Source organism: Equus asinus, chromosome 8 (genome assembly GCF_041296235.1).
Source record: "Equus asinus isolate D_3611 breed Donkey chromosome 8, EquAss-T2T_v2, whole genome shotgun sequence".
NCBI lineage: Eukaryota > Metazoa > Chordata > Mammalia > Perissodactyla > Equidae > Equus > Equus asinus.
This window is the reverse complement of record NC_091797.1, coordinates 91,867,716-91,937,867: the sequence shown is the minus strand read 5'-3', so window position 1 is coordinate 91,937,867 and position 70,152 is coordinate 91,867,716. Positions and strand designations below refer to the sequence as shown.

Genomic DNA, 70,152 nt, shown 5'->3' with positions numbered 1-70,152 from the left:
GCTTATTGGATTTTGGATTACCCCTTTTGTGAAGAGCCTGTTCAAGTCTTTTGCCCATTTTTCTGTTGGATTGCTTGTAATTCTTCATATTTTCTAGAGAGGAATCTTCTGCGGATACTGTACCTACTCTGTGACTTTCCTTTTCACTCTTGTAATGATATCTTTTAATGAGCAGCTATTCTTAATTTTAATGTGATCTAATTATCAGTATTTTCCATTATGGTTAGTGCTTTTGTGTCCTGTTTAAGAAATCTCTGTCCCAGGGTCGTGGAGATATTCTCCATGGGGATTTTTTTTTTTTTTTTTTTGAGGAAGATTGACCCTGAGCTAACATCTGTGCCCATCTTCTTCTACTTTATATGTGGGATGCCTGCCACAGCATGGCTTGATAAGCGGTGCATAGGTCCACGCCCGGGATCCGAACTGGCGAACTCCAGGCCGCCAAAGTGGAGCATGAGAACTTAACCACTGTGCCACCAGGCCAGCCTGACAATTGATTTTTTTTTTGAGGAAGATTAGCCCTGAGCTAACGTCTGCTGCCAATCCTCCTCTTTTTGCTGAGGAAGACTGTCCCTGAGCTAACATCCGTGCCCATCTCCCTCTACTTTATATGTGGGACACCTGCCCCAGCATGGCTTGCCAAGCGGTGCCATGTCCGCACCCGGGATCCGAACCGGCGAACCTGGGACACCAAAGCGGAACATGCGCGCTTAACTGCTGTGCCACCGGGCCGGCCCTGAATTTTTTGTATTGACCTTTTATCCGTCTCATAGTTCTGTTAGCTTATCACATATCACTTTCATAAATAAAAAACTAAATGGTTTTTAGCCACATATTCATATGTGGACTGCCTGAAACGGGAAAACAAAAATCCTTCTTTCGTTGCATGCAGGCTTCCCTCCCAGTGCAGGAGTACCTGTTTATGCCATTCGACCAGGCTCACAAGCAATATGAAACAGCCAGACACCTGCCGCCTCCCCTCTATGTCCTCTTTGTCCAGGCTACTGCATATGGTCAGGCTTGTGGTGAGTGCGGGAGCTGGGGGAGGAGGAGGGGCTGTGGGAGCAGCAGCCGTGGCCATCTGAGTCATTTGGAAGCACTGCCTGCTGAGGAAAACTCCCTGGCCCTGCTCAGAAGCCCTCAGGTGACAGACGCTGCCTCCCCTCTGCACCGCCCAGCATGGCTGCTCTGACCAGCTGGCCTGAGGCTGGACTAATGTGATGGGCATTTCAGAATGGATGGCTTTGAATCTCTGATGAGTCTGGCTGGTTGGCTCTTGGGTACAGTGCCTAGGCAGCCTGTCTGGGCTCCCAGGCACTCACCCCATCAAGGCGTGCTTGGCAGGTGGATTGGTGCCTCTTGTTCTGCTTTACAGAGTGGGCTTGGTGAACACAGATCCTAGCCAGCTCTCCCAGGCTCTCACCATGCCCTAAACAGGCTGTATGTCATTACAGTGAATTACCAAGTCAAAGGATGTGTCCTCATTAAGCTTAAGGGCAGCCCTTTACTCCACTAGGGTTTTGGGAAGTTTTTGGAGACCACCTCTTGCCCTACTGCAGCTTTCACCCAGCACCTAAATTATTCTCCCCTCCCCTCCCCCTGCTCTGCCCCGCCCCCCGCCAGCCCCGCATCAGTCATATATTGCAATAGTGCATGCTTCTCCTAGCCATGGGCACCAACACATTACTGTCTCTCTTCTTGTGTCTTCCTGGTCCTTCTGGATCTCTCCCTACCCTTTGTTCTCCCTCCTGTTTCCATCATCAGCTCATATGAAATCCTCCCAGCCCCCTAGACAGGGTGAGTAATTTTCTTTTGTGTTTCCATTCCCATTTTACTGTAGAATTCACTGTAGGATTAAACTACTCAAAAGAATAGTATGGCATTTGCCAGTCGTTGATGGGGGCAACCAGCTTGTTTGGAGTGAGGTGTGATAGTTCATGCAGGGTTGTCAGAAAGAGTAGTAGTCAGCCACCTGGAAATATTATCTCAGTGGCCTACCACTTTGGGGAAGTTTGCCATCCCTCCTTAGTGCAGTTGGGCAAATTGTTTCAGGCTCCTGCAACTATCTGTAATCTGTATGCCCTTTTGAATGGAGCAGGAGTTGTGGCCTGTCTGACCTCCCAGCACTAGACCCATGCAGTGCCAGAAAGGCAGGTCCAGACGTCACTCAAGGAGGGATCAGGCCTGGTGCCTGGAATAGGACGCTTGGCTTCGAGCTCGAGACACTAAGGTCAAGTTGAAAAGACCTGGTCTTGAATCCTAGCTTATCTACTTCCTGGCTATTATATCTAACTTCTCTGAGCCTTCATTTTCTCATCTGTAAATGGCTATAATAAAAGTATTGCTCCTACAGTGTTGTTGTGAAGATTAAAAATTTATTTAAAGAAAATAATTTTATAATTAAAATTAAAAGCATCAGCTCATTCAGTCCTCACCACCCAAACGGGCAACTACCATTTCTCAAGTCCTGATTTCATAGATGCAGAAACTAGGGCTCAGAGCAGTGACGTAACTTCCCAGGCCATGTGTTTGGGAATTGGTGGGGCAGGGACTCGGGCCTAGGACTGGACTGCGGGTTCAAGTTCCTACCCATTGTCCTACTGCCTCCCGATTTAATGTAATGGTGCCAACCAGGTGCTTGGTGTGGTGCAGAATAGAGAATAAACACTTAGTCAGCTGAGAGCCATTGTTTCTGGGATGTGGACAGTTAGGGGCTTCTGGATGAGAACCTTTAAGACAATTGGCAGAAGGGTACCATATGACTTCAGGCCCTAGATTGAGATTTCTGTACCTTGGCGTAAGCCTGAGAAGAGAGAGATTCACCGTGGTCTCAGGTGATGCTTATACAAGAACCTGAACTTTGGGTTCTTTGTTCTCAGTAAATGATGGAAAAAAGACAAGTTTCCTACCTTGTTCCTCTGCGTCTGGAGAAAGGGCTTTTGCCCTCCCACCCCTAGTCAGTAAGGAGCTGTGACAAAGGCAGAAGGAACGCATTCCCAGAGCTGACCTGCTTGTGTACCTCAGCTCCTTGCCTCAGCAGCTGTCATATGAAGCTTTTTCTCGCTCCCAGATAAGACGTTGTCCGTGGCAATCGAAGGCAGTGTGGATGAAGCCAAGGCTCTGTTTAAGCCTCCCGAGGACTCTCAAGGTGATGTGGTTGGGATCCTCCCCCATGTCTTCCACAGCTGGTTCCAGGGACACCACGTCACCGCCTAAGGGCAGGGCTGGTCCTTTGGAAATTAGCAGTACTAGTTCTGAGTAGCAGGTAGCTCGACTTTAATGTCTTGATGCTCAGGGGTAAACAGGGGAAAGCACTGACTGTGGGTTTCAGCCCTGCTACTCAATGGGTCACTGATCCCAGGGAAGCTCTTTAACATTTCTGAGCCTCAGTTTACTCACCTCAAAACAGGACAGTAATACTTCACGTAGAATTGTTATGTCGATTAAATGAAGTCATCCATGCGAAGCCCTTAGCATCATCCTCAGCGCATAGCAGCCTCTCACATTATATGAGCTGCTATTTTTGTATTTGTTATTTATATTACTGTTATTGCTACCACCGCCACTGCCAATGGAGGGGCTTGTGGTCCATAGGATGACATTAAAAAGTACTTTAATAAACAGAGGTGGTGGGATTGTAGGTAATTCTTCTTTTCTTTTTTCCTTGGATCACCATGTTTTCTAGACTGAATAAGAAGCAACAAGTTATTTATTCTAAAAAAACCAATTTGGAAATGACACAGGGTCTGGGCCCCTTTATGGCCCATGAGGTGCTTTAGGGAGCATCAGGAGCCCCCTCACCCCTAGCTTTTCTCTCTCTGGCTGCAGATGACGAGAGCGACTCAGATGCTGAGGAGGAGCAGACCACGGTGAGAGCCGTTTCCTTTCATGGGCGTGCCAAGCAGCTGCACTGGGGCCTGCTAGTTGGCAGGTGCCATCTTCCTTAGAAGCTGAAGAAAGAGGTTTGAAAGAATGTCTGCTGGGAGCCAGGCAGCTGGGTAGCTGAAGCAGCAGGTCCCAGGCAGCAGTGCTGAGGCCTGGCTGGTAGGGAGAGAGCAAGGGGAGGTTTGTCACAAGTCCGCATCTGCTCTGTTCTTTGCTTCTTTCTTTTGCCCAGAAACGCCGGCGACCCACGCTTGGAGTTCAGTTGGATGACAAGCGCAAAGAGATGCTGAAGAGGCACCCACTGTCCGTCATGCTGGACCTGAAGTGCAAAGGTCCGTCTTCCCTTGTTCTGGGGGATCCCATAGCACCTAAGAGTTCGGTTACCTGCAGGTGCCCAGGGTCCAGCAAGCCAGAGGCCTGTTTGCCCAAGAAAAGATTCTGGTTTCATATTTCTCTGTTTTTCTTCATTGTTTGGCATGAAAGTTGTAACCGTAGCAATAAAACTAGACACATAAGGGATGCTTGATAAAAACGACACCAATTTCTGAATTTGACAAGTCAGATACAGAACAAGTTGCAAGAGTATGCAGATTTTGAGTAATATGACTAACGTGCTTAATTTAATAAGTGTAAGTAGAACCTTGTATTCTGCAGAGAACGTATGATTGAAACTGGTTTTGTGTGGATAAAGGAGCACATGATAAAGCATTCCACCAGCAGTATAAGAGTTAACAGTTAAATGTAAGTTTCCCTCCCACCCGGACTCCCAGACTCTGGTCCTTGGTTTTGCCTCCAAGGACAACCATTGTGACAGGTTTCTAATGTATTTTCTGGAAGTATTCTATGCATTTAGAAGCTTTTGTGCAAGTGTCTATCTTCTCCCCCTTTTATTTTTTACACAAATGGAAACATAGTCTACACACTGGTCCTCTCTTTGCCTTTTTTTAAAAAACATTTTATTTTGAGATAGTTTTAGACTCAGAAGAGTTGCTATGATAATACAAAGAGTTCTCATATGCTTTTCACCCAAATTCCCCTAATGTCAACATCTTACTTACCCACCACACGGTGTTCAAAACCTATGTTAATTTTATTGGTACAATACTATTAACTACAGAATTTATTCTGATTTCCCTGGTTTTTCCACTAATGTCCTTTTTCAGTTCCAGGATCTCACAGTGCCTTTAGTTGTCATGTCCCTTAGTCTCCTCTGGGCAGTGACAGGTCCTCAGTCTTTGCTTGTCTTTCCTGACATTGATGCTTTTGATGGCAAGGTTTATTTATTATGTAAAAAGTCTCTCCACTTGGGCTTGTCCAGTGTTTTCTCCTGATTACACTGAGATTATGCATTTTGGGGCAGAATACCATAGACGTGGTGTTCATCATCACAACACAGCAGGAGTATATGGTATCATTGTGTCTTATTGCTGGTGATGTTAACCTGGATCTACTTGGTGATGGCTCCCTCTCCATATTGGCTTTGTTAGAAGTGGAGTCTCAAAGTCCAGCCCGCACTCAAGGGGAGGGAAATGAAGCTCCACCTCTTGAGGGAGGAATAGCAAAGAATTCGTAGATACTCTGCTTTTTTTACTCAGCAGTAAATTGCCATCGAGTTTTTGTTTTTACAGTAAAATATCTTAAAAGCCTCGTTGGCTTTCATTTTTATAAAGCTCTTGACTCAGCTCTCATGTTTAACTTTTAAATGATCTCTTCTTTTCCTCCAGATGACAGTGTGCTTCACCTGACTTTCTACTACCTCATGAACCTCAACATCATGACGGTCAAAGCCAAAGTGACGACTGCCACGGAGCTGATCACCCCCATCAGTGCAGGGTATCGGGCAGGCGCTGTGGAGAGTGGGGCGTGGGAGAAGGTGTGATGAGAGCCTCAGTGCTGGGTTGCTCTCGGTTGCTCCCTCGCCTGGCTCTGAGGGGGTTCACGGCTGCCTTGACTTCTGTTGTCATGTCCACATGGCCTAGAAGTCCTGACACATCACTGGTATTTAGAAAGCTCTCACTGACTTTAATTGGTGAAGTTATCTTACTATGCAGCAGATGATAAAAGTGACTACAGCGTATAGCCAATTGAGTAGGCAGGTCAGAGCCCTAGCTTCTTAACGACGAGTGGAAAGAGTGGGCATGTGAAAATGAGATTTGGCAGACATTATCAGGTTGACAAATTTAGACCATGCTCTTCCTTTTCTCTGTCTCTCCCAAGGTGCTGGGATTTCTGTTTCACAGCTCAGCTCAATCCCAGGTTGTCCTTACCTGGGTAGGGGGAGGAGGATTGTGGTGGGTCCCTGTGGGGGTTTTGAGGAGGGTGAGCTGAGGCACAGTAATGATTGCACAGGTCAGGCATCCCCAGGAAGCTCCCAACCATGGCAGTCTTGTTCCACAGCCAGGAGTGGGAAGACAGGAGGAAGACTGAGGGGGCCGGAGGGTGAAATAGCCTCACTTATGAGAGCACTGCCCTGGCTTGACTCTCCTGCTACTGCCCCTACCTGGTCCCAGTAGAGTCCTCGTGTCAGCTGTAGAAAGACCACCAAAGGAGGCACGGGTCTGGTGCCCGGTGGAGTGGAACTCTTCCCCTGGCTGCCTGATGGTACGGTGTCCCTGGTCTTTCTACCCTTCACTTACAGTCCATGCCCCATTCCGGCCACAGCCTTGGTCCCTGAGCTTGAGAGTGTTGTTTGACCACACAAGGCCGCTCTGATGAAATTGACTCTGTTCCCACCTGACCCCAGCAGAGGGAGCCCAGGGCTTGCTTCTTCAGAACGTCTTGTTAGACTGCACACCTGGAGCTCTCAGTCCAGAGAACAGCTCCAGGGCCCCGTGAGAGCCTTGGCCTTTGTGGAATGCCTCATCATGAGCACTCTGCTTGCTCACCTCTCGGATGCCCTGTTTTTTGTTTTTTAAAGATTGGCACCTGAGCTAACAACTGTCGCCAATCTTTATTTTTTCCTGCTTTTTCTCCCCAAATCCCCCCAGTGCATAGTTGTATATTTTAGTTGTGGGTCCTTCTAGTTGTGGCATGCAGGGCGCTGTGTCAGCATGGCTTAATGTGCGGTGCCATGTCTGTGTCCAGGATCTGAACTGGCGAAACCCTGGGCCGCCGAAGCAGAGTGTGCGAACTTAACCACTCAGGCCACGGGGCTGGCCCTGCCCTGCCCTATCTGTTAATAACAGGGCTGCATGCTGGTCTCAGTGCATGCTTAACTTCAGCTCCTCATTAAGCTCTGCCCTCGCAACGATGGGGGCAATACTGCACACTGGTTACAATCACAGAGCTCCAGCGAGTCCCACATCTGCCACTCACAGCTAAGTGCATCTTCAGCCAAGTTTCCTGGCCTCTGAGTCTGTTTCCTCATTCTCTGGTCATTGATTGTAATATTCCCTTCCAGGGTGCTTACGAAGAGTTAAGTGCTTAGCATAGGTGAAGCACTGGTAAATGACAGCTGTTTATCATCATCAACTGGTTTAACTCTCACAGGAGCTCTACAAAGTGAGGAAACTGAGGGCTGTGTCCCACTCTGCTGTACTACTCTCATTGCCAGGTGGGCCCTGGCCCCTAAAGAGAGAGGAAGCACAAAAGGAAACACCCTCCTGAAACCAGGATTATGTCTTTATGGGCCTTGGGTGTTGTCTGGCTCATCCTCCAATGTTACAGGTGGAGAAACTGAGGTTCAGGGGAATCTATGACCAGTTATGGAAGCCCTGGGCCTAGAGCTCTAGACTTGAGCCCAGAGGCCTTTGCTCAGGTACAGGCTGCTTTGGCCCCTGGAGATACCAGCCTGTTGTATGGTTTTATTTATTTATCTACTAAGACGTAAGGATACTTTTTTTTCAATATAATCACAGTATCACACCAATTCCTTAATACCATCCAATATCCAGTCAGAGTTCAAATTTACCTGATTTTCTCATAAGTGTTTTTATTGGTGGTTTTTACAGTTTGGGTTTTGAATCTGGTCTGTAAGGTCCATGTGTCGCAGTTGCATGAAGCTTCTCTCAAGCATCTTTTGCTCTGAATGTTCCTGCCATCTCTACTTGTTGAGGAAAGTGGGTTGTTTGCTCTGTAGGTTTCTCCTTGTCTGGATTTTGATGATTGCATCCCTGCGGTACAGTTTATTGGGTTACTCCCTTCCCCTGTATTCCATGTAAACTGTAGGTACATTTAGAGGCTTGATCAGATTCCGTTTATTTTTTTAGGGGGATGGGAGGCAGGACTGTGTCATAGATGTTGTTGAGTGCTTCCATCAGGAGGCACAACCTGTCTCTATTTTGGGGATATTAACATTGACGACTGTTGCCAGGATCTATTAATTCATGTGGGAATTCACGTTTTTAATACAGACTTTTTAATCAGAATTATACCAACCTTGCTGAATTTTCCTCAAGGAGTCATTTTCCAGGATAATTTCCATTAGGGCATTTTAATTCGTTAATCAGTTTTTCGGGGCCGGCCTGATGGCGCAGCGGTTAGGTGCGCACGTTCCACCTCGGCGGCCTGGGGTTCGCTGATTCGGATCCCGGGTGTGGACATGGCACTGCTTGGCAAGCCATGCTGTGGCAGGCGTCCCACATATAAAGTAGAAGAAGATGGGCACGGATGTGAGCTCAGGGCCAGTCTTCCTCAGCAAAAAGAGGGGGATTGGTGGCAGATGTTAGCTCAGGGCTAATCTTCCTCCAAAAAAAAAATCAGTTTTTCATGAAGCCACTAAATTATTTTTAATCATTTTCCATTTTTATTTTACCAAGGTTTTTTTTAATCCCTTCTTTTCCATTAAAATTTGATAACAAAGACTTGACTAATTGAATAGTTTTTTGTTTTGGTGTTGTGTTTTTATAACCATATATAGCCTCCCCATTTATGTCTGTTATTTTTACCAAATTCAGTTGTCCTGAGCCAAATATTACAAATGTAACTTTTGTCAAGATTCGATTCTTCCATCACATTTTGTCAGTTAGAAGCCCTTATCATGTACAGTTTTAGCTGTTCTCTTTTACTTTGGTTCATTCATTCTATTAGTAACGGTCACCAAATAATTGGCCAAAAGACTGACAATTCTTATTTATTTTCTAGCCAGTTCTCCATATGAGGAGGTGAAGGGAGACCCTGGGGGGCAGAGAGACTCTGGGAGAGACAGAGAACAGAGAAGAGCCAGAAGCTGCCACTGCCCCAGTGCTAAGTTCCCCAAAGCATTCCAGGGCTCAGAGCCCCGGGATCAGCCCATTCTGCCTGAGTAGCTCCTGCTGCTGTCCCTGGAAAGATGAAGCAGAACTCCCTGCTGCTTGGGGGAAAGAATGGGCTTTAGCCTTTGTGATCAGATCACTCCATTATCCTCCTCCCTGCCCCCGTCTCTTCTCTGCTTGTCGCGTTTAATTACAGGCTGTGCCCTAACCATTCCAGATGGATGGCAGTGGCGTCTGCTTATAGCCCTGGGTCACCTTGTCTCCAGTGCATGTGATAATGTCTTTTTCTGGGACTATAAAGGGGACCTTTTTCTGTGAGTAACATGAGATTTGGTCAAAGCAAGATAGACACAGCACCAAAGCTGCACACTTGTTCTCTCTGGGGTAGAAGGGAGTCTGTTCTGCTCCTATGAAAATTATGATTATTTTTATTTCCAATGTCACAGGGCGTTGCTCCCCTGAGGTAAGGCCTTGGTCACCAAATAACTCTTGAAAGGTTAGGTTTTTTAAAGAATTTGGTGGTTAAGAGTACTAGTCTTTGATCAGACAGTGCAAATCATGGCTCCAGCACTTACTGGCAGTGTAATCTTGGACAAGCCGTATCTTTCAAAGTATTGAGTTTCTCCTCTGTAAAATGGACATGATAATACTTCCTACCTTATAGAATTGTAAGAATCTTATGACTCCAAGCATAGAAAGATTCTGGCCCACAGGAAGCTTTCAGTAAATGGTGGCGTCGATCATCAGTGAGAAGTGGCATTACCATCCCCAAATGCCCAAGTCTGCCTCGAGGCAGGGTGTTGGCCGGCCTTCTCACTGCAGTCTTCTCCCTTTTCCAGTGACTTGTTGTCTCCTGACTCAGTCCTGAGCTGTTTGTATCCTGGGGATCATGGAAAGAAGACTCCAAATCCAGCCAATCAGTATCAGTTTGACAAAGTTGGGTGAGTCAGCATGTTTCTTCCTCTCCCAGCCTGTCTGCTTCGGAGTCTCCATGGTGGCTCAAGCCCAGTGTTGGAGACGTGTTAGGGCTGGAAGCCTCTTAGGGGGTAGGGTGGGAGGACCACGGGGCAAGAGGGAATGCTGCACCAAGAGAAGGGAACACACACCCTTCCCTGCTTAGGAGGCAAATAGAGGTCATGGAAGGAGGGGAAAGGATGGAAGGATCCAAACTCGTGGATTTGATAAGAACTCATGATGCAATACAAATGTTTACTATTTTAATTCTCTGAGGATTAAAGTTTTTTTTGATATTTTATAAATTGGTAGACCAGTGAAGAGATCAAGTATACTGCTTTTTTATTGAGATTTGCTTATGAACTGAAGGCCGTCAGGGGAAAAGGAGAATAGAGAACATGGGAGAGAGAAAATTCATGGTAGGGAACTGATGGAGTTAAGAGGCTTCGCTGGCAGCCTGGCTGTGAGCCTGCGGGACCAGCCTATTTTGGGGGGATGGGAGGAAGACTATCCTGGGACCACTACAGAAAGGACTTAAAAATCATTTTTTTCTCTGTTCTTTTCTGCAGCATCCTGACTTTGAGAGACTACGTACTTGACCTAGGTCACCCCTATTTGTGGGTACAGAAGCTCGGTGGCCTCCACTTCCCCAAAGAACAGCCCCAGGTGTGTTCACTGATCCTGTCTCCGTGGCCGAGGGGCTCTACTTCCTCTCCTTCCATACATACTCCAGGAAGGCTTCTGGTGGCCTTAAACCCTGAAGGGCTATGACGTGTCCTCTCTCAACTCAGGACACGAAAATGTCTGAGGCCCATGTCTTTAGGTACCTTTAGCCTTCTCCCTAAGCCTAGTAGCCCTCTAGATCAGAGTATCTTGGGTCCTTGCCCTAGGTGTAGCACGAGTGCAGGCTCTGCTACCCTTCAGTCTTGTGTATGAAGATGCCAAAAATGTGAAAGCAGAACCCCGGGGATCTTGCACCTTAGCAGAAGCCTCCCTTTTCTCAGGAGCTGGCCATAGCCTCTTGAGAACCCGGCAGTTTGTATTGTTCCTCCTGGGACTCAGCATCTGGCCTGTCATAGCAGATAAACCCTGCCATTCCCATAAGGTGCCCACCTCAGGGTGTGGGTGATCCTGGCTGCCACAGGCAGGCAGGTCTGAGGAGAGAGGTGGGGCCTGGAGGAAGGGATGGGGAGCACTCAGTTGTGCCGCTCGCTGTCATCCACAGCACACGGTGATTGCTGACCACTCACTGAGCGCCAGCCACATGGAGACCACCATGAAACTGCTGAAGACCAGGGTTCAGTCTCGCCTGGCCCTCCACAAACAATTTGCATCTCTGGGTAAGCTGGTATTAGGACTGTGGCTTAAGAGCCACTTGGACTACGGAGGGACAAAAATGACTTGGCCCTTCACTCAGATTTCTTGAATCTTAACAACAATCAAAGAAGGCTGGATTCCTGGCTTTTGTTGAGCAGAGGTGTTGGCAAGGCCACTGGGGAGAGCTTCAGGCCCATCCAAGCAGAGATCTGAGCTCCCCTCAGTCCATCAGGGCTGTGCCAGTTCACAAAGAGGCCCCCAGCCTTCTGGGGGGCACAAGTTAGTGAATTGGACAAGAGCAGCTCATCCTAGCTGACTTTGGTGTGCATTCTACGGATATTTAAATAGAAACCCAATCCATGCCTCCTCGAGCTTACCTTCCGCTTATTTGAATACAGCTGTCCAGGGCTCCACTGCCTCATCCCTCCCCTGAGACCTACTGAGCTTACATCCCCCAGGGTGAGGCTGAGCCCGTGTTTTTCATAAGCTCCCAGGTAACTTTGATGAGCCATTGACTAAGGTGGTGGCTGTCTGGGGGCTTCTTTTTGTTTATTATTCAGTAAATACTTGTCAGGGGCTTCCCATGTACAGGGCATTTGCAGGGTAGTGAGGGTTAGGATTTTTCTGATCTAAAGGAGTCACTGTTGGGAAAGGCATTGGGTTTCCGGGACCCATTTGGAGACCCCACCCCTCTGGGCCAGTTCTTGTGCTCCACATGGACCCTGAATCTCTCCAGGGCAGCGTTGCTTGTCCACTGGGGCTTACTCCCCATCAGCATTGCTGAGTTAGTTTTGTATGAAGGTTGGATGATTGTCACCCTGGACAGCGTTTCCTGGGTTTCGTGTTTGCTTTGAAACGCCAGCAGGAATTTACCCCAGAGCAGTTCTCCAGTTCTTCTCCCGTAGAGGAACTGACACAGAACACTTCAGTCCTTTCCTCCATCAAGGTCAGCTATGAAAACACAGCCCTTTCGGCTATTTGATCTAATTAACAGTCACTGCTGCAGAGGCACTGTCACTGCCAGGGGGTTTTTGTTTTGCTGGCCATCATTTGCGTTAAGGATAAAGCACCGTGAATGCTGGTGCTGGGTCTGGCCGCAAGCACATAGCACTGGGTACAGATCAGGTTGGTGTGCCTACATTCCTGGCACATGTTGACCTGGCACCTCTGACTGCCAGGTGTACCCGGGCAACTGGCAGGGCCATCTGAGCCCTCCAGAGGATGCTAGTTACCCAGCTGTGGCACCTGATTTCTACCTGTGACACCACCTGTCTTGCTCTCTTTTAGAACATGGCATTGTGCCAGTTACCAGCGATTGCCAGTACCTTTTCCCTGCAAAGGTTGTCTCTCGCCTGGTAAAGTGGGTGACGATTGCCCATGAGGATTACATGGTAGGTGGAGGAGTGACAGGTCACCCTTCCTGTCCTGGGGACTACAGGCCCATGTCACCTTTCAGCTCCTGCCCCGCCACAAGAAGGGCAAGAGATTTGACTAAAGGAGCGAAGAGTTCACTCCTTGTCTGTGATGACTTCTAGGAGCTGCATTTCACCAAAGACATTGTGGAGGCAGGACTGGCTGGAGACACCAATCTCTACTACATGGCTCTCGTGGAAAGAGGCACAGGTAATTGCTCTGCTGATCACGGTGGTTCTCATCAAGGGGGGCTGCTAAGAATAAAACATTCCTAGGAGTTGCCCAAAGGAAGCGAAAGATCCTGGAATCTGCCAGTGATTGTGAGAACCACCATTCAGCGAGGACTTGTTCTGTAACACAGTTACATATGTGCTTTATCTCATTTCATCCTCATGACAGTCCTGGGGGTGGTAATATTCCCATTTCAGAGGTCAGGGAATTAAGGCTTAGTCATAAATGCAGTCTGACCTCTGAGCCTGAGCTCTCAGCCTCCTTGCTTTACTGCTCTCTAGAATCAGACACCTGTTTGACCCTCTCCTCGCAGAACGGCTGACATGTCACCCTCAGGTTTGCAGGACCTTCCTCCCTCTCTGCAGTTCCTGCACTCACTTTGGAGGCATGGAAAGCTATGGTTCCTCTCAGCTCTCCTGGCATCTGACTCTCCAGGGCTTCCTGCTGGAGCCACCTGGGTGCTGTCCGGCCCCAGCCTCGGCAGGCCTGGCACTGCCCACAGGCCTGACCCCTGGGGCTCGGTGCCAAGGGAGTTGTCTCTAGTTCTAAGACAGTGTGAGAAATGTAAGGGAAGGTTGCACTCTTTGATATTAGAGTTTCTCTACCCCAATTTCTTCCCTTCTCTCTCGTTTTCCTTCCTTTGTGTTTTTTTAAAAAATATTCTGAAGAAATTAAATATTTCAGGTACAGTTGAGGCCCCCGATCCCACTTTATTCTCTCCCTCATGATAAGTGACTACTATTTGGAATTTATGCATTTGCTTCCCATCCTCTCCCCCTTTTAAAAATACTTTTACCTCATCCCTAAACAACACGGAGTACTGTTTTAAAAGGGCACAAAATATGCAGTCCAAGAAATTTATAAGCCCTGAGGGTGGGAAGTCATTGGAAGAAATCACTTCTGCTTCCTGACTGAGCAGATGAAAGCTTGGAAAGACAAGTATTCTAGATTCATACATAGACTGTGATAATGAAAATTTTCATTAGAAGCATTGTAGAATTTGAAAACTTAGAAGAGTGAAATTTAGATAAGTGAGGAACCATTCCAAATAAATATAATCCTTAAATGATTTTATAACAGATCAGTTTGAAAACTTTCAATTGGGTTTTCAGTCAGTTTAAAAACATAGTATGGGGCTGGCCCCGTGGCCGAGTGGTTAAGTTCGCGCGCTCCGCTGCAGGCGGCCCAGTGTTTCGTCGGTTCGAATCCTGGGCGCGGACATGGCACTGCTCGTCAGACCACGCTGACGCAGTGTCCCACATGCCACAACTAGAGGAACCCACAACGAAGAGTACACAACTATGTACCGGGGGGCTTTGGGGAGAAAAAGGAAAAAATAAAATCTTTAAAAAAAAATAAATAAATAAGGACATTTAAAAAAAAAAAAAAACATAGTATGAATTAAAAACAGAAAATTGGTGGGGCCAGCCCAGTGGCACAGCAGTTAAGTTCGCACGTTCCGCTTCTGGGGCCCTTGGTTCACCAGTTTGGATCCTGGGGGTGGAGCTACTCACGACTTGTCAAGCCATGCTGCGGTAGGCATCCCACATATAAAATAGAGGAAGATGGGCACAGATGTTAGCTCAGGGCCAGTCTTCCTCAGCAAAAAGAGGATTGGCAGCAGATGTTAGTTTAGGGCTAATCTTCAAAAAAAAAAAAAAACAGAAAATTGGTGAACAGAGGTAAATACAGAAATTTATGGAGACTGTTATGACAGAAAACACAGCAGTGACGAAAAGAATCACTTTTTAATAAATGTTGTGACTGTCAGGAAAGAATTGTCTTAACCTGCACTCTGTTATCCTCTGTTGCTTGAATTAACTGGTGGGTCAGAGAGGTTTTTTCCCTCTCCATGAATAATGGAAAAGGAATAGCATACTTAGTCCATCCATGGAGAGGATAAATGTTGTCGTCCTATTAAAAAAGACGAAGGCTGTCACCAGGGAAAAAAATGACTGTTCAAAAATACAAATATTTCATGTAATGATTATGAACACAGCTTTGACATCAGGCAGTTCTGGTTAAACTTGGCACTCCTGGTTTGCAACTGTTTGACCTTAGGGAAGTTTTTATCAGTTTCTTTATATGTAAAATGGATATAATGATAATGGTACCCATCTCAAAGAATCTTTGTTAGGATGAAATAAAATTTACATAAAGGGTTTAGCACAGTGTTTGGAATGTAGTAAGTACTCAGTAAATGTTGGCTATTAAAAAGTTTCACGTAACAAAAAATATAGTTGCAAAAGGAACGGGATAGAGAAAATACATTTGCTGTAATGGCTGATATACAGTATTGCTGAAAACAAGAAACAGGAAGCCTTCACGTGGGAAAATCGTTAACTTGCTAGCAAATAAATGCCAGTTAAAACAAACTTTTGTCAAAGGAGCAAATGGGACTCTTGGGCAGACCTAATGTGGACCAGACCCTGGGGAGTCTACACACCTCTGTGTCCTTGGAGGGACCAGAGTCACAGGACCTTACATTCTGCAAACTGGCAGTTCTACTTCGGAGATTCTAGACCAAAAGTAAAAGTCAGTATCAGGAGCCGGTCCCGTGGCCTAGTGATTAAGTTTGGTGCGCTGCACTTCGGCAGCCCGGGTTCACTTCCTGGGTGTGGACCTACACTGTACGGTGGCAGCCTCCCATATACAAAACAGAGGAAGGTTGGCACAGATGTTAGCTCAAGGCAAATCTTCCTCAGGCAAGAAGAGGAAGGTTGGCACAGATGTTAGCTCAGGGTGAATCTTCCTCAGCAAAATAGATAAGATAGATAAATAGGTTTAAAAAAAAAATCAGTATCAGGATGTGTTCTGCAGCACTGGGGTTAATATAAGACATCTGAGCTAGCCTCAGGGGCTAGCAAGCCAGATCTCAGAACTGAATTTTCCTCCTCTCCCCTCCCTTCCCAGCCAAACTCCAGGCTGCTGTGGTGCTGAATCCTGGCTACTCCTCCATCCCACCCATCTTCCAGCTCTGTCTCAACTGGAAAGGGGAGAAAACCAACAGCAACGATGACAATATTCGGGTGAGGCTCTGCTGGCGTGACAAGAGGAGCAGGGAGAGCCTCCATGGGGAGATGGGCTGTGGCAGAGCCAGCCACGGATGAGGGGTTGGGCACTGGCACAATTCCTGTGACAGAGGGGCCTGCCAGGATTTGTAAAATTTCTTCGAGGCTTAATGGTGTAGTAGAGGAAAGAGCCTGGACCCATCTCAACTTACGTGGCTTGGGGTCCACAGGTTTCACCCCATGAATAGAACCGAGATAATAGAAATACCTGCCTTGAAAGGTTGTTGTCTTGGGCTTCTGTGGGAATGTGAATAAACTCAAGCATAGAAGTGCTAGAAGGACGTGATGTGTAAGAGCGTTGCAGCTGTTAACGATTGTTATGCATGTTGATTTGATTCAGTAGCAGCCTTCTGGCTGTGGAGCACGTATTTAACCCTAACACCTTCTGACTTGGATCTTGAGATTCCTTCTCTGCACACCTCCGTCTTCTTGGCTGTGTGCATGTAAGGTGGGGAACGTTATGGATCAGAATCAGGAAGGCATCCTATTGTCTTGAGGAGAGGGAGCCTCAGGACGAGCCAGTCAAGCTTGATCTGTGTGGCCCAGCTCCTGCCTGGCTGGTCTGAAGGTAGTGCTGAGTTTCTGGCTTTCCCACCCTATAGGCCATGGAGAGCGAGGTCAACGTGTGCTACAAGGAGCTGTGTGGCCCCCGGCCCAGCCATCAGCTCTTGACCAACCAGCTGCAGCGCCTGTGCGTACTGCTGGACGTCTACCTGGAGACGGAGAGCCACGATGACAGCGTGGAGGGGCCCAAGGAGTTTCCCCAGGAGAAGATGTGTCTGCGGCTTTTCAGGTGACGGGAGGGGCAGGAGCACCAGGGCTCTGGGCACCTCCAGCTCTGCTTCTCATTGGGACTTGGGGCAGAGATGAGAGTCTGGCATGGAGGGCATGTGCATCCCCAGGTACACTTGTCTCTGGTCACAGTGGAAATTAAAATCCTACAGCTGTATTTCCTGGGGAAAGCTTGCTCCCTCCTTTCTGAAGCTTTGCTGGCAGCCCACTTCCTACCAGCCTGGTCCAGTTGTTCTTCACAAACACCTCCTAAAGATGGGCCGCCCACTGAGTGAATGGCGCCAGACCATGAACCAAGAGGATTTGGCCAAGCTTTACTTTCTGTATTTTCTGTGGAAAACAACAGAGTTTGCTTTTTCTGTCCAAATAAGCTTTTTAAACTCTGTATCCCCACTGGTCTCCAGTCTGCTCTCTTCCTATGTTGCTCACACATCTGTGAGAATCTCAGCTTTAGGCAGTTGGGTGTTAGAGAAGGAACCAGCTCTGAAGTAAGACACAAATTGCAGGTCTGCACTTAACTGTTATCAGCCATGTGACCTTGGAAGAGGCACTTCAGCTCAGCTGAGCCTGTTTCCTAAAGGCTGGAGTGGAAGTATTACCTTCTAGCTCATGATGAATTAGAGATAATTTATCTAACACTTCCAGAATGGTTCCTGGCACAGACAGGGCCTCAGAAAATGCCAGCTGGTCTTGACAGCTTGGTATTTAGTTGTCTGCGCTCACGGCACTTCTCCCTACTTTTCCTTTCTCTTTGGTGTTGGGACCCTTCCCTTTCATCCCCTAACGCATGTTTTTCCTTCAGCTTCAAAACTCCAGAGTCCACACTGCTCAGGCATCTCGTTCCTTTTGGGCAAGGGGTTGGGGAGGAATGGAGTCTGGGAAGGAAGAAGGGCTATAATCTGTTTGTAATCAGGACATCCTCATTCCCTATCAGTCTAAAAGATGCCTTACTTGCCCCTCACCTTCTACTCAGTCAGTCCGGCCCCTGGAAGCTGTCCCAGCATCCTCACACCTCCGTCTGGCACCTCCACCTGGCCTGGTTCGTCGTGCTATCTGATAATAAACAGCTCCAGCCCCCGAGTGGCTGCTGGGAGGCTGAGCTGGCAGTACATGTTGGTGTCTTCTAGGACTTGCCTTCCCTAGTGGGTCTGTGTGAGACCTCAGCTCTTCCCTCCCTCCCAGCCTGCCATAGCACATTTCCAGGGTGGGAGCTCTCACATGGCCAGTGTTTATTTTCTGCTGTCTAATGGTTCCCAAAGACCCATTTCCTGAAGTGCTTTGTATGTCACCCAAGCTGAGCTCCTCTGTCAGGGCATTCTGGGAAGGTGCTCCTTTAGCTACTCAGATCCAATTAACTCTATGACTGATGAGATGTGAGATTCTTGGGCTGGAGTCCAGCTAACCACCCGGCATCAGGCCAGGGGGCTGGGCTTCAAAGTGCTTGCCTGGGCAGCAAGAGATCCATGGTCTGCTCTGCCAGTGGCTGAGTACCTTTAGGTTATGAGTTCTCCACCAGCCATATGCCTAGACTTGCCCGGGTAACTCTGCACCCTTCTTATGTTGAGAGGTTTATGACATCACAGTTACTAGCAAAGGCTTTGGGGCCAGAAAGATCTAGGTTCACATTGTAGCTCCTACCTGTGTGATTAGGGTCTATACTTAGCCCCCCTGAGCTTCAGATTCCTCATTGGTAAAACAGCATCCACCTCAGGTGGTGTTGGGAGGATGAAATTAAACCAGACGGAGCAGGTAAAGTGCCAGGCACAGTGCAGGCAGACTAAGCCCTCAATTAAGTAGTTGGAGTGGTGTTGGAATAAAAACCTTTCTCCCCTCATCTCTGCAATCCCCGACACACACACACACACATATACACGCTCCCTCTCACCCTTCCTCCCTCAGACCCAGATCCAGGTGTCACCTTCTGGTTACCATTGACTGTCAGTCATAGGCAGATGAATGCAAGAGGCCCTTTAGCTGGACGTCATTCACTGTGGAGTTGTGCAGAAGAGGACCCTGTGGGAAGTGTAGCTTGGGGGCCCAGGATTACAGCTGAAGCACCTAAGCTTTGCAGGGTCCAGGCTTTGGCCGTGATTGTTAGCCTGCCTATGGCCAACAGGCTTTGGCGTCAGACCTGGTTTTGAATTTGGGCTCTGCTACTTTCTAACCATATAATGTTGGGCAGACAGTTTGCCTCCCTGAGCCTGTTTCTTTGTCTGTAAAAACTCTTAAAATGATAGAAATCGCATTTAAGAGGTAGAAGTGTAAAGCACGTAGCTCTTGGCAGGCACTTAGTGCAGATTTTTTTCACTTCCAGACTCCTCCCTGCAAAGGAAGACTTTAAAATTTTTGTTTTTATGTAGAAATAAAACATCTTTGTTGTTAAACATGTAAACAACAAACAATTGTATTAAAAGTGAAAGTGCCCAAGTCTCGTCTCCAGAAGTGCCCATTATCAGTGAGGGCCCTTCCAGGTTTGTGTTCATGGATTTGCAGGCAATAAAAACATTTTTTACAAATGTCACACCTGACATATTGTTCTGCAGTCTGCTTTTCTCACAGGTTCCTTTTTTTTCCCTTAACAGACACGTAGTATTCACTTGTGTGGATGAATTGTAATTTATTTTATCAGCCCAAAGGGCATGGTGTTAACTGATCTCCCTTCTCCTTTTTCTCTAGGGGTCCCAGCAGGATGAAGCCCTTTAAATATAACCATCCTCAAGGATTCTTCAGCCATCGCTGACCTCCCGCTCAGCCTGTTGTTTCCCCCTAGGCCCCAAGTGCTGTGCCTCTGCTGTCTGCACTGGCCCACACATGGCTCTTGATAGTCTCCAAAGACAGGTGTTTTACTTTGAGCCTATTAAAGTGCTGCCCGACCAAGTGTCCTTTGTCACGTGGCTCCTTGGGGAGGAGGGGGGCGGCTTTGCAGTCTGGAAGAGGAGGTGGGAATCACGGCACAGTGTGAGAGCATTTGTGGATGGGCTTTCTCTAGGCAGCCAAGAAAAGCAGCGTGCAGAAGATTCTGATTCTGCAGAGAGATGCTGCCGTTTGTCCCACTCACCCGACTTGTTTCTCCTTTGGGAAGTCTTCCTCATCTTGGTATTTGTTATCCTAAGTTCCTGCTGTTAGGAGGTGGCAGGGGAAGCCAAAGTTGGCACAGCACAAAACGCAAAAGTTCTTTCCCCTCCCATCACCGTTTTCACTAGTCCTTGGCGTGAGTGTCTCTGATGGCCAAATTCTCTCTGATCATTGGATGTTATAAATGTCTGACAGTGCAACACAAATAGAAGATAAAAATACACCACAAAAAATAATTATACATCTTGCAGGATTTCACGAAGTGGATGAGAGTGATGTTGGAGAATCGCATGCATAGCCACCGTCTGGTGAGGCTCTGGCGATGAGACCAGGTGACATCCTAGGAGACTCTTCATGGTGATGACATGACAGGTGCCTCAAAAAATAATGGTCTGACTTTCAAGGAATTGAGAAGTCCTAGGGAAATAGGTAACACCTCCTAAAAATGTTTTGCAAAATGTTTGCAGAATTACCTTTTTTGCAAAAGTCAAACAAAGTGAAAGATGGCATAAAGTGTTCTTGGACAGTTTTGTCAGAAAAATTATACCCCATCCCCCCAAAAAAATCAGTATTTGATTCATTATTCATTTTAAGAAATAAGATATAAAGATGTAAAAATATTTAAGAATTATTACATAGTTGCAAGAATAATCTAGAGTTTGCTAACTACAAGGTGAAATCAATTTTATTTTTCCAGCTTTATTGAGTATAATTGATGTATAACCTTGTGTAAGTTTAAGGTGTACAACGCAATGATTCAATATGCTGTGTGTTGTGAAATGATTACCACCATAAGGTTAGTTAACACATCTATCACCTCGAATAGATACTTTTTTGGGGCAAGGAGGTAAAAACTTTTAAGATCTACTCTCAGCAACTTTCAATATACATAAATTTTATTTTTCACTATAGTCCCAATCAAACGGATATTTTCTGCCACAACATACTCTGAAGTTTGGTCCCCAGTGTACATGTATTCACTCTAAGTGGACTTTTCCTGATTGTCCTTGGATAACATGGACCTCTGGTGTAAAAGCTGTTTGCTCCTCCTCTCAGCTGATCACTGAGCAGCCCAGTGACAAGGATTTTCAGAGGAAGAACTAGGAGGCTCCTGGTCCTGCCAGGGCCCTTCATTTTACAGATGGAAGCCTGAGCCCAGGGAGGAAAGGAGAATGGTGCCTCCAGGGGCTGTTAAATGACCGCCACTACATCTGCCTCTCCTTCCCCTCCGCCTGCTTCATTCCTTTGAATTCCAGGGGTAGATATTTTCCAGTCCAGAGGTCCTCGAACTTCAACCTGTGTGAGGGTCACCCATCCTGGGAGCAGATTGGAATGCAGATCCCCACACCCCACTCTAATATTGGGACTCCGTTGACCTAAGATGGGCCGAGGAAGTGTATTTTTAACAAGCTCCCCAGGTGCACATTGCCCTAGTCTTGTTTTGGAAGTCACTATACTTTCTTCCCTTCACTCATTTGTCTCGGGGACTCCTCAGATAATGCAAGAGGGCCCACTTGTCTGCCGGCAGCTCCCACTGTTCTGTCTTCTGCACCTTGGGCAGCAGCATGAGCCTCTGAGTGCTTTTTTCTCTCCACGTAGTGAGATCGCCTTGTCTTTTCCCTGACCTACTTGCCTAGGACGCTGTTCCTGCCGGCATCCCCTTTGTCTGGCCACCTTCAGGCCTGGCATCTCACTGCCTGTGCTGAATAAGATTGAAATGGGGCCTAAAAATAGTTCCTTTAATGGCCCCTGCATTGCAGCCTCCACTCAGTTCTTGGCTGGAAGGCAGCCAAACTGACTCAGCATAAAAGCATGTCTCCAATAGCTGGGACAAGGTTGCAAAGACAGCTTGTGAGGGCTGGGAGGAGGCTCTGCTTCCTAGGCAGGGGATGTCAGAGCCTGTCACCTTCCAGAAGAGATTTTCCCTCTTGAAAGGAGCAGGTCAAACAAACAAAAAAATCCTTTAGCTTTAAGGAGAAGGTTTTTTAAACTTGTGAGAAGCCCAGGACAATCCAGCCATTTTGAGCTACTTAACTGAGCCATTTGTGCCACTGGTGGGCAGATTAGGAGGAAGGGGCCTGGCTTAGGAAGACCCTGAGGCTTCTTCCTCAGCCAAAATTGGCCTTGGCCGTCCCTGGGGCACATCTTTCTGTCATCCTGCCACACTTGGGACTCAGCCCCGGTTCCTTGCCTTTTTAAAGCTACTATCTATATTCTTGATTTCTTTGTGCCTTCTAGTCTCTCCTTTATTTTCTTCCCGGCTTGCCCTCTCCTAACTGTTTTCTCTACAAATAAATCCAAAACACCCTTTTTATTCTAAGAGTGTTCCTGCTGATCACTCTGGGGAAACACAGCTAAGAGCCCTGTCCATGGGAAGGAGCAGAGCTGCCAGACTTCCAAAGGAACTTTCTCCCTATCCGTGCAGCCCCAACTCTGTCCTTTCCATGGTGTTCAGCAGCCTCTCTGTTGAGAACAGGTGTTAAGCATCTATTTCGGGTCAGGCCACGTGCTAATGACAATTTTACACTCACTGTCCTATTTAATTACAACAGGGGCCAAGGAAACCCATTCCCTCCGTTTTTACAGTTGAGGAAACAGGTTCAGAGGGTTAAATGACTTGTCCGTGCTCACAGGGTTCTTGAGCTACCCACCCAGAGTGCAAGCCCAGCGAGGTCTGTCTGCCTCCAAGGTTTTCCTTTTTACAAGAGTAGCTTCAGGCTCAACATAACTTCAGATTGGCACCCTGGCTAGGTCATTTCTCCATTTCAGCAACACAAGTACACCAAGAGTACTATAGTGGTAAAGAGTTACAGCTGAGTGTCAGCCTGAGCCGTCTGGGTCCTTGTTCCACCCCTGTGCAGCTGTGTGACCCTGGTCAGCTTGCTTGACTCTCAGCGTTGGAGGTCCTCATCTGCCACTGCGGGTAACAATCAAACCTTCCTCACAGGATGTCGTGGGGATTAAGTGTCAACTCTCACCACTGTGCCCAACACCTGGCACTGCTCAGCAAAGGGGAGAGATTCTTGTCCCTGCCCTCCAGGTTTCTGCCTAGAGAAGAGACCTCTTGAGTGAGGAAGGCCTTTCCTGTGTGACACCCATTCCCCTGCTGGAGGCTTCCCAGGCTCTGGAAGCCCAGCTCTTGCTCGCCCCATCCCTCCTTGCCAGCAGCACATCCACCAGTCAGTGGCTAAGCTGAACTCTGCCTTCGGCTAGAGCCAGGCTCTCATTATTCGTCACTCACACTAGGCCAACCGCAGCCTGTTAGCCACACACCTGTTCCCTGCTGTCTATAGGCCTGTATCCTCATCCTCACTACAGGATCACCTCAGCTTCCTGGGCTCTTGCCACCTCTGCAGATGACCTAAGGTAGGGAAGGAAAGCCCAGTAGTCCCCACTGGGTGAAGAAGGGTCCTCAGGAGTACACTTGTGGAATGACTGAATGGATGGAGGTCTCAAAATGTTTCAAAGATGGATCTAGTCTAACAAGTTGAAATGTAAAGTCCTGCACGAAGGACGTAAAAGCCAATCTCACCCATGTGCTGGGATGTAACAGCAGCTCGAGTGAAAATACGCGGTAGTTTTAGGGAGCAACTGGTTTAAAATGCCAAGTGGGGCACCTGCCTTGGCCATGCAGAGAACTGGCAGACACCTTGAAAGTACACTATTCCTTTTCTTATTCCATAGGATCAAATTCCACAGGGCTAGTACAATATATATTTCCTACTGTATCCAGAATAACCACCGCGCTGGGTGGTGTGTATTGTTCGATTTCATATATATTTATTTGTTTTGTTGCTAAAATTGGATCATAGTGTACAAATTGTTTTTTAATTTAATTGTTAGAATAAGTAATACATTCACAAGTTTCAAAAGCCAGAAAGCATAAAAAGTAGAAGTACATATCTGGTAAGTGTTTAATATCCAAAATATTTGAAGTACTCATACATCTTAACAACAAAAAGCTAAAAACTCAATTAAATGGGCAAAAGATCTGAACAGACATTTCTCCAAAGAAGATATACAGATGGCCAACAGGCACATGAAAAGATGTTCAGCATCACTAACAGGGAAATGAAAATCAAAACCACAATGAGATATCACCTCATCCCTGTCAGAATGGCTATAATTAGCAAGACAGGAAACAACAAGTGTTGGAGAGGATGTAGAGAAAAGGGAACCCTCGTACACTGCTGGTGGGAGTGCAGACTGGTGTACCCACTATGGAAAACGGTATGGAGATTCCTCAAAAAGTTAAGAATAGACTACCATACAATCTAGGTATTCCACTGTAGGGTAATTATCCGAAGAAAACGAAAACACAAATATGTAAAGATAGACGTACCCTTACGTTCACTGCAGCATTACTCACAATAGCCAAGACTTGGAAGCAACCTAGGTGCTCAAGAAAGGATAAATGGATAAAGAAGATGTGGCATATATACACAATGGAATACTACTCAGCTGTAAGAAATTATGAAATCCAGCCATTTGTGACAACATGGATGGACCTTGAGGGTATTATGTTAAGCAAAATAAGTCAGAGGGAGAAAGTCAAATACCGTATGATCTCACTCATAAACAGAAGGTAAAAATGACAACAATCACATAGAAACAGAGATTGGATTGGTGGTTACCAGAGGGGGAGGTGAGAGGGAGGAAGGCAAAAGAGGTGATTAGGCACATGTGTGTGCTGACAGATTGTAATTAGTCCCTGGGTAGTGAACACGATGTAATCTACACAGAAATCAAAATATAATGTTGTACACCTGAAACTTTTATAGTTATAAACCAGTTACTGCAATAAAAAAATGAAATAAAAAGTAAAAGTACAGTGAAAAGCCAATCTTCCCCCACCTGCCTAGTTCCCATTTCCCTCACAAACAGGCAACCAAGTTGCTTATTTTCTTTTGTATCCTTTCAAATTCTTTAAGCAAACACAAATTATTTTTCATTTTTGCACACAAATATCATAATATGTACATTGTTCTGCATCTTGATTTTTTTCACATCTTGGACATCTTTCCATATCAGTTCAGAGATATGAAGAGCTTCCCTATTCTTTTTTACAGCTAGGTAGTATTCCATTGAATGGATGTACCATTATTTAATTATTCTTGTTGATGGGTATTTGGTTACTGAACTTTGTTTTACTGAATAGCCTCTGCACAGGGTCATTTCACACATATGCTAAGTACATCTGTAAGTTAAGTTTTCAAAAGTACCAGAGTGGAGGATATGTATATTCGTAATTTTGAAGGATACATCCAAATTCTCCTCCATGAGGGTCATACCAGCTTGTGTTCCCACCAGCAACATATGAGAGAGTACTAGTTTCTCCACAGCCCCACCAAAATATTATGTTATCAAACTCCTGGAGTTCTGCTGATACAATAACTAAAAAAGTGCATTTCAATATAGTTTGGGGTGTTTTTAAGCAAAAAAGAATTTATTGACCGAGGTAACTAAGAAGTCCAGCAGAGGATGTCCAGCTATAGCTCAATTGGGCTGTTCAAATAGTGTCATCAGGACTCAAACACTGGCAGTTATTCCAAGGTACTTCCTTCTCTGCTGTTGTTCATTCTCAGGGTGGACTTTGGCAGAGCTTCTCTGTGCCAATAGCTCCTACAATAGTATTGGAATTGGTTAGACTTGGATAGACTTGCATCACATGCGACTCTGAACTACAATCACAGAGGCCAGGAGGACAGCGTATGATCAGCAATACCTGGAACACGTGTGCATCTCCAGTCCTGGGTACATCGGGCACCCAAACCATGTGGTCTATATTAGGTTTCTATGGCTGTTGTAACAAATTACCACAAACTTGGTGGCTTAAAAGAATACAAATTTATTCTCTTACTATTCCGGAGGCCAGAGGTCTGAAATCAACTTCCCTGGGCTAATGTCAAGATTTTGGCAGGGCTGGTCCCTTCCAGAGGCTCTAGGAGAGAATCTCTTTCCTTGCTTTTTCCAGCTTCTAGAGCTAGCCTCCTGTTTTCCTTGGCTTGTGGTTGCTTCCTCTATCTTCAAAGTGCATCACTCCAATCTCTGCTTCCATCATCACATCACTTTCTCCTCTGACTCTGACCCCCGCTCCCTCTAATAAGGAGCCTTGTGATGACATTGGGCCCATCCAGATAATTCAGGATAATCTCCCCATCTCAAAATCCTTGACTTAACCACATCTGCAAAGTCTCATGTCATCTATGGTGACATTCACAGGTTCCAGGTATTAGGACATGGACATCTCAGGGGACCATTATTCACCCTACTAGATGGCCTGAGAGTGGGGAGACGTGGTTTCTCTTTTTATCAGAAAAAGACAGAATGGAAGCTAAGAGGCAAAGGCCAACAGAGACCCGGTAGAATGGAACATACAACAAATTTCATTATGTAACCATTCATGTTTGACTGTTCAGTATTTGTTTTCCCGTTAGACTGCAGGTTCCAGGAAAGGCGGAACATGCTTCTATTTTGCTCACCTCTGCATCCCCGGGGCCTTGCACAAGGTTGGTCCACAATAGGAGATCAATAATAAGTATTTCTTAAATGAATTAATGCATGAAGCTTATAGTCTGTTAGGAGAAGATGAAATCGTTGTTAAATTTAATGAGTAAACTCAGATTTTGGATAGCATGAAAGGCAGAACGTTATTTTTATAATCATTAATGCACTATGTAAGGCTGACATTTATCTGTGACTGTTAAAGAATCTCCAGGCTTTAGCAAAAACTACAGCAGCAACAAACACCTCTCTCCCCATATCTCTCTCATCTTGGTATTACAACCTGCAGGATAGGCTTTCCCAGAAAGAAGCCAGACACGAAAGGTCACATGTTGTATGACTCCCTTTACATGAAATGTCCAGAATAATAAATCCACAGACACAGAAAGCAGATTACTGGTTTCCAGGGGACTGGGAAGGACTGCTTAATGGGTAAGGGGTATCCTTTTGGAATAATGAAAAAGTTCTGGAACTCAGTAGGGGTAATGGTCGCACAACATTGTGAATGTATTAAATGTTACTAATAGTGAATTTTATTTATGTTTATCTTACTACAATAAAAAATTTTTTAAAAATAATCTATTGAAGTGAAACTCACATAACATAAAATTAACCTTTCTAAAGTGAACCATTCAGTGGCATTTATTACATTCACAATGTTGTGCAAACACCACCTCTCCCTATTCCAAAACATTTTCATCACCCAAAGAGGAAACCCTGCACCCATAGGCCATCATGAGGAGAAAAGGAGGAGAAATCTCCATTTCTGCCTATCCCCAGACCCTGGCAACTACCAGTCTGCTTCTGTCTCTATGGATTTACCTATTCCGGATGTTTCATACTGATGGCTTCATACAGTGTGTGATCTCTTGTGTCTGGCTTCTTTCACTTAACATAATGCCTAGGTTCATCCAAGTTGCAGCATGTATCAATACTTCAGTCCTTTTCATGGCTGAATAACATTCCATTGTATGTATATACCACAAATTGTTTATCCATTCATCCATTGATGGGCGTTTGGGCTGTTTCTACCTTTTGGCTATTTTGAATAGTTCTGCTATGAACGTGTGTGTATGTATTTGTTTGAGTACCTGTTTTCAGTTCTTGTAAGTATATAGCTAGGAGTGGAATTGCTGTGTCATATGGTAATTCTACGATTAGCTTTTTGAGGAACCACCAAACTGTTTTCCATAGTGGCTACGTCGTTTTACATTCCCACCAGCAATGTACAAGGGTTCTAATTTCTCCACATCCTCATCAACACTTGTTATCTTCCATTTTTAAAATTATTATTATAGCCATCCTAGTGGTTCCTCATTGTGGTTTTGATTAGCATTTCCCTAATGACTAATGATGTTGAGCATCTTTTCATGTGCTTGTTGGCTATTTGTATTTCTTCTTTGGAGAAATGTCTATTCAAGTCCTTTGCCTATTTTTATTTATTTATTTTATTTTTTTATTTTTTCTGCTTTATCTTCCCAAACCCCCCGTACCTAGTTGTGTGTCATAGTTGCAGGTCCTTCTAGTTGTGGGATGTGGGATGCCACCTCAACGTGGCCTGGTGAGCGGTGCCATGTCCGCGCCCAGGATCCGAACCCTGGGCCACCGCAGCAGAGCGCGCAAATTTAACCACTCGGCCACGGAGCCGGCCCCCTTTGCCTATTTTTAAATTGGGCTGTTTGTCTTTTTGTTGTTAAGTTTTAAGAGTTCTTGAAATATTCTAGATACCCAACCCTTTTATCAGATATATGATTTGCAAATATCTTCTCCCATTTTATAGGCTGTCATTCAATTGACATCTTTTGAAGCACAAAAGTTTTTAATTTTCATTAAGTCCAATTTGTTGATTTTCCTTTTGTTGCTTGGATTTTGGTGCCGTCTAAGACCCCATTGTCAAATCCAAGGTCATGAGGATTTAACTCTATGTATTTTTCTAAGAGTTTTAGTTCTTATATTTAGGTTGTTGATCCATTTTGGGTTAATTTTTGTATATGGTCTGAAGTAGGGATCCAACTTCATTTTATGCATGTGGATATCTCGTTGTCTAGACACCATTTGTTGAAGAGACTATTCTTTTCCTATTGAATGGCCTGGGAACCCTTGCTGAAAATTAATTAACCATAGATTTATGGGTCTATTTTTGGACTCTCAATTCTATTCCATTGGTCTATGTCTATCCTTATGCCAGTACCATACTGTTTGATTACTGTAACTTTGTGGTAAGTTTTGAATCAGGAAATATGAGTCCTCTAGCTTTGTCCTTTTCAATATTGTTTTGTTGATTTGGGGCCCTTGCAATTCCTTATAAATTTTCCATGTCTGTGAAAAAGACCATTGAAGTTTTCACAGGGATTGCATTGAATCTGTACATCACCTTGGTAGAACTGGCATCTTAACAATATTAAGTCTTCCAATCCATGAACATGGGATGTCTTTCAATATATCTAGGTCTTTTTAAATTTCTTTCAAGAATATTTTGTAGTTTTCAACTTACGTCTTTTGCCTCCTTAGTTAAATCTATTCCTAGGTATTTTATTCTTTTTGATGCTATTATAAGTGGAATTGTTTTCTTAATTTCCTTTTCAGATTGTTCATTGTTGGTGAATAGAAGCACAACTGTCCTTTGTGTATTGATCTTGTGCCCTAAAGCTTTGTTGAATTCATTTATTAGCTCTAGAAGTTTAAAAAAAAAATTTGTGGATTCTTTGGGATATTCTATATGTAAGATCATGTCACCTGCAAATATAGTTTTACTTCTTCCATTCCAATTTTGAGGCATTTTCTTTCTTTTTCTTGCTTAAATGCTCTGGCTAGAACTGCCAGTACTATGTTGAATAGCAGTGGTGAAAGTAGGTATCTTTGTCTTGTTTCTGATCTTAGGGGGAAAGTTTGGTTTTTCACCATTGAGTATGATGTTAGTTGTGGGTTTTGTTTTTGTTGTTTTGTTTTGTTTTTAGTAAAATTAGCCCTGAGCTAACATATGCTGCCAATCCTCCTCTTTTTGCTGAGAAAGTCTGGCCCTGAGCTCACATCCTTGCCCATCTTCCTCTATGTTATATGTGGGACACCTACCACAGCATGGCTTGCCAAGCGGTGCCATGTCCGCACCTGGGATCTGAACCAGTGAACCCCAGGCTGCCAAAACAGAATGTGTGCACTTAACCGCTGCGCCACCGGGCCGGCCCCAAGCTGTGGGTTTTTAATAAATGCTCTTTATCACGTTAAGGAAGTTCCTTTCTATTCCTAGTTTTCTGAGTGTTTTTATTATGAAAGGGTATTAGATTTTGTAAGTTGCTTTCTCTGCATCTATTGAAATGACTATGTGGGTTTTTTCCTTCATTCTGTTAAGGTGGTATATTACATTGATTGATTTTCTTAAGTTGAAACATCCTTTCATTTCTGGGATAAATTCCACTTGATCATGATGTATAATCTTTTTAATATGCTATTGGAGGGGCTGGCCCAGTGGCATAGTGGTTAAGTTTGTGCACTCCACTTCGGTGGCTCGGGGGTTCGTAAGTTTGGATCCTGGGCACAGACCTACACACCGCTCATCAAGCCATGTTGTGGCAGCATCCCACATACAAAATAGAGGAAAACTGGCACAAATGTTAGCTCAGTGACAATTTTCCTCAAGCGAAACGAGGAAGATTGGCAACAGATGTTGGCTCAGGGCCAATCTTCCTTACCCACCCCCCCCCACCAAAAAAAAAGCTATTGGATTGGATTTACCTTGTACTTTGTTGAGAATTTTTGCATCTATATTCATAAGGGATGTTAGTCTGTAGTTTTGTTGTGGTTCTTTGTCTGACTTTGGCATTAGGGTACTACAGGCCTCTGAGAATGAGTGAGGAAGAGTTCCTTCCTCTTTTATTTTTTGGAAGTTTGAGAAAGATTGCTGTTAATTCTTCTCTAAATGTTTGGTAGAATTCACCAATGAACCCATTTGGGCCTGAACTTTTCTTTGTGTGTAGTTTTTAAATTACTAATTTAATCTCTATTTGTGGTAGGTCTATTCAGATTTTCTATTTCTTCTTGAGTCAGTTTCAGTAGTTTGTGTCTTTTTAGGAAATTGTCCATTTAATCTAAATGATCTAATTAGTAGGCGTGCAGTTGTTCACAATATTCCTTTATAATCCTTTTTATTTCTGTAAGGTTGGTATTAATGTCCCCTCTCTCATTCCTGATTTTAGTAATTTGAGTCTTTTCTCTTTTTTTCTTCATCAGTCTAGCTAAGGTTTTGTCCATTTAGTTGATCTTTCAAAGAACCAACTTTTAGTTTCATTGATTTTTCTCTTATTTTTCTATTCTCTATTTCATCAGTTTCCACTCTAATTCTTCCTTGGGTATTGTTTGCTCTTCTTTTTCCATTGTCTTAAGGTGGAAAGTTAGGTTATTGACTTGAGATCCTTCTTTTTAGATGTAGTCATTTACAGCCATAAGTTTCCCTCTAAGCATTACTTTAGCTGCCTCCCATAAGTTTGCATTTTCATTCATCTCAAAGTATTTTCTAATTTCCCTGTGGTTTCTTCTTTGACCCTTAGGTTATTTAGCAGTGTGTGATTTAATTTCCACATATTTGTGACTTTTCCAAATTTTTTTCTGTTATTAATTTCTTTTTTAAAAGATTTTATTTTTTTCCTTTTTCTCCCCAAAGCCCCCCGGTACATCATTGTATATTCTTCGTTGTGGGTCCTTCTAGTTGTGGTATGTGGGACGCCACCTCAGCGTGGTTCGATGAGCAGTGCCATGCCCGCACCCAGGATTTGAACCAAAGAAACACTGGGCCGCCTGCAGCAGAGTGCGCGAACTTAACCACTCGGCCACGGGGCCAGCCTCCTGTTATTAATTTCTAATTTCACTGTCTTGTGATTCAAGAACATCCTTTGTCTGATTTCAACCCTGTTGAATTTATTGAGGCTTGTTTTATGGCTCAGCATATGGTCTGTCTTGAAGAATGTTCCATGTGCACTTGGGAAGATTGTATATTCTACTGTTGTTGCACGCAGTGTTCCATAGGTGTCTGTTAGGTCTCAGTGATATAAATTACTTTTAAAATTAAAAACTAATTTTCTTTTTGGTTCCAACATGTTTACTAATATATATGTAATTTAGAGTATTTAGCCAATCAGGGTATTTTTCATTTTTCAAAAATATAAAGAAAACTGAAGTGAATGGATTTTGCATTTGAATATTTCTGTACCGACCTGATTATTTAGGATACATTCCTGGAAGTGGCATGCTTTGGTTAGAGTATCTAAGCTTTAAAGGCTTTTGACATATCTCATTAGACTGCCTTCCAGGAAGGTTTTGTCAATTTTCATTCCAAACATTAGTTCCAGAAAATTCAAGTTTCTCTGTACACCCACTGACACTGGGTATCATTGCTCTCTCGGACCTTCTGCTACATGCAAGCAAACAACTGTGGACTTTATCATTGTCAGTGTCCAGCATCCACTCCTTTTTCTTCTGGTAACAGTATCTCTAATTTCCTTTGGGAACCACGCCTTCCAAACTCTCAATTTCAGTTTGAAGGGCCTGACATATTCCTCCAGCTCCAGGCATAGGCAAGTGACCACTGCCTAGCTCATCATTGTCCCATGGATGCCCAGCCACAGGAATTGGCTCAAGGAGGAGCATGCGACCTTACCAGCCCAATGAGAACCAACTCCTGGACTTCTCCTGGAATATTGAACAAGAGTTCTTTATTCCTCCTGAGTTTACTAAACTGGTGGGATGTAAGCCTGAAACTTCTGGAGACCACATGGAGAGGTCCAACCTGAGAAGGAAGCCTACACAAAAGAAAACAGCCAAGGCATGGAGAAATGAATGACAGCATCTTTGGGAACATCATTTGAGAATGCCCCTGGATCTAGCTATATCTGAAGCAAGTCAACCTTCTTGAATTCCTTGGTTATGTAAGCTAATATATTTATTATTATTATTAATTATCACTAGCAGTAGTAAGTATTTTGCTTAAACTAATTTGATTCTGTTTTTACCATTTGCAACAGAAATAATACTGATGAATATGGAAACTTCCAGAGCATCCCCTTAGGAGCTGCCAGATCAGAATTCTCTGGATCATTGCTATGGAGTAATCAGTGGTGCCCCACTCTCCCCACTCCAGGCACTTGGTAGGACTACTCTGCCCATTCCTTCTTACGTTCGGTATAACTGCGAATTGCTTTGGCCAATGAAATGTTGACAGGAAGAGACCTGTATCATTTCCAGGTAGAAGTTTTAAAAGCCTGTGTGTGGTTTGCCACCTTCTTTCTCCCCTGCCTCAGTGAACTTGGAAGTCGGGGTCTAGATGGATCCCCTATTAGCTTGGTCCTTGAGTGACCACTATGAACAGAAACCCTTGCCGACCCACAATGGATGTGTAACATGAGTGAGAAATATGCTTTCTTTGTGTTAAGCCACTGAGATATAGCTGTTGATTATTACAGACAGAACCTAATCTAGCCTGTCTGAAACAATCCCCCTGAGAAAAAAATGAAGGATGTTTTTCATCAACCCAGCTATATCTGCTGAGCCAACAGCTAGCCGCAGGAAGGGCACATCCTAAAGCAGTCAGCTCCTTTCCACATATCATCCATGTCCCTCAGGCCTCTGACTTCTGACAAGCAATTCCTTAGCAAATTGACTCTATCGGTTTTTCCTAAGGTTTGTTACCCTCCACAGGGAGGATGATTTTGTTTGGCAGATGGTTAAAGTCAGTCCTGGTTGGTATCTGGCCAGCTCATCCTGCCTACAGCTTTAGGAATGTGTCCAGTTAAGGCAAAAGAGGAGGGGCAGCGGGTCCGATCCTTCTGCCCTGCCTGTGCCACTTGGGGCCACCATGACAATGATGTCATCAAGGAGGGCTGGGGCTTTTGGCATTCCAAATACTTCCAGCATCTGGTTTGGGGGTGGCCATGTAATATGTCCCAGGAGAGGGCAAAGGCAGGATGGCAGAGTAAGGAAGAGCCTGGGCTCTGTGGTCAGAAGGGCTCGATTTAAATCCAGGCTCCACCTCTTCCTGGCTATGGGACTTTGGGCAAGGTCCACTTCTCTGAGCCTCAGTTTCCTCAACTGAGAAATGCAGGTTCAATAGTGCTCACCTGATTGGGCTGTTGTCAGTCTGTGGACATAAAATGTGTAGCCCAGGGCCCAGCCCTTGGGAAGAGCTCAGTAAGTGGTGATCATGGCGGTGCCAAAGCTGATGACCTGGATTCCAGTCTGGACAAGTCCCTTCTTGTCTTCTGTGGACATTTGCTGGGTCAATGATTCATTAGAGTTCTTGAAGCTCTAACACCTTTCATATCTTCCCTGTGATTTCGCAATTGAATAAATGTACATTTTCTAAGTAAGGGTCACTGAGGGCAATTTTTAAAAAATCAGATTCTTAAAAATCTTTAAAATCTTCTTAATATCCATATAATTCATATTTTCTCTGTAGAACAAATAGGAGAGTATAGCTCTGCTATCAACTGCCTGTTTGGCCTTAGCCAGGCTCCTGCCTCTCTGGGCTCAGTTTCCTCATCTGTGTAATGAAGAGATTGGACTAGATGCTGTTTTGGTCCCTGTTTGCTTTGTCTGGTGATGATCTGCTTATAATAATGCAAAGAGGGGGCCAGCCCTGTGGCCGCGTGGTTAAGTCCGTGTACTCCACTTTGGCGGCCCAGGGTTTCACCAGTTCGGATCCTGGGTGCGGACATGGCACTGCTCATCAGGCCATGCTGAGGCGGCATCCCACATAGCACAACCAGAGGCATTCACAACTAGAATATACAACTATGTACTGGAGGGCTTTGGGGAGAAGAAGAAGGAACAAAAGAAAAAAAAAGGAAGACTGGCAACAGTTGTTAGCTCAGGTGCCAATCTTTAAAAAATAAAAATAAAATAAAATAATGCACAGGGGCCTTTGCTTCCTCTCCCCGAACCCCATCTACTCGTATCTTCAACTCTACATCTTAGGTTCAGATACTTACCTCTATGTTTTTAATCATATGCAATCTCTTGATATACCAGTTTTTTTTAACTTTTTATTTTGAAGTAATTTTAAATTAATGAAAAGCTACAAGATAGTATAGAGAGTTCCTGAATACCCTACTCAGCTTCCTTTAATGTTAACTTCTTAAACGATCACGGTCCATTTGTCAAAACTAAGAGATTAATGTTGGTGCATTACTGCAGTCAGGCATCACTTAACAAGGCTACATACTGAGAAATGCGTCGTTAGGCGATGTCATCATTGGGCGAACATCATACAGTGCACTTACACAAACCTGGATGGTATAGCCTACTACACACCTGGGCTATATGGTACTAATCTTATGGGACCACCATCATATATGTGGTCTGTTGTTGACTGAAATGTTGACGGGCGCATGACTGTGTTAACTGAATTACAGACTTTATTTGGAGTTCACTGGTTTTCCCACTAATGTTCCAGAATCCAGTCTGGGATCCCACATTGTACTGAGTCATTGTGTCGCCACAGTTTCCTCTAGTCTGTGGTAGTTTCTAAGTCTTTCCTTTGATTTATCAATTTTAAGCACTTTCTCCGGACTAGTATGAGATAAGAATGTTTTTGATCAATTACACACTCCATTTTCCCTTTCCTCATCTTCCCCATATATTTTTCTTACTTTTTGCTGTAATCCATATGCATCACTTTTGTTATTTTTATGTAAATATTGTTACCTGTTGAATTGATTAGTGTACCATAATTACACTTCCTCTCATACATAATTTTTTGTTTGTCTTGGAGTTATTTTATTATTTGTTTTATTTTCTTTGAAATTGACTAAATCTCACATTCTCCAATAGTTCAGTAAAAGGCTTTCAATTCAGTTTTATACATGGTGGATCATGTCAAATAATTTATCAGTTTAATTTTTTTCTTGGAATTCCCCGTTCTGCCAGATCCACTCCAGTCTGCACAGGGGCTGCACAGCTATTATCCTTCAACTCCTCTTTGTCATCATTTTGGGGATTTTTTTCTTATCTCTTCTTTGTCATAGTCCCTGTTTTCTGTATTCCCAGATATTTTATTTCTTTGTTTATGTTCTCCTTTTGTTGGAGCATATCCTCTAGTAATTTTCAGAGAAAGAATTTTGGGGAAGTAATATTTGAGACTTTGTATGATTTAAATTGCCCTTTTTCTATCCTTACACTTAATTTATCAGTATCTACTTCCAGGCATTTTTACCATTGATGCAGAGAAGTTCGGGGTCATTCTAGTTCTTGATCCTATTTTTGTCTCTCTGGAAGATTTTAGAATCCTCTCTGTCCCTGGGTTCTGAAATGTCAGGTCCAGTTTATGTAATCCCTGGAGCTAGAGTTTGGAAACTGACCCAGCAGGTTCCATTAGTATGTTCCCTTAATTTCAGGATGGGCACATGACCCAATCATCTAATGAGACTCAATTCTCAGACTTTGGTTGAACTGATGGGGACAGAATCTCTCTCTCCCTGATTTGTACCTGGAAGGGACAAGCCCAGAGCTACTTAGGATCTCTATGAAAAGAAGGTCTTCCTAAGACAGAAGCTCTTTTAGTTAGCTATTTCTGTGTAACATATTACCCAAAACTTAGTGGCTTAAAACAACAAATATCTATCATCTAGGGGGAGTTTAGCTGAGTGCTGCTTCTTAAGATTTCTCAAAAGGCTGCAATCAGCGTGTTGTTTGGGGTTGCAGTCTCATCTGATGGCTCAGCGGGAGGAGCTGCTTCCACGTTCACTTACGTGGTTGTTAGCAGGATTGTTTCTGGTTGGACTGTGGGCTGCAGTCCCTCACTGGCTGTTGGCCAAGGCCTCCTTAAGTTCCTTGCCATGTGGGCTTTTCTTTAGAGCAGCACACAACATGGCAACTGGCTTCCATCAGAACGAGCAAGTGAGAGAACAAGCAAAACAGAAGCCAGACTCTTTTTGTCACTTACTCTGAGAAATGACATCCCATCACTTTGCCATATTCTGGTCATTAGAAGTAAGTCACAAGGTCACGCTTACCTTCAAGGGTGTCGGGGGGGGGCGGGGGCGGGGGGAATTACAAAAGAGTATGAATACGAGGAGGTGGGAGATACTGGGAGCCGTTTTAGAGGCTGCCTATCACAGAAGCCAATGCTGAGGAAACAGAGCTGAGAGATAGGACATGATCAAGTCCCAGTGACTTCATTTCAGCCCATGAATCTAGCTGGACCTAAACTTGCACCACCCCTGAGTGTTTCAATTAGGCCAGCCTCTGAATTCCTTTATGTGTTTGCATTAGTCTGCTAGAGCTGCCATAACAAAATACCGCAGACTGGGTGGCTTGAACAGCAGGAATTTGTTTTCTCAATTCTGGAGGCTACCAGTCCAAACTCAAGGTGCCAGCAGGGTTGGTTTTTGGTAAGTCCTCTCCTCTAGGTAGATGGCTGCCTTCTATGTCCTCACATGGCCTCTTCTCTGTGCTTTCAGAGACAGAGATCGATCTCTGGTGTCTCTTTCTCTTATGTAAGGGCACCAGTCCTGTTGGATTAGGGCCCCACTCTTATTCCCCTCATTTAACTTTAATTACTTCCCTAAAGACCTTCTCTCTCAATAAAGTCACATTGGGTGTTAGGGCTTCAATATATGAATTGGGAGAGGCGGGACATAAAATTCTGAAAGTGCTAAAGTGGCTGCCCAAACACTAGAGAGAGCAATTCATCCTCATTTGCCCAGGACTTTCCTAGTGTTAGCACTGAAAGCTCTGTCCTGGGAAACACCTCCATCCCAGGCAAAGCGGGACAATAGTCACCCTACATAGCAGTCCTTTGATGACCAAAATTAAACCAACGAAACACCAAAGCAACTTGCTCAGGATTCTATGGAATGGTACTACAGAAAACATATGGACTCTGGAGTTAAATTGTAGGTTTAAATCCTGGCTCTACCACTTACTGGCTGTATGACTCTCGGCAACTCACCTCACATGTTTTCTCACCATTATAAAATAGGCGTTGGAATAGCTACCTTGAAAAGTTCCCACATGGATGGAGAGAATTTATCTAAAAACATGGTTGTCTCAACAAATGATAGTTGTTATCATTATAAGCAATTTGGGGAACTCGGCCAACTGTGATTTTTTTTTCAGACAAGACACAAAGGATTTCCCAGATCCCAGATCCCAGCTTGATATTTAGATACTGTAGCTATGTGCCAGGGTCTGTGGAGGTCTGTCTGATTTCCGTGGGATGAGCTGCTAAGAAAATTAATGCTTAGGTTTTCATAGAGTCCTTCAACATGTTTGATAACTTGAAGAGCCAATCAAAACCATTTCTAAAATGGCATTTAAAGACTCCTTGGTTTAAATGTGACCTCCCTACACTGTCTTGGCACTTTCTTTTAAACATTTAGACCAGTGACAGATGAAACTGTTGCTGAAGGTGAGATGTGGACCCTGGGCTGAGGAGTTGACCTTGGTCAGTACTTCGAGGGGGCACTTGCTCATTCCCTGAGAGATTATTTGGTTTCTAGCAAACAACCACCCCCTTCAGTCACTATATTATTCAGAACTCTTCTGATTGCAAATTACAGAGCCATGTCCCAAATGAGCTTTGGCAAAAAGAGGCTTTATTGGCTCAAAGAATGGCCAATAAGCCTTGGAAAGGAACATCAGAATCAGGGATCTGTAATCTACCATAACTCTCTGGGTATCTTGTCTCTGTCCACCTATCTCACCGTTTCTCATAGACTAGCTTTTCCACAAGGCTGGAAATATGGCAGCCCATAGCTATTGACTCCCACATCCTCCCACCTTCCACAACTAGAAGACTGCCAACGATTCTCACTGGTCCCAAGTTTAAAATCCCAGGAAATGGGCTCTCATTGGCTTACCTAGGGTCAGGTGGCCATCCTTGGACCAATCACTAATGACCAGTGGTATAGGGCAGTTAGAAAATATGGTGGCTCTGAGAACCATCTGGTTGGGGTAGGGAAAGAAGCAATTCCCAGCAGAGGTGCTAGGAAAACACAAGGTATCATTACACAAGGTCCTAAACTTGGAAACTGCACAAGAATTTTACAGTTAAAAAACCCCAACATAAATCCACAAGAGCACCACAGCTTTCAAAATCGTGTCCGGAAAAGTATACTGGAGTCCAATTAAGTGAATTGATAAATTATTCCCAATAGTGATGACTGTCGTCTTCACTACAGGTGAATTAGCTACATATGACCCTCATTCGGAAGGCTCATCCCTCCTTACAAAAGAGGACATACGCAGAGCTCTATAAATAAGACTGTTCAATGTCCTTTGGACTGCACCTGTTCCCAGACTTCAGTGTGCATTAGAATCAAATGGGAGTTGGTGAAGCATGCACTTTCCCAGGCCTATTCCTCAGATTCCCATTCAATGGTCCAGGGTGGAATCAAAGAGTCTGCATTTTTACAGATTTTATTTTTTTCCTTTTTCTCCCCAAAGCCCCCTGGTACATAGTTGCATATTTTTAGTTGTGGGTCCTTCTACTTGTGGCATGTGGGATGCTGCCTCAGCATGGCCTGATGAGCAGTGCCATGTCCACGCCCAGGATCCGAACCAGCGAAACCCTGGGCCGCCGAAGCAGAGCACGCGAACCCAACCACTCGACCACGGCGCCCGCCCCCGAGTCTGCATTTTTATAAGGCTCCCAGATGATGCTGATGTAGGTGGTTGATGGACCACACTGAGAAACCATGCACCCGGCCCGTCTAAAGAACATTCAAAATAAAGCACCTAGCATATTGCCCGGCACAGTTTGCCCAGGAAATAGCCCGAGAGGCCACGTAACTGTCCCAGACCTGCACAAGACCTCTAATGCTCGCTCTGTCCTGTGACATCTAGACCTCCCCTGGCCCTGTCCCCCAGCCCGCCCAGGGAAAGAGAATAAATAACACAGCAGCATTTTCATTTTATAAGCACTTGGTTTTATTGCACAGAAGCAATTGAAAGTGGACTCCAGTGGAAAAGTGCGCCCTGGCATGATTCAGTGGCCATGCCCAGCCCCACCTGCTCCAGCTCTTCCAGGATAGAGAGCTCTGGGCTAGGGTTCGACCACTCCTTTGGAAAACAGAAGGCATTTAGGAATAGGTTAAGACATCTCAAGCATAAGGTGTTTCTAACTGCTCATTCATTATTGCGGTCACCTGTCAGTTGCACATACAGGAAATAAATGCACTTATTTGGAAAGGAGGGGGGCAGTTTTTATAGTCAAGTGTTTACATGTGGCATTCGGCATATATCACATTCAGCTACGTAAGCTATCATAACATAATTGTCCATCGCCTGGGGAGAGTTTGGGTGTGGGGCCGGGGATTAGGAATGCCCTCTTGCTAACATATTGCTAACAAAAATTCCTGTTTGGTGAGCGAGGGCCCTGTTGTCTAAGTACAGTTTCTTCTTACATAAAGAAAAGGGAAAAAACATGAAAATTTGTTATACCGACCCTTGAGCTCCCAGACCCTCCTGAGTTTCTTTGGCTGCTCTGGATGTTTCTTTCTCCCTGCCTCACTTCTCCCCCTTGGTGGCCTTGTCTTCTGGAGGCCTGCTGTCTTTCTGGTCTGTGCTAGAGGATTTCTCGGCCTTTTCCGTCTTGGCCTGGACCTCCGTTTTGGGCTTCTCCTCAGGCTTCTTGGCCTCTGTGACCTTCTCCTCCTTGGCGTCTTTTTTCTCGGGTGCTGCTGGCGTCTCTTCCTTCTTTGGCTTTTCAGGCTCCTTCTTGGCCACCTCAGTCTTCTCTTTGGGTTTGGCCTCTTCCTTCACCTTGGCAGCAGCCTCCTTCTCTGGGGTCACTGCTTTTTTATCTTCAGCCTCTTCCTTCTTGGCTTCAGCTTTGGATTCTTTGGGCTTCTCCACAGCAGGTTCCTTCTTCTCCTGGACCTCGGGCTTTGGAGCCTCCTTCTTGGGCACCTCATCTTTCTTGCTGTCCTTCTTCTCCTCAGTTTTTGGTGTGGCTGGAGCTTTCTCTTCCTCCTTCTTGGGGGACTTGGCCTCTTCCTTCTTTGGGACCTCCTTCTCTGGAGCCTTGGCCTCCTCCTTCACAGGAGATTTGACCTTCTCTGGGGACTTGATCTCCTCCTTGACAGGGCTTTTGGCCTTCTCAGGGGACTTTGCTTCCTCCTTCACTGGAGACTTGGCCTTCTCAGGGGACTTGGCCTCCTCCTTCTCAGGAGACTTGGCCTTCTCAGGGGACTTGGCCTCCTCCTTCTCAGGGGACTTGGCCTTCTCAGGGGACTTGGCCTTCTCGGGGGACTTGGCCTTCTCAGGGGACTTGGCCTCCTCCTTCACTGGGGACTTGGCCTTCTCGGGGGACTTGGCCTCCTCCTTCACTGGAGACTTGGCCTTCTCGGGGGACTTGGCCTTCTCGGGGGACTTGGCCTCCTCCTTCACTGGAGACTTGGCCTTCTCGGGGGACTTGGCTTTCTCGGGGGACTTGGCCTCCTCCTTCACTGGAGACTTGGCCTTCTCAGGGGACTTGGCCTTCTCGGGGGACTTGGCCTCCTCCTTCACTGGAGACTTGGCTTTCTCAGGGGACTTGGCCTTCTCGGGGGACTTGGCCTCCTCCTTCTCAGGGGACTTGGCCTTCTCGGGGGACTTGGCCTCCTCCTTCACTGGAGACTTGGCCTTCTCAGGGGACTTGGCCTCCTCCTTCTCAGGGGACTTGGCCTTCTCGGGGGACTTGGCCTCCTCCTTCACTGGAGACTTGGCCTTCTCAGGGGACTTGGCCTTCTCGGGGGACTTGGCCTCCTCCTTCACTGGGGACTTGGCCTTCTCAGGGGACTTGGCCTCCTCCTTCACTGGAGACTTGGCTTTCTCAGGGGACTTGGCCTTCTCAGGGGACTTGGCCTCCTCCTTCTCAGGGGACTTGGCCTTCTCGGGGGACTTGGCCTCCTCCTTCACTGGAGACTTGGCTTTCTCAGGGGACTTGGCCTTCTCGGGGGACTTGGCCTCCTCCTTCACTGGAGACTTGGCCTTCTCAGGGGACTTGGCCTTCTCAGGGGACTTGGCCTCCTCCTTCACTGGGGACTTGGCCTTCTCGGGGGACTTGGCCTCCTCCTTCACTGGAGACTTGGCCTTCTCGGGGGACTTGGCCTCCTCCTTCACTGGAGACTTGGCCTTCTCAGGGGACTTCACTTCTGCTGGGGACTTGGCCTTCTCTGGAGATTTCACCTCGGCTGGAGACTTGGCCTCTTCCTTCACTGGGGACTTGGCCTTCTCTGGGGACTTGGCCTCTTCCTTCTCTGGGGACGCAGCCTCTCCTGCTGAGGGAGACTTTGCTTCCTCTTCTTCCTCTTTGGCCTCTTTCTCCTCTTCTTCAGTCACTTCTTCAGTCACTTGGATCTCCTCTGTCTGTTCCTCCAGTATCACAGTTTCCTTCTCTGACTTTTCTACTACCTTGATCTTCTCTTCACTTTTGACCTTTATGTGAGTGGATATGGGGGGGATTTTGGGGAGTACTTCTGGAAGGGGGAAAGGACTCGGGCCAAAGCCAATGCGACACTCTTCGCCCTCCAGGAGTTTTCTGCAGAATGGATAATGGAACATGTTACTGTTAACTCAAAGCAGGTTGATGAGTGGGGGGTCTTGTGGAGTTCCTCTGAAGGTCCACAGCCTCCAAAGATGTGGACTCTGACAGAAGAAGGAACGTGAATGGGGGGCACTTGGAGACTAGAGAAAATCACTTAGTAAATCATCCCAGGAACCACCCAGAATCTGCACTGCAATGTCATCGCTCTTTAATGCAGCTAAGGCTGCAACTTATGAAATAAAACTTTTTTTCCCCTGAAAAATGGTCCTCAAGAGAGAGCGCCTACATTAACAAAAATTACATTTATTGTCCCTCAACTAAAATGCTATTTAAGAGAAAGGTGGGAGCTGGAGCAAACAATTCCACATTTATAAATTTGGGTTTAAGAGGCCTTACAATGTTCCCATTTGAATTTCAAAGGTCTCTTGTCACCTTAGATGCTCATCCTTTGAGTTTTAGGAGTAGGGTGACAGTAGCAGTTTCTACTCTCTGCTACTCACTAGATGTGTGACCTTAGTCAAGCCACTCAAACTCTTTAAGCCTCAGTTTCCTCAGTGGTAAAAAAAAAACAAAAGATCATAAGAATCCCTACATCAGAGGGTTGTTTCACTGAGATAATGAATAAAAAGGACCTGGTAGTTCCTGCCTCAGAGTAAGTGTAGGGGTGACCCCTACACACCAGTGCTTTGCAAGTTTAATGGCATACAAAACACCCAGGGATCTGGTTAAAATGCAGATTCTGATTCCGTAGGTCTGGGGTGCAGCTTGAGAATCTGCCTTTCTAAAAGCTTGTGGATGATGCTAATTGTGCTGGTTTGTGGACCATGATTTGAGTAGCAAGATTACAGACCATAGCCAAGAGGTGGGAAGTGAAGGTCACCAGCCAGCAAGTGGGACAGGTCCTCAAGGGGTTAGCCCTCCTCCTTAGCAGCAAACTGCTAAGCTGGGAGGTCTCACGGCTTTCTCATGACTGCTATTTATGGAGGGCTTTCTCTGTGGCACCCCAGTGGTACCTGCATCACCTGGCTTAGCTCGTGAACAGGATTAGCTCCTCTTCCCAACAACCCCATGACGTGGGTACTGTTATCACCCCCATTCTATTTCCCCAGGAAACAAATGCTCAGAGAGCTAAGAAACTCTAAGAGAGAGAGAACTGCAAGGGCCCCTGACAACTCAAGTACCTGCTTTCCCTCCAAAGCAGGCAGTAGAAGGTGGCTGCCAGGCCTGGGGAAATGGGGGAGAGGAGAGAGGGAAGTCACTGTTTAATGAGCAGAGTCTCAGTTTGGGAAGATGAAAAAAGTCTTAGAGATGGATGGTGGCAATGGTTGCACAACAATGCAAATATACTTAATGCCACTGAACCGTATACTTAAAAATGGTTAAATGGTAAATTTTATGTTATACACATTTTACCACAATAAAAAATTTTTTTCTCTGTCTCTAAGATGGCAAAGAGGCTCCACTAGGGGCTTGAAACCCAAGGCTTAGCTCCTCATAAGAAGGAGGGCTCCTAAAGGCTCCCCACCACCCTGAAGGCCCTCTGGCCCACCTCACCTATAAGCGGCAATCTCAATATCCAGGGCCATCTTGACATTAAGCAGGTCCTGGTACTCTCGGAGCTGGGCTGCCATCTCCCACTTGGTGTTCCTGAGCTCAGCGTCCAGCTGCTGGATGGCTTCCTGGGGAGGGGAGGTCATACACACGTCATGTGCCAGCCAGCATCTGACCCTTAGCATCAGAGAAGCTGAGGGGGGGGTGTGCAACCCCAAAGCAGTCCCGTCCAACCAGGCTCTCTGGGGCCAATACCCGCCCTGTCAAAGCTGCGGGGGCTTCGCTCATGGACATGGAAACCATGTGGAGCAAAAATCCTGCTGTGTATAGAACCTTAGCCTGGGGAAGGGTCTGCAATGAAACACACCAGATCCCAAGAATGGTTATCACTGGTGAGTGGGATGATGGGTGAATTTTTACAGATCTTATAAGCTAAGAAAATGCTCAGTGGGAACAGAGCCTTGTCTGCTTTGGTTCCCTATTGTTTCCGCAATGCTCCAAAGTGCCTGTCACATAGGAAGGGCTCAAGAAGCACCTCTTGGTGATGACTGAAACTGATACACAGATGCACAGTAAATACGGGCTGAAGCTTCTCCCCTGTCCTCATGCCCACTCAGTCACTGCTTAAAGGGAAACATTATGGCTGATTTTTATTGCCTCCTTTTTGCTTTATCCATTTTCTAATTTTTGTCCAATCACTACAAATTACTTGCATAATAAGCTCTTTAAAACTGATATTTTGTTTCGCCAGTTGTCTTTAATGCGGAGAATTTGCCAAGGCCTTCCCCAGGCTACCCACACTCACAGACACTGGTTACTGTTTACCGAATGCCCACTGTGATCAAGACCCTGCTGAGCATGTTCATACTCATCTCATGAAAAGTTTATCTAGCTCTTTAACCTTCACAGCTCTGCACAGCAGGCAGTCTTTCTCTTTTTCTTTTTTTCTTCCCATTGCATTGAAGGGATTCGGATTCAGAGAGGAGGTAATTTTCCTGGGGTCACACAGCTAGAAAGACATGCTGGTACCCCTGGTATGTCTGACTCCAAGGCCCATGGTCTTAACCATTGCAAACCTGCTCAGAGAGGGGCAGTGTCTTATCCAGGGTCACCCAAATAGGTGAGGCAATCTGGCTCCCTGCCTCAGCCCTGCCCACCTGGTAGGATGCGATGTCGGCCTGATGACGGTCCTCCAGCTCAGAGCGCTGCCTCTCCAGCGAGTCCTTGGTGCCTTTGAGTGCCTCCAGCTCTGTGGTCCTGGCCTGCAGCTGGCGCCGGTACTCAGTTATCTCCTCCTGTGCTGTGCGCATGGCGTCTGTGTTCACCTTGGCTGCCTCTGATAGTCGGTCCAGCCTCACTGGGGGAGAAGGAGGCACGGCACAGGGTTAGACACACTTAGATTTGAGTTCTAGTGTATCTAGTGATACACATGGATTAAGGACCTACTGGGTGCTGGGTACCATCTTGGATGGTTAACTCATCCTATCCTTTGTGATAGACAAATGACTACTGCCCAAGGCCACTCAGCTAGTGAGCAGCAGAGCTGAGATTCAAATCTAGTGTCTATCTGGCTCCAAAGATCAGACTCTGTCTCTCCCAACTCAGGATGCAGAAACCTTGCAGGGCACAGGAAATCCCCATTTCTGGTCTTAATGCCTGGTTCAGCTCCGCAGCAAGGGCTGGCAGTGCTGGGGGTTCAGATGTGAAACCTGGCCCACAGAGCTTAACTGTGAGCTTTGGCTGAACAAGTTAATGAACTGGTGACCTGTGGAGGCATGAAGGCATCGTGAGCCACCATGTAGCCACAGCCCCTTCCTTGCAGGTTTCTGCTGTGCAGAGCCCAAGGTCACTGCAGAGCCTGGGGCCTGTGTGCCAGCTCCTCTGTCCCTCCCTCCACTTGGCTGCGCATTCACTAGCACGAGAGCCCCTGCGCCAACGGCAGCCACACCCTGGCCCCTGTGAGCAAGGAGCTGCTGGTTCCCAGAAGACCTTCTGGGGCCAGTGGAGGTCTGGAGACTAGTCTCCATCTCCTGAAAGTGAACATCCTGAATCCCAAGATAGTGATTCCCAGGGCCTGAGTCTTGGGAGTGGGAGAAGAAGGCAAGCCAGCTGGGTGGGCCAGAAGTCCTGGGATGGTCTGCCTGTGTGAAGGGCAAAGCTCGAGAGAGCAGAGAGCCTTGTTGCAGAGCTGGGAGAGGGATGGCTCTGCCACTGCAGGGGAGAGGAAAATGAACAGGAAAAGCCGTGAATCCAAATCCCAGTTTTCCTGGCTTTCCCTTCTAGTGCCCGCAAAGATTTAGAAACCATCCAGGTGGGTGAGGATTCTTAGCCACTGTGGATCACAGACCCTTTGAAAATCGTTGAAGCCTCTGCACCCTCTCCCAAGAACAATGCAAGAGTTTTATACACAGCTTCGGGAAGGATCATGGAGCTCCCCAGAGTCAGCAGCCCAGGTGGTCGACCCCCACACCTTCAACCCAAAAAGAAATGAAAACCAGAGAGGGCAAGTGTTGGTCAAGGTCACCCTGCAGCGGCTGGGCCCAGCTTCAGAGCTGCTGCAGCTGCAATCTAGCTGACTCAGGGTGGCAGGGAGTTGGGGGAGGGGGGCGAACTTGGGAGGCTCCCAGGTTCTCTGAAGGGGAGAGGGGACATTCAAGGGCAGCCTCAGGCACCAACTGGTTGTGGTGATGGTCCCCCCCCCCCCCCCCCCCCCCCCCCGGGGAGAAAGGATGTGAGAATGCCTCGCCCCTCCCCGAATGTAGTGAGGAGGAGAATGGGGTCCCCTGCAGCGTGCAGGAAAGGAGGATGGGCAGCCTTGGGCAGGGAAGGCATGTTACTTTGAAGGACAAAGACTCCCCAGGCGCCTGTGACTAGAGGCCAGCACTGCTTTGGTGCGGTAGAAGGAAACTGATGGAGAAGGGCCTCGGAATGGGGTTACCTAACCTTGGGAGGGGGAGCGGAGGAAACCTAGAGTTGAAGGACAGACATAAGGACCCTGGAAGAGGGCAACCAAACGAGAACCCAGAGTTGCGAGGAAGCAAGGGGTGTCCCACAAGAGACCCAAAGTGAAACCATTATTTAACTGAGGGGCATGCACATCGCAGGGGGAAGCTGAGCAGGGCACTCTCCAGTCCTGCCACCTCCATACAGAGTCCACCAGCGTCCCCTTGGGTTATGCTACTGTGTTCTGCCCCTCGCTTCCCGACCAGCATGGGAGCGCCCCCTCCTTCCCACCCCGACGCGCCTACCTCGGAACCACTCCTCGGACTGCAATGTGCTCTGCACCGCGTGGCCTTCGAGCTGCGCGCGGATCTCGCGCAGCGCCGACGTCACGTCGCACTTGAGGGCGTCGCGCGCTTCGGCCTGCGCCTGCGCCTGCGCGGCGCCAGAGCCCTGGATCTGGCCGAGCAGCTCGCCCACCTCCTCTTGGTGGTGACGCCGCAGGTAGCCGCACTCCTCCTGCAGCGCTTGCGCCTTCTTCTGCAGCTCGACACGCGCCGCCTCGGCCTCCTGCGCAAAGCGCGCGAGTGCGCGCGCCGCCGCCTCAGCCTCTTCGCGCTGCCGGGCCTCGTCGTCTAGGCGCTGGCGCACGTGCGCGATGTCCTCGAGCAGGTGCTCCTGCTCCAGACGCAGCTGGCCGCGCGCCGCGCCCAGGCGCAGCACGGCGCCGCGCATCTCGCGCACCTCGCGCTCGTACAGCTCGCCCATGGCGGCGCGGCCAGCCTGCTGCTGCCGCAGCGCCGCCGCCTCGCCCTCCAGGCTGCGGTTGTGCGCCTCGAGCTGCCGCACCTTGTCGATGTAGCCGGCGAAGCGGTCGTTCAGCGCCTGCAGCTGCTCCTTCTCGCTGCGCGCCGCGGCGGCCGCCACCACGCAGCCCTCCGGTCCGTTGCTCAGAGTGTCTAGAGAGTCGGTGCTCGAGGCGGCTCCTGCGCCGCGGAAGCGTCCTGGTGAGGCGGAGACGGAGCTCACGGATGTCCGCGCCCACGAGTGGAAGCCGCTAGAAGAGCCGGCGGCGGAGCGCACTCCGCCCGCGCCGCCCTTGCGGGCCAGCGCGTAGTGAAGGCTGCCGCCTCCATGTAGCGGCGCGAACGGGGCGCCCAGCAGCGCGTCCGCGCCGCTGAAGCTCATCATGGCCGGAGCAGGTGCGGCTGCCGGCGGAGAGGGAGCCCGAGGCCAGGACGGGGCGGGTGGCACTGCGGCAGCACCGGGATGCCGGCCTTTTTATAGCAGCCCGGCCGGGTCCAGCCCCTCGGCAGTTGGGGGGGGGAGCGGGGGAGGAGGGCCCCGCCCTCTCCGCCTCCTCCCCCTCGGCCCCGGGCCGGTCGGCTTCGCCGCAGTGAGAGGGGCGGGGCAGGGGGACCAAGGAATGAAGGGGAACCGATGCCGCGTCTGAGGAGACCCCCGAGGTCGGGTCAGGGGGTAGAGGACTCCTGGAGTGGGCCAGCGGGGACCCCCGGGTGAGGGTTGGAAGACACTGCTACTGTGGTCAGAATAAGAGAAGGGGCCCAAAATGGGGAGTAGACAAGGAGACCTGGTGGAAATAGGGGCAGGGTGCCTTCGGGATGGGGCGATGGGAGACTCTAATTAGTAGGATGAGGGGACCCTGAGTGAGAGGGGGCACAAGATTCTCCTAATAGTTAGATCCTCAGGACAGGGGGTACATAGTGTCTGCAGCCGGCCCCCTGAATAGGGAAGGGAGCAAAGTAATCCTGAATGGAGTCGTGGTGGATGCTACAGAGGGTAAAGCTAGAAGACCCTTGTATGGAGGTACACTGTTCCCCTAATAGCTAGAGGGGCCACCAGGAGAGAGCTTAAGAAACTCTGCAGCCGGCTCCAGAACAGGGGAAGGGGACCTGGAGTTTGGAAGAGCAGCAAGGCTACCCTGAATTGGGGGTATGGGAGACACTGCAGAGGATGGAGAAAGGGAAGCCCAGATGGGGGGCACAGTGGTCTCCGCAGGATAGGAGGCGGGAGACCCTGCAGCTGGCCCCAGCAAGAAGGACCCTCAGTGAAGGGGGCAGAGGGTCCCCTAACTAGGCAGGGGGAACATAGGCTGTGTGAGGATCAGAGAACCCAGACTGGGGCACTGAAGGGGACTGGGCTGAAGTTGGGAGAGCTGGCCCCTGTGTGGGGTTGGGGGAAGTGACAAGTGTGGTAGAAGTCACTCAGGCCAGGGTCTGCGCACTGAGGTCAGCTCCACAGTTTGCTGGGCAAATGACCTTGGACAAGTTGTGTCCCCCCACCCTCAGTTTTCCCATCTGTACAAAGAGGGGGCTTTGCCCTGGGACAAGCTGCAAACGTAGACCCGTGTCTCCCCAGCGGCTACTGTTTTGGGGGTCTCTGGCTGAAGTGAGGGAGGCGAACCCACATACCATGCGTGGATATGGCAACCATTTCCCCACAACTAGGAAATCCGTCTCTCTCCCTCTCCCCTCCCATCCCCTCAGCTTCAACTTCTCATCTCTCCCCCACCCCCACAACAGACAAGTTGGTCCTGCGATAGGCATCCTTTCTCTCTCCCTGGGAAATGATGGGATGCTTTGGAAGTACCAAAGTCCCTCACCCCCATAAGCCATAATGGGGGATCAGGTAGAAACGGGGTTCCCTGGGATGTGGGGGGCTCTGCGACTCCTGGTGTTATTTGGCTTTTTCTTGAGTTTAGCTCATGTCAGATGCTGTAGGAGTGGGGGCAGCGCTGCTGCTGGGGCTTCAGCACTGGGGACAGGGCCTTCTCCTTTCTGGGGAGAAAGGGGTTAACCTCTGCCTTTACCTTGAGGGGAGGGGAGGGGAAGGGAGGATGGTATGCAATTTCCCCCTTGCCTGACCCCTGTGCTATGCAGTTGGGGACCTAAGGAGGAGTGGGTGAATGATCAGGCAGGGTCACACCAGGAGCCAGGGACCCAGTCCCTCCACCTTCTGCTAGGGGTCCACTCCCCTGTTTTCCATGAAGTTCTCCCATCTACACAATTGGGCTGTCCTGCTCCTCCACTGGGAGCTGAAAGGACCCCCCCCCCCCACACACACACACACAGATGCCAGATGCCGAAAGAGACCCTTGAGACTCTCTGGGGAGTCAGTGTAGACTCCCCTCCCAGATCTGAACCACCCTCAGGCAGTTATCTCAACCCCCACTACATTTCCAGTTTACACTGGCTTCCCTGTGGGGTCCCCAGGATAGGGACAGACAGGACCCCCCCCCCCCCAAGAAAAGACCTCTGCCAGTTCTTTTCTCTTTGCCCTCTGCCTCATTCCCAGACCCCTGGTTCTAAGCAGACCCTCAGAGTTGGGGAGTGATGGTGCTGTCCCTTTAACCACGTTTTACTGGAAGGAGAGTGCGCTGGGGAGGAGGCAGGAGGGGGAAGGGAGTTTCTGGTTGTGCATGGAGAGGCAGAACATGATGAAGCATTTTTCTCCCATTGAAAGATCCAGTCAGGCTCCAGTTTGCAGGGGGCAGAGAGGCTGGCTTGCAGTTGGTGCTGGGAGGATGGAGGTGAGTGTCTGGTCAGAGGCTTCTGAGAATGGCACTTGGGGGGCTTGAGCAGGGCCCCCATGCTTTCGCATGGCTCCCCATTTACTTGTCATTCTGCTTGGAATTTTGCCATTAGAGCCTTGTTCCTTTAGGTCTTTTCAGTCATCTGCATAATGCGGATACAGCCTCTGGGTGTGGGAAGGCTGACAAGCAGCTGACAGCAAGGGGAAGTGGTGGGATGGGCAGAAGGAAATAGGGGAGGGGGCCAAGATGGATTCTGTCAAGGCGAGGGGGCCACAACCATGGGATTACAGCTGCCTATGGATTCCAAGCAAGAAGTCCTAAGCATGCGTCCTGTGGCTGGAAAAATGAAATGAGGGTGGGAGCCCTGAGTTCAGTTCCCCAAAGGGCCCTTCAGGCTCACCTCTGGGAAGCTATCCCTGGCCCCCTTTACCCCTACATTTAGTTAATTGTCCCCTTCATGGTCCCCAGTGCTAATTTGCTGCATCGCTCTTACCACTCTGTGTTGTCATTGGGTGAATGAATGAATGAATAGATGAATAAATTCCATCAGTTCTCTAGCCAAACTTGTTGTCTAGAGGGGGCTAAAAATGATTCTTCCTTGAGTCCTTGAGTCTCAAATAATGTTCACCTCCCTCCCCTCACTTCTTACCATTTGGAAGTGAGTAGAACATCATATTCATTCATCCAGCCATCACATGTTTACTGAGTACCTGCTATGTGATAGGCGCACACAAGACACTGAGGTTCCAGAACCCCATAAGCCTCTAAAATTGTCTCCTCAAGTCCTTCCCAAATCCCAGCCCAGCATTTCCCAAGGCACCTTCTTGAGGATGATGACAAGTGTTCCTCCAAAAAGGAGAGTAAAAGAGGAGTTTCATGGCTAAAGGAGTTCAACAGGGCTCTTGGAGCCTAGACTTGGTGATGAGCATTGGGAATCTCCCAAAGGTGAGTTGAGTGTGCTGAGTTCCCCAAATTTGTTTGATCACAAGCCCTTCTTACCCCTGACTGTCTCCCATGGTGGCCCGCACTAAAGGACCCACTCAGAATTGAGCTCCAGGCTCTGTTCTCCCTGAGCTGCCATGTGGGCTCCTGTGGACCCCAAGGTTATTGCTCTTTAAGAACAGAGCTGAAGTGTGAAGGATAAAGCAGTACAGCTCTCTGTGAACATCAGCCAGGCATTGCTGTCACTCACTTCATTCATTCATTGTCTACAGGCTTATACCTTGTAGTGAGCACTGGGGACTCTGAAGAATGAGACCCTAGTGAGGGGGAATCCCCCCCTTGTGTACAGTAGAGAGAACTCAGCCACCACTTTTTCCTTGCTATGTCCTCAAACCTGGTTCGCTAGGCAAGGGTCATTGTCCCTGTTTAATAGATGAGTAAACTGAGGCCAGAGTGAGGAAGTGGGTTGCCTGAATTGACCCAGTGATAGAGCAGAGTTGAGTCCAGTGTTTCAAATCACCCAGGCCTAAGCTGGTGCTGGACACACGGGGTAGAAGCCCATTTCTCTGGCACAGTAAAGGGGCCCAGATGGCCTGAGGGTGGGGGAATGAGTGGCCCCCAGAGAGAGAACAGGCAGCTGGCTGGGGTTGGGGTCTGGCTTCCGACAGGTTGTCCAGCTGAGACCCCCAGTGACCTGTGACCCAGTATCAGCACATGGTTTATGTGGGGGCTCACTCCCAGCCAGGGCATCCTGCACCACTGTGTCACCTCTTTGGGGCACAGCACCTGGCCAGTGTTGTGGGGTGCATTTGCTAAACTTCTCATTCTCTTCCTACTTTATTTTTCTCCATACAACTTGACCTTTTCTAACATGGGAAATTCTGCTATCTTGTTTCCTCCCATAGCATGTAAGCTTCATGAAGGCAGGGATTTTTTGTCTGTTTTATTCACTGCTGATTTCCCGAACTCGTGGAACAATGGTTGGCATAGGGAAGGTGCTTAACAAGTGGTTGTCAAATGGCTGGTTGAGCAGCCCAGCCCGAGAGGCCGGTGATCGAGAGGCCGGTGATCGCGCGGACATTTCAGCACCAGACATCCGGACAGTTCCCTGCCCGCGGGGCCCTTGGAGGAGGCCCTGGCAGGGCGTCTGCGAAACGTGGGCTTGAGAGTGTGGCCCCGCCCTCAGGCTTGGAGCCTCGCAGCCTGAGCTGTGTGGTCACCTTTCCTGGGGCTCAAGCCCTCCCCACTCCATTGCCTGCAAACTACCCCGACTCCTAGTATTACCTTGTCCTTCTTGAGTTCAGCAATTATTTCTATGAATTAATTATTCTATTAATTATTAATTATCTCATTTCTACCAAGCGCTGGGCCTTTCTCTTTCTCCTTGCCTCTCTTCCCCTTTAGTGTTCATAGTGCCCCACATTCTCTGTCTCTCCCTCGCCCCCTCCTTTCTCCACTTCTTTCTCCTTCCCCTCGGTGCCTTCTCTCTCTGTTACATCCCTCCTTCCTCTTTCCCCACAATTTCTCTGTCCTCCTTATCCCTTCTGTCCTCCCATCTTCCCCCTCCCCCTCCATAGAGGTGTCCTATTTCTGCACAGCTTGATTTATAGTAAAGAGGAGGCAGCCTCCCTCCCCTACTCCCTTTATGAAGCAGACCGCACAAACTGAACTACGTGCGGTTTTGCATAAGCCTCCCCTTCCTAGGGTCCACCCACAGTCTTAACCACCAGGGGACCAGCCCGCAGCAATGAAAGGCTGCAGCAGGCCTTCCTGCCCGCCCACCCGTCTGCCGCCCTGGGACGGGTGGGAGTCTGAATAATGCGGCAAAGGTCAGGAACTGGTGGGTGGATTTACAGATCCGCCCCATCTCCCCAGCTCCAGTTCCCTTTGTGGGCAAATATGGATGAATGATTCTTGGGTTCCTGAGACTGGGAGTGAGACAGTCCATTCGTCTTTCCTAAGGGACCAGCTCTAACAACTGGATGGGGTTTGCTGAGTTCCACATGCTCTAGGGCTGTCATACTCTTGTTAGCTAGAACAAGAGACTAAGTGGCAGTAGGAATGAAGGCTCTCATCTAAGGAGGGATGGAGGTGCCTCTGCTTTTATGCCTGGCCTCTGTCATCTCTGCAATCATATGAAGTGGATCCTGTTACTATCGCCACTTCACGGTTTGGAAATGAAAGCCCAGAGAGGTGGGGTTATTTGCCCCAGGTTACACAGCTAGCAAGTGGTGGAGCTGGAATTCGAACCCAGGTCTAATGGGCTGTGCAGCAGGTATGCTTAACTACAAAACTGTTCTGCCACCTCTCACGTTCACAGGAAGGCGCAGCTGGGTTCCCATAGGACCACTGCTTTAGAACTGGACCCAGCGCTTTCCTGCTTCCGTCAGAGCTGCAGGAGCTCTGGGGGTTCCTTCTGGCACCTTGGTGGAAGCAAGGGGGGTTGAGAACTGGTACTGTCTTGGGGCAAGAGGCTTCCCAGGCAGTAAGTTGAAACGACGTCTGACTCAGCTTTCTGGACAGCCCATCCTGAGGAGACAGATAAGTAGAAAGCAGTCATGGAACCATGATTGGGGTTCACAGTATTGATCTTGAGTCATCAAGAAAACAATTTTAGCAGCCTCCCTGTGGTGAGCACCTGCCTTCTGTGTGCTGGCCCCTGATGTACGTGGTGTCCGCAACAACTCCGCTAAGTCTGCAGGGTCATCCTCCCATATGGAGCAGGACATCTGGGTCAGAAAAAGAAAGTGATCTGCCAAGGTCACAGAGCAAGGTGGTGGAGAGGCTGTGGCTCACACCTAGGCCTCCTGCACTTCCCAGTATCCACAACGGCTCTCTGAAAAAGAGATTTCAGTGATGCTTCATTCTTTAATCAAGAAGAGAAGGCAGCCCATAGTACATTTTAGAAAGATTCTATGCCAATGAACTTAAATGGGGGTGTTGGGGCTTGTGGAGAGAACTGTCCATTGGATAAAAGTTCATTCCTGATGGTCAGTGTTGGCAGGTAAATGAGTCATTACTGGGCTTTAAAAGAGGCCCCCGCAAGTGGGTACAGCCCCCGGCTTGGTGGACATGAAGCTTGCCTTGCTCGGGGACAGCAGCACTCTGGCCTGTCCCTCTGCAGTCAGGCTGTACAAGGATATACAGGGCCTGGCGGCAGCCCGGCACCACACAAAAGCAGCAAACATCAGCAGGGGGGAAGACATGCCAGGAAAGTTTCTGAAACCTCTTCCTCGGCCCTGAGCCAGGCGCCAGCCATGGACAGAAGACTGCAAGAGCCCAGAGCGGACCTGGACCGGGGATTCGGTCACACACACTGGTAAAAGCTCTGCTGGGTGCCTGAACTGCCTTCTGGCTTCTGGGGAGGTTGGTGGTGGAGGAAGGAGGAGACAGCTGACCTTGAGGCCTTTGCTGGAATTTGTGTCTGCCTTAGGGGGAATTAGTGGAGATAAAGTACTTTTCCTTAAAATTTTTTAAATAATTCTGCCTCAGTGTCGGTCACCAATGCAAATTCCTGGGCCCACCCAGATCCTCAGTCAGAATGTCTGGTGGAGGCTCTTGGGGATGTGCATTCTGAGCGAGTGTCCCTGGAGCAGAACTGCCTCTGGATCTGTCCTCAACCCAGCTTCCAAGTTCACTGCTTGAGCTCTTGCTGTTAAGTCTTTTATACACATTGTCTCATTTAGGTGTTACGCACACTCTAAGGAGCTTTGGTGAGCAAACTGAGGCCTGGAGAGGTCAAATCACTTGCCAAGCACGCAACCAGGATTCAAATCTAGAACTCCACCCCATGCCACCTCCCTGTCTGCTCACAGCTGGACCTCTCCAGGGAATGCCTTCCTCCACCTTCATGTCATCTCCTCCCTGGTGCCTTGTGCCCTGCTCATTACCTAAGTGCGTGTCCTGGGGCCTAGGTGATGACATGTGCTGGAGTCCCCGGTGCCTGTGCCTTCTGGTCCTTCCTAGCCCATCAGTTCCTGGGTGCAGGGATGTATGCAGTGGGTAAACAAATGGTGGGGACGTAAACACTGGAGGCACAAGCAGGACTCAAGAATGTTCCCTGGTGGTGGCTTTGGAGGGGGCAGGGCTGGACGGAATGGACAGAGAGAGCTGGTATGCCCTGCCCTACCCACATCCCTCTCTGCTGAAATCTCTCATACCTTCCAGGCCCACCTCCATGAAATTCTTTTTTTTTTTTTTTTGAGGAAGATTAGCCCTGAGCTAACTACTGCCAGTCCTCCTCTTTTTTGCTGAGGAAGCCTGGCCCTGAGCTAACATCCGTGCCCATCTTCCTCTACTTTATATGTAGGATGCCTACCACAGCATGGTGTGCCAAGTGGTGCCATGTTCGCACTCGGGATTCGAACCAGCGAACCCCAGGCCGCTGAGAAACAGAACGTGCGAACTTAACCGCTGTGCCACCGGGCCGGCCCCAACCATGAAATTCTTGATTGTGCCATATTCTCTTGCACCCCAAGCTTGTCTGAAATCCTTTCCCCCACCTCAGTATTCACTCCCCCCTCCCCTTCACCTAACTCCTCGTTATTTTCAGCTATTCCACGTTACCTCCTCCTTCAGGGAGCTTTCTCTAACCCGCAAGGTTTTGATAGCTGCTTCGTTTGGGCTCCCACAGTCTCCTGCCTTTCCCTGATTCTAGCCCTAACACTGTATTCTAAAGGGCAATTTATTTGTCTCCTAACTGGACTTGAGCTCCACAAGGGCAAGAGCCATCTCTTATTCAACATGGTTTGTTGTTTGTTGAATGAATAAAAGGCAATTCGTGGTAACTTCCTATAGACTCTACCCCACCTTATACATCTAATTATAAGCCATCTTGGACCCATTTCACAAGCCAGAGTCCAAGGAAGCCAGGCTAGAGGGCCACAGAGGCCATCAATTGTTCAGGTGAGGAAACTGAGGCCCAAGTGGTCAGTGGCAGGTCTGACTCCCAGCCAGAGCTTTCACTGCAGCTCGCAGCTGCCTTGCTTCTGGTTCTGCAGCTGGAGCTCCTTAAGGGCAGGAACCCAGACTTGGACATTATTTCCTGGCTTGGTGGCATGCTTTGCCCATTGTCAAAATCACTGCCTTTTACTGGGTGCTTACAAGGTGCCAGCCCCTTTCTATGTATTTTTCCCACAGCTTGCAATTCTCACAATATACACAGGGAAAGAAGGTACAATTATCCCCATTTATAGATGAACAAACAGGGAAGTTAAGTAACTTGCATATTTATCAATGTGTGTTCTAATTCCTTTCACAAACTTATCAAGTGCATATTTATCAACGTGTCTTCTAATTCCTTTCACAAACTTATCCGGGTCCCTTTGGAGCCTCACGAGACTTGTCATCAAACTCATTAGAGGAAAAAACCGAGGCTCCAGGACTACAGAACCTGTTTCTGCGCCACTGAATACTAGGTTGGCTCTCTGGTTTCACAGAATCGCGCCGGCAACACCGCCCTCTGCAGGCGGCGGCGGGAACGCCTGCGTCACGGTCGGCCCCGCCCCTCGGCGTCGGAAACGCCCGAGCGCTCCCTCCAGCCTCCGAAGATTGTCGAGGGCTCATCCCAAGGCCCGGGCCGGGAGAAGCAGGGCGCGCCGCCTTCACCCCGGACCCCACTTCCCGGCAGCCTTCGTCGCCGCGGCGTCGGGTCAGAGGCGTCCCCGGGGGCTGCAGGGAGGTCTCAAACGGAGGGGGCGGGGCTCTGGGGGCGGGGCTCCTGGGGAAGAGGCTCTTCCCTGGGGGACCGTCAAGCCATGGGCCTGTCTCCCAGCCTGTGCGTCTGTGGGCAGCAACCTCTCCCTCCCCAGACCTCAGTTTCTGCACCTGTAAAATGGGGGCTCTTCCGGGACACTTCCACAACTGCAAAAATCGGGATTTCCTCCAGCATATTCGGAATTCCCGTTCCCAGGCAGGCACTGAGAAATCAGAATTGGGTCCGACTACCCTGTGTGGACAGGGTTCTGGGATCTTCTTCCCTTGCTGCGTTAGCACTCCTGAGACTGGAGGTTGGGGACCAGCCCCTTCCTGGTGAACCAGGCGTCCTGCAGCCTGGGATGTGACAGATGTCAGATATGGCAGTGAAAGTAACAAGTAAGAGTGGCAGCTCAGATTTATTGAGCACTTAACTGTGTGCCTGGCTTTGCCTGAAGCATTGTTTCCACCTCACCACAGCCCTGCCTGGTAGGTACTGTTCTTGCCATCCTCAGTTTATTGATGAGGCATTTGAGGCCCAGAGTCACAGAGTAGTAACTAGTCCAAGGTCACCCAGCTAACAAGTGGCTGGAGCAACGGTCCACAGTCTTACCCACTATGCTGTGCTGAGAAACGTTTGACCTGGACAGCAGAATGGCAGAGAGGAAAAATGACAAGGGCCTAGCAATATTAATAATAAATACTGTGAACTGAGCACTTAATATGTATTGGGTGCTGGCCTAAGGGCCAGTGTGATTTATACCACTAACAGTGACCTTATAGTATAGGTTTTATTACTTCATTTCACAGGTAAGGCTCAGAGAGTTCACCTTATATGTTTCAGGTCACACTGCTAGTAAAAAACTGGAACTTTTGAGTTCATGAGTGGTACACTCTGCCTGCCTGTATATCACTCTTAGCAAGATCCCTCTCTTCTCTGAGTCTCAGTTTCCCCTTCTGTAAATGGAAGGCTTGGACTGGAAGGCCCTAGGTGTGGTTTCCTGAGCTCACATTCTTTGATTTTAGGGAGCATTGACATGATGTCCAGAGTTCCTGGGTTTGTTCCTAGTTGTCTGTGACTTGGGAACACCTTGGGCAAGTCCCCTGCATCTCTGGGCCTCAGCTACCCCTTTCGTAAAATGTGGAGACTAGACAATCCCAATCACCAGGGCACCTTCGGGCTTCAATATTTCGTGACTGCAGATGAAGGGACAAGCTGAGGTTCAGCAACCTGTGCATCCTCTGGGGATTTCTCATGAAGGTGAATGTGCCACCTCACTCACGATGTTCCTGGCGCTAGGCTTCCAAGGACAGACGCCTTACACGAGTGAAGGGGAGCAGCCGCCCCCAGTAACTGCTGGGAGAGGCTCACTCTCCTATTGGTTGAGAGCCCACCGCTGAGATCAGACCAACCCAAGGCTGAATGCCAGCACTCTGACTTCCTAGCGGGGCAAGCGACCTCGCCTTTCTGTGCCTCAGTTTCTGTATCTGTAAAATGGGGTGCTTATAGTACCAGCTTCCTTTGCAATTTGGCGGAAAAACATATGCAAAAGCCTAACACCATTTCCAGCCTAGAAAACCCTCAATGGTTATTGATTGTATCTGCAGCACCATGCTGGGCACTGGGAGAGTTCTTGAGACTTGGACCCTTCCCACCCTCTGCCTCCTGGGACCAAGATGGTGTGAGGGGCAAAGGAGGAGAAGCAGTGTCCTGCTGAGTCAGTGGGGGACCCAGACGTGGAATGCAGGCAGCTCCTGCCCCTGAGGCTGCTGGCGCAGGCTGCCAGGCCTGATGGTGGCTGAAGCAGCATTAACGGGCATTCCAGCACGTCCCTGGCTGGCGGCAGCCCCTGGGGGAGGGCAGCGGCCGTGTGAGGACGGAGGCGGCGGCGGAGGAATGGTGTCTGGACTGCCGCATTGTGTGCCAGGGGCTACAGCTCGGTGCAGGCCTGTGGTTCAGAATGAGACAGCTGAAGTGCATCCTGTGCTTCAGGCTTTTAGGAAGTGTAGTCACATCTGTTTTGTCCCCAGGACAGGGCTGTGTGGCATGGGACAGGGTTTTCCACCTGCAGTACAGAGACTCTACTCCTGGGGAACTGTGGGTGAGCCGCAGGGGGCCAGGAGCCCTCAAAACTGTGTGCAGGATGGTGAGGCTGATTCTCCAAGAGACATAAGACCCCACAATGTCAAAGAGTTCTAGATTTAGGAGTCAGAAGAACTGGTGTAAGACCCTGTGATGCTGGCAAATGGCATCGTGTGACTCTGTACAGATGGCTGCACCAGGCGCCCCCACCCCTCAAACCTCATTCCTCCCTCCCTTCCTTCCTTTCTTTCATCATCCATTCAACAAACATTTTCTGAGCACTCTTCCAGGCCCAGGCCTGCGCTGGGAATACAGCTGTGAAGACAACAGGAATCCCAGCTCCCCTCATCATCAACATGTAAGGAGCCAGGTTTATAAGGGCTGATAAAGGGGCAAGTCCAGAGGCTGTGGGAGCCACGGATTGGAGCTCCTGACGCAGCGTGTGGTGGGGGGCAAGTTGGGGGATCAGCAGGTGAGTCCTGGCTCAGTGCTTGTGGCCTTGGGCACATCGTTAGCCTGGTCCAGCCTCAGTTTCCCCCCTCTTTCCCATGGCTCTGATGGCACCACTTTCAGCCTGGGGTGAGGGTGGAGGAGATAAAGCCTTCCTATTCGAAATAGGCCAGGGGAAGAGCACTGGTTTGAGAGTTAGGGATCCGGCCCTGGTCCTCACTCTGCCAATTCTCACTGGGTGACCCCAGACACCTCCACAGGGCCTCAGTTTCCCACTCACACAGAGAGGGAGCCAGGCTGCCTGGTCTTCTATGGGCAGATGGACACGGGCAGTAGAAAAGAGGTGGCGTGTCTGAGGCCTGAAGGATTGAGAGCAGGAGTCAGGAGAGAACTGGGTAGGGTCGCTGGGCCTGGGGTTTCCCCAGCAGAACCCCTGGGTATGATGGAGGAAGTTGGGGGCAGGGCCCTGGGTTCAGGTAGAAAGGAGGGGAGGAGTGGAGTAGGCAGTGAGCGCCAAGGGTCACTAACTGGTGGAGTTAATGACAAAGAGCAGGACCTCTGGGGTCAGGCAGGCCCAAGCTTCAGTCCTGCCCATCATTGCTTCGGTAAGGTTTCCACCTGTCCAAGCCTGAGATACTTCCGTGTGGGAAATGGGGGTAAGAAGAACACCCCATTCAAAAGGTTGTTATGGGTGCTGGCCACGTGGCACAGCAGTGAAGTTTGCACGTTCCGCTTCTCGGCGGCCCAGGGTTCACCGATTCAGATCCTGGGTGCGGACATGGCACCGCTTGGCAAGCCATGCTGTGGCAGGCGTCCCACATATAAAGTGGAAGAAGATGGGCATGGATGTTAGCTCAGGGCCAGGGCCAGTCTTCCTCAGCAAAAAGAGTAGGATTGGCAGCAGATGTTAGCTCAGGGCTAATCTTCCTCAAAAGAAAAAAAAAAGGTTGTTGGGTATTATATGACACTATTATATAAAATATCCTGAATGGGCAAATCTATACAGAAAAAAGTGAATAAGAGGTTGCCTAGAGCTGGGGGGATGAGAGAATTGAGGGATAATAGTTAAAGAGTACAGGGACTCATTTTAGGGAGATGACGATGTCCTAAAATTGATTGTGGTGGTGATTGCACAGCTCTAAATCTTCTAGAAACCATTGGATCATATACTTTAAATGGTTAAATTGTCTGGTCCGTGAGTTAGATCTCAATAAACCTGTCACAAAAACGAAAGGTTGGTGGGAGGATGCCACGTGCCTGGCACATCGTAAAGGCTCCCTAAAGGTTAGCCATCACCGGCACCATTTATTCCTGGTGGCAAGTCCCGGCCTTCCCCCAGCAAGGGTTGATGGGCTTCTGGAGGCGGGGAAGGTGCCTGGCCCACCCCTGGCTGGCTGGGGGCCCTAAGCAAGGCACATAAGCTCCCTCAGCCTCAGTTTTCTCATCTGTGAAATGGAGGTGACTTTCCAAGCCTTGGCTGCTTCCTGAGATACTGTGATACTCAGATCAGAGCATGGGTTTTGCGAGATTCAGATGCGAGGTGGAATGTGTCTCCACTTACATGGAGGGGGGGAGGGATTCGGTGTTCCCCTCTCTGCCCCCAGGGGGGCTGCCTTCCTGCCTCCACTCATCTTGTGCACTGCGTGCAGGTTGTGAAAGGCACTGGGCAGGGGATACAGCGGGGACCGCGACAGACAGAGTCCTACCCGCCTGAGCTCGGAGCCCAGGAGGAGGGACACGCAGGGGTCTCTGGGGCTAGGATGGAGCAAGCCAGCTGTGCGGGCTGTCTTGTCATTCTGGGCCTCAGTTGCATCATCTGTAACATGGGGGAAAATAGTGCCTCCGAGGCTCGCAGTGACCGGCCCAGCATCTACACTGAATATGCAGAACTGCTATTGTCCTTGCTGCTGTTGTTAATATCATGATCATCATCCATCAAGTGCCTTTTGTCACCTCAGCTATCTTGTCACACAGTGAATTGTGTCAGGGCTGTGTCTCCCCTGTCCCCACCCCAAACCATCGACTCCCCAGGGCAGGGCCTGGATGCCCCCTCCTGGCACTGCTTCTTTCAGACCCAGCCCCAGGGCCCCTTCCTGCCCCCTTTCTCCAGGCCCAGCCACTGAAGGCATGAGCCCCTGGGTCCGCAGGCCTGACCCAGCAGGGAGCTGAAGCCCCCCTCCTGCCCTCTCCTTCCGCCCAGCTGCAGGGTAAGGTTACCAGGCCACACCCCAGCGGGCCTTTCTGGACGTTCTGCTCTCACTGCGGCTGGAGCTGGAGCGGGCTGGGCCCAACTCAGCATCTCCTCCCACATTCCTTCCTCTGCAGAGCTGCAGCCAGGCTGGGGACTCAGCCAGCCCTGCAGCAGCCTCCGCAGCATCCCCGTTGCCACGGTGGGCAGAGGGGGTCCTGTTTCCTCTCCTGGGCACTAGTGCCCACTCCAGACCTGCAGCCACAGTGGCTGATTTACGGCTCCCTCAGAGCTCTCTCCAGCAAAACTGCTTGCAAACCACTCCTTCTTGCCCCTTTTTCTCTGGTTCCCGTTTACAGACAGTCAGGTTGTCTCAGGCCGCAACCTGCCAGGCTCCCTGGGCGCCCAAGATAATGGGGAGGTTGTGCATTGGGAAGAAGGACAGAGTCCCATTCCAGCCCTGCTATGGATGGGCTGGGCAGCCTCAGTTTCCCCATTGGTACAGAGAATGATCTTGAAAGTGTCATCACTGACATCCATGCTTTTGATTTCCCTTCGCTTCTCCCTAACCCTGAGTCTCTTACCTTGGAACTGAGTCTCCTGTCTGAACAGGGATCTTGGCAACCAGGCCAGGCAAGAAGGAGCCCACTAGGACAGGGTGGGTGATGGGGTGACAGAGAAGCCCACCTGTGGAGCCCCATGGCCTTGGGCAGGTGGATAGGTGTCCCCTTTCCACCCTGGGCCAGTCATCACCTCCCTGAGCCTCAGTTTCCTTGTCCGTAAAATCGGGACAGTCAGACCTGAGTTGTTGGAGGTGGATCTCTGTGCCGGATGCAACACTAGTAGGTGACAGTAAACAAGAGTCGCCTTCCCCTTTGAGGCCCAGCCCCCTGAACCTGAGGCTGTCGCGTCCAGGCCCCTGCAGACTGTACAGAGATGGGGGATGGACTGACCCGGGCATTTTGTGGCCAAGGGGATTCCCAGGTGGGGAGGGAGGGATGGACATCACTGTGCCCCTAGGTAATCTGTGTGACCCCAGCTCAGTGATGAGCAGGAAGTGGGGAGGCCAGAGCAGGCCCCAACTTGGGGGGTCGGCAAGGGGGGTGTGGGGCTCTCCAAGAGCCTGGCGGCCAGTTTGCTCTTTTATTCATCCACACAGCAACTATTTAGTCAGCATCCTCTCCTTGAAGGCTGTGGCACGCCTGGGCCTGCAGACGATGGCAGAACAGGGATGTGTGCCAGCCCCTGTTCTCAGCACCTTACATGAATTAACTCACTTTTATCGTCACAACAGTATGAAGCAAGCACTGTTCGCCTCATTTGGCACAGAGAGGATAAGGAACTTGCCCAAAGTCACACAGCTGATAAGTGGTAGAACTGGGGTCTGAAACCAGGCAGTCCTGTGAGGTCTGTGATAAAAGCCTTCCACAGCTTCCCACTGCCCTCAACACCAAGCCTCCTTCCTGCTTGTTCTAGAACAACCCATTGGGTTTTACATCTCCAGTCTTTGCTGTTACTACTTCCCCTGCCTGGAGTACCTTTTCTTTAAGATGCTCTGAGCTTTTTTTTGGTGGGGAAGATTGGCCCTGAGCTAACATCTGTTGTCAATCTTCTTCTTCCTTTTTTTTTTCCTCCCCAGAGCCCCAGTACATAGTTGTATATCCAGTAGTAAGTCCTTCTAGTTCTTCTATATGGGACGCCACAACAGCATGGCCTGGCAAACGGTGCTAGGTCAGCACCCAGGATCTGAACTGGTGAACCCCAGGCCACTGAAGTGGAGCCCATGAACTGAACCACTACACCACCGGGCCAGCCCCAGGAATGCCTTTTCTGACTCCCATTCTCCTCTGACTGACCAGCCCCTGGTCATCCTTCAATGTGCATTTGCAGCAATGCCTCCTCCAGGAAGGCTCCCTTGGTGCCCTCCCCACCCCGGGCAGGGTTAGGCTCCTCTGCTGGCTTCTCTCAGCTCTGTCTCCCCCGTCTATCACTGATCTCTCTTGTTGTAAGCATCTGTTCACGTATCTGCCTCCCCCACCAGACTGTGTGTGAGCCCCTTGCCCTCACCTCGGCACCCTCTGTGCCAGGCATCATTTGTGGTTCAGAGGTCACTGGGAAACGTTAAATGACTCCATTTGTTTGTTAATAATCTTGTGGATAGTGGGAAAGTTCTAGTGTGTCTGTTTCAGAGGAAGAAACCAAGGCACAGAGAGGTGACACAATCTACCCAAGTCATAGAGCCAGTGGTAACAGAGCTGGCATTTGCTGGAATGGCCTCCATCTGGAGGATGAGATCCTAGAAGGTGACAGGGGACTGTGGCAGTATCCCTTGCCTGTGGTCTGTCAGGCAGATGGCCAATAATAATAATACTAGTAGCAATCCCATTTTAGGGCTTCTTACTGTATGTCAGGCACCATGCTAAGCACTTTGCATGCATGCTTTCATTTATGCCTTACCCTTGCCCTGCGAAGTAAGTGCTATGATTAACCCTATTTTATAGCTGGGGAAATAGAGGCTCAGAGAGGTTAAGTGATGTGCTCAAGGTCACACAGCAATTATTTACCAGTCCAGGATTCAAAATACTTAAATTATTTATTAATGGTTCAAAAGTCCAAAGGCTTGAAGGGTAGACAGTGAAAAGTCTCCCTTCCCCGCCTCTGTCCCCATCCACCCAGGTCTTCCCCTGGAGGCAACCAGGGTGATTCTCAAGCATCCTTCAGCGCAGGTTTGTGTGTTCACAGACAAACCTGGATGTGTGTTATTCAGAGCCAGGTTTAAACCCAGGCCTGTGAGATGCTCCGTCACCCACGGAGGCTCAGGGCTTGACACAGAGTGCCCACCTTGTCCTGGCAGAAATGAGGGGCCACCAAAAGCCTCCTTCCCCCCCTCCCCCCCACGGGCCGCCCTCCCCACTGCCATTGTGCCTCCCCAGCAGTTGGCTGAGTTGCCTGCCTGGCTCTACTCCCCGGGCTGCAGCAGAACCTGGGCACTGGTCCAGGGACCTGCCAGGCGATGGGGAACGGCTGCGGCAGGCCAGGGGGGACCCCTTCAGCCCACTGCAGGACCCATTTTATTACCCCTCATGGAGCCTAGTGAGGGGAGAGGCCCCTGCGAAGGCAGGGAAGTCAGAGTGAGCCCAGGGGCATGCCAGTGCAGGGCGGGCAGCAGACTTGAGTTTGAGTCTCCTCTCCACCCCTTCCTGCTCTGGAACCGGGTAGTCGCCTCCCTCAGGAGCTTGTTTTCTCAGGACACTCATGAAGATTAAGAGACCTAGTACCTGAAACTGCTCGGGGAATGAGGTTGGCCCTGGATAAGTGGTATTGGGTTGTTTTAGTTACGGAGGCCTCTGCTCTGAGCTTTTCCAAACTCCCATCTGACCCCTGAAAAGCAGGGAGGCAAGACCCGCAGAACCCTCCTTTCCTTCCCACGTGCGGAAGGAATGGAGTGTGAATAAACATTAGGTAGTGTGTTGTTGTTGTTGTTACCCTTATTTCGTGCCTAGTCCTGTATGTAGACCCCAAGGACCCCCACTCCCACCCCATCCCCCCCGGTGACACTCTGGGGGCGAGGCCAATGGCAGGAGTGTACCCTGATGGGAGCAAAGTGGCAGGGGATGTGTGCACGGGTTTGGAGAGTGGGAGAGGGAGGCTAGCAGGAAGCTGGGGTGGGTACATGACAGAGCACAGGGCTGGGAGTCAGCTGTCTTGGTCAGCAGCCTTGGCCTGCCTGAGCCCCAGTTTCCTCCTCTGGGAAATGGGGGTCATCTTCCCTCTCCCGTTATCCTCATGGGATTGGGGATGCTCGGACAGGGGAACACATGAGAGAGTATTTGCCACCTGCAAAGTGAAGGTCACAGGCTGATGTGGCCTGCAGACCAGCTTGGTTCAGCCCCGCAAAGGTATTACAAGGATTTCATTTGGAAATTGATAGCGGTCATGGTAGCACCACATTGTGAATGTAATTAATTCCACTGAACTGTACAAGTAAAAATGGTTAAAATGGTAAATGTTATGTTATATATATTTTACCACAATAAAAAAATGTGGGGGAAAAGAGGATTTGATTTAGTTGCCATATCATTCAGAAAAACGGAGCCTGCTTTAGCGGGGGCAATAGGGGCAATTTTGAAAGGCCAAACAAGAGGCATAGGGGGCTGGTTACCCAAACTCATGACTTGGAACCATAGAGGATAGGTTGTTTGGAGGGCTCTGGAGGCTTGGTGGAGACCCAGCCACACCACAGAGGGGAGGGGAAGTACCCTGGCCTCCTCCCACCCGCCAGTCTCCCTTCAGTGCTTCCCATTGGCTAAACCTAACCGGAGCCAGTTGGCAAAGGAGCTTGGGAAATGTAGTTCACAGGGGTCAGCCCCCGGGATGCCAAGCAGAGCAGAGGAAGGCCAGAGACTGGGTCTGAGATCACAGAGCAAATGATGAGTACAGTTGTCAACATGTAACAACGGGGTGATTTAGCATAAAAATCTGGATTCATAGCTTTTCCTGAAACACCCTTGGGCCCTCCGTCCTGGCGGTGACCCTGAAGACTGGGAAAGGAAGGGAAGATGGGGGCTGGGGGGTGGTGAGGCTTACCTCTTCCTAGTCACACTCGGGCACTGGCCTTGGGGGGCCCTCCTGAGGAGTCCTGAGAAGCTGCAGTGTCCCCAGTGATCTGACCAGCACTTCGCGAGGTGTGAGGGGACCCCGGGTCCTCTGGAGCAAGGATCAGAGGAAGAGAAGCCATGAAGACCCTCAGCTGAATGGACGGAGCAGGCAGAGCCGGGGGGGCTGTGGGGTGTGGGGCAGGCTTGGCTCCTAGAAAGAGCGCGTTAGGTGTCTGGGACTGTGGGAACCTTCCTCTCGTAGCTCTTGGAGACTGGTCCTGTAGGCATTTTGGGTTTTGTTTTTTGTTTTTGTTTTCTTTCTGAGGCTGTCAGGCCCTGTGTTCAGACCACATCTTCCAGGACAGCCCAACATGTCAACTTATGGCAAAGCTATCCTGGAGGAAGAAGTTGTGGCCTGGGGCTTTCCTCTGAAAATCCCTAAGGGGGATATGGAAACACCCAGGAGGGGTCTCAGACCTGCCCAAAGCCCCATATGGACTTTGAGGAGAACTGTGCTCAGGCCATGGGCCTCTTGGCTCCCTGGAAGCTGAAAGCCTGGCCCTGGAGTCAGGCAGACTGGCTGTAGCTCAGTGACCTGGGACAAGCCCCTTCACCTCTCACTAGGAGGGATGCCAGCACCCCCACAGGATGCAGGGAGGGGTGGAGGGGCTTATGCTTGTCAGGAGCCCGCACAGCACCTGGGAGCTGGGTTGTCATGGTTACCAAGGGGCCAGTCCCAGGGCTGCTGTGATGCTCTGGGCTGCCCTCTGACCCCAAGACGGGGAGAACTCCACGGGTTCCCTCCTCTGCTCTTCTTGCTCCCTCCCAGGCCACACAGCCAGCAGGAATTTGTCCTTTGCAGGGATGTGCAGGGAGAGAGTCTCCTTTTTTGATGAAGCAGCGATGAGGTGATGTCTGGGTTTTTTATATCCCCATTGCTGAACTGGTGCCAGACACAAGAGGCCAGGCCAGATTCCATTAGCCACATTTGTCCTCTGGGCTCCTGGTCCTATAGGGACCTTCCGGGGGTCCAGCATGAGACCCAACAGCTGGGAAGAAGTTGACTGGGGCCAATGAAAGCAGTTCCAAGACCTAGGAGCTCCACTGGGGACCCAGGAAGGGTCCTTGAGAGCCTGCCTAATTCTAGAGTCTTTTCTCTAAAAAAAAAAAAATTATTTTTTTTCTTCTTACCAGAATAAGACACCCTTTGAGGTGTAGGAATTACTACTAACCCCATTTGGGAGGATAAACTGAGGCCTAGATAGGTTAATTACCTTACCCATAAGAGTCCAGTTGTAAGTGTCAAGTCATAGACTTTTTTTCCTTTTTGAAGATTAGCCCTTAGCTAACATCTGCTGCCAATCCTCCTTTTTTTTGCTGAGGAAGACTGGCCCTGAGCTAACATCCATGCCCATCTTCCTCCACTTTATATGTGGGACGCCTACCACAGCATGGCTTGCCAAGCGGTGCATGGGTCTGCACCTGGGATCTGAACCAGTGAGCAGGAAGCCGAAGTGGAGCATGTGAACTTAACCGCTACACCACTAGGCTGGCCCCTCAAGTCGTAGTCTTAATCCTATTGATCTGTTATTGATCAGACTTCACAAGCCTGAGTCCTCATTACCGTTCTCCTCAACAGAAGGATCAACGGTCTGGAGAATGTGAGATTGTTGCTGATAATATTATACGATCAAATCTTAAATGGGAAAAAAAAAATCCCTAAAGGTCACACACATTTGTTAAAAAGATATTTGGTTACAAAACTGTCAGGTACACAGGGAAAGTTCCTGAAAGCTCACTCTCTAGAGACAAGCTCTAGATTTTTCTGTGTATTTACAAGTAAATGTTAATATTTATATTCTAAAAAGATTACGCTATACATTCTCTTTTGCAACTTGCTTTTTGCAAATAACGGTAGCTTCTGAAATGCAGAGACAGATTCCCAACCAGGCACATTTGGGACGAATCCGGTGGGGGAAGCAGCTGGGTAAAGTTTTGCGCAAAAGTGTATGTTGTGTGTGTGTGAGCATTTTTAGGGATAGTGATTATGACTGTCATCAGAATCTTAAGAAAGATTCAGACCCAAGCCCCTTGTTTTTCACATAGAGAAAGCGAGGCCCAGAAAGTAAGGGCGAGGCAAGTGGAGAGCCCAGCCCCCCGGGGTGGCCTTGAAGGCTGAGGGTGAGGATGCTGCAGTTCCTGGCCCTGAGCATCCTGCCTTGGCCCTGGAGAGGAGCTGCGCCCTGCAGAGCCAGAAGGAGGGTGAGGGAATCAGCCCTGCCCAAGCCACCAGGCAGAGCCTCTGCAGTCCCTGCCAGGAGAGAATTTATGGCCACCAGGAGCTTGGCGAGGTTACAGAGAAAAATCCTGGTGCAGCTCTTGGGGAAAACGCTGCCTACAGTGCTGTGATGGACCAGCTTCTGGTTGGATCTGGCTCATTCTGGCTCAGAAAAGCCCTCCAAGGGGCAGGCTTGCACTGTGGGCGTGGAGAGGGGCAGGGGTCACAGGGCACTGTCACGATCAGATTCCCCCCACCCACACAGCTGGTGCTGGGACCCGGACCCTGGGGAGGGCGCTGGCCGGGCCCTTGTTACTGTGCTCTGAGGGTTATCAGTGCTGCTAGCAGGCTTTATGGAGCTTGGACTGCTCAGGACTTTTCTAGCTGCCTTGAGATGGTCTGATATCAGCAGTAACGACAGCTACCATTCATCCAGCGCGTCTGCTGTGTGGGCCCTGCGCCAAGCACTGTGCCTGCAGGCACTTCAGTCTCCAACCTGCCCAACAGCTCCTCGTGGAGGGTCCCGTATTCCTCCACTTTACAGTGGCTCAGCAAGGCCAAGGAGCCTGCCAAGGTGAGTGGGCTTGGCAGTGGCACCGTGCAGATTTGAGCCTGGGATCCCCAGTGCCTGAGCCTGCGTCCTCAACCATGGGCGCTCCCCTCTGCCCTCCTGGGGAGGGGCTGCCCCCGGCGCAGGAACGACTCTTGCAAGGTGAGGGCGGAGGAGTTTTTGTTCTGTTTGAACTTTTTTGCCACAAGCATGTCACTTTTGTAGTTAAAGGGAAAAAAACAATTTTTTAAATCTGTATTTCTGAAATGATTGGCAAATAGCCCAGCTTGGTGCCCTACATGTTGGGCCCAATAAAGTCCCTCTGAGTCTGGGGTACCACAGGCCTCCTGCCCGCGGGCACCCCTCCCAGGCACCACCTTCCTCAGACTCAGCCTTGGGCTGAGAAGAAGCTTCTTCCAGGGCATTCTTGGCCTCAAAGCAGGGTGGGCTTCCAGGATGAGGAGGCTCATGGGCTGGTGGGGGCAGCAGGCAGGCCTTCCAGGTGAGGTATACAGCCTAGACAAAGGCTCAGAAGTGTGGATGAGTGCAGGCTGTTCTTGGCCCAGGAGCGCTTCTGGAATACTACCAAGAGCAGAAAGTGCTATGTTTTAGTCTGAAAGGCAACAAGGCCTGCTCACTCTTGTTGAAATAGCCAGGGTTAGAGGGCCAGGGTGGCACAGGAGGCAGGGGCCACGGTCGGGGGGAGGGGAGCCCAGGCCTTTCAGCAAACCCAGACCCCCCATAAGCTGCTCCTTAATCAAGTCATTTCTTCCTTCAGCCCACGAGTCTCTATTTATTTAGCCCTGCTCAGCACCAGACGCCAAGCTTCCAACCTAAGCTAAGAGAGGAGTGTGCAGTGACGTGGGGCGGGACAGGCACACACATGTGGCTCAGGGTGGCAGTTAAAAGGCAGGCTTTGAAAAGAGCCTGAGAGATAAGGGTTTGATTCCTTGCTCCCCCCCTTACTAACTGAGCGCCCATTATGGACCAGGCCCTATGCTAGGCGCTGGTGGGACAGTGAGGAACACTGTTGTCCCCACAGAGCTCAGAGCCCAAGGCTCTCTCTGAGATTGTTTCCTCATCTACATAGTAGAGATCATCATAGTGCTCCCTCACCCTGGGCCGTGTGTGTGAAGACGAGAGAATGCCAGGCACCTGCTGAGGCGTTTGCTCTATAGGGCAATTATAATGGGCAGCTGGGGAGTGTAGGGGCTGAGGGAGCTCCCTGGGTGAATTCTGCCTCAGCTCTCTGCTTCAGCCAACCTTTATTGAGCATTTACTGTGTGCCAGGCACTCGCACAAGCAATTTGAACTTCATCACCTCATTTCTTCCTCTGGCAACGTTATGAGGTGGGTGCAGCTCCCCCCACTTGACAG

At 48.8% G+C, this 70,152-nt stretch overlaps 2 protein-coding genes across 12 annotated transcripts in view; one reads left to right on the top strand and one right to left on the bottom strand.

The window, feature by feature from the left end:
• Positions 1–19,733, top strand: part of THOC5 (THO complex subunit 5) — a 30,894-nt gene extending 11,161 nt beyond the window's left edge. For 6 of the 11 annotated variants that reach the window (XM_014835136.3, XM_070516328.1, XM_044775606.2 and 3 more), the window contains 14 exons: positions 893–1,025; positions 1,765–1,797; positions 3,071–3,148; positions 3,829–3,869; positions 4,118–4,217; positions 5,610–5,718; positions 9,917–10,018; positions 10,601–10,697; positions 11,257–11,371; positions 12,636–12,739; positions 12,884–12,971; positions 15,906–16,021; positions 16,666–16,856; positions 19,532–19,733. In XM_014835136.3, the coding sequence (XP_014690622.1) occupies positions 893–1,025; positions 1,765–1,797; positions 3,071–3,148; positions 3,829–3,869; positions 4,118–4,217; positions 5,610–5,718; positions 9,917–10,018; positions 10,601–10,697; positions 11,257–11,371; positions 12,636–12,739; positions 12,884–12,971; positions 15,906–16,021; positions 16,666–16,856; positions 19,532–19,595 (1,371 nt within the window). In that variant the 3' untranslated portion in view covers positions 19,596–19,733. The remainder of the gene's footprint in view (positions 1–892; positions 1,026–1,764; positions 1,798–3,070; positions 3,149–3,828; positions 3,870–4,117; positions 4,218–5,609; positions 5,719–9,916; positions 10,019–10,600; positions 10,698–11,256; positions 11,372–12,635; positions 12,740–12,883; positions 12,972–15,905; positions 16,022–16,665; positions 16,857–19,531) is intronic. The other 5 variants (XM_014835169.3, XM_070516331.1, XM_070516330.1 and 2 more) reach the window with 1 other exon arrangement.
• Positions 19,734–39,325: 19,592 nt separating this feature from the next.
• Positions 39,326–47,705, bottom strand: NEFH (neurofilament heavy chain). The gene is made up of 4 exons (XM_014835191.3): positions 46,748–47,705; positions 44,657–44,856; positions 43,503–43,627; positions 39,326–41,942 (listed from the first exon to the last, which is right to left on the bottom strand). Exons 1-4 carry the CDS (start codon positions 47,628–47,630, stop codon positions 39,929–39,931), a joined length of 3,222 nt encoding a protein of 1,073 aa, XP_014690677.3. The 5' UTR covers positions 47,631–47,705; the 3' UTR covers positions 39,326–39,928.
• Positions 47,706–70,152: the final 22,447 nt, after the last annotated feature.

Excerpts from the sequence above, each read along its gene's own strand:
- NEFH (XM_014835191.3), bottom strand. The coding sequence starts at position 47,630 with ATGATGAGCTTCAGCGGCGCGGACGCGCTGCTGGGCGCCCCGTTCGCG. Across the intron at positions 43,628-44,656 it reads CCGACATCGCATCCTACCAG|GAAGCCATCCAGCAGCTGGA; the intron begins GTGGGCAGGGCT and ends TCCCCTCCCCAG. Across the intron at positions 41,943-43,502 it reads ATTGAGATTGCCGCTTATAG|AAAACTCCTGGAGGGCGAAG; the intron begins GTGAGGTGGGCC and ends TCCATTCTGCAG.